This window comes from Amblyraja radiata, chromosome 1, assembly GCF_010909765.2.
Source record: "Amblyraja radiata isolate CabotCenter1 chromosome 1, sAmbRad1.1.pri, whole genome shotgun sequence".
In the NCBI taxonomy this organism is placed as follows: Eukaryota; Metazoa; Chordata; class Chondrichthyes; order Rajiformes; family Rajidae; genus Amblyraja; species Amblyraja radiata.
The window spans coordinates 51831434-51903522 of record NC_045956.1 but is presented as its reverse complement, the minus strand read 5'-3'; the positions used below and the strand labels follow the sequence as shown (position 1 = coordinate 51903522).

The following is a 72089-nucleotide window of genomic DNA, read 5'->3' as shown; positions in this document are numbered from 1 at the left end:
CATCAATTACTGCTTTGAAGGTAAGTGATACTTTGATAACACATTCCACGGCAGTAACACTGCTCAACCGAGCACTACAACAGCGAGTTATGAATTTTCAATACATAATGTGCCAAAAATTGCAAGAGGCCATGGTAAATTTGGAGTATTGCGTGTAGTTCTGGTCGCCTCATTACAAGAAGTTTGGGGGCGGTGTGGAGAAGATGCAGAGGAGGTTTACCAGAATGCTGCCTGGATTATTGGATTTCTGCTACAAGAAGAGGTTGGGCAAGCCAGGGCTTTATTCCTTGGAGCTCAGGAAGCTTAGAAGTGATCTTATAGAGGTGTACAAAATCATGAGGGGAATAGTTAGGGTGAATGCACAGCGTCTTTTACCCAGTGTAGGGGAATCAAGAACCAGTGGACAGAAGTTGAAAGTTAAAAAGGGCAGGGTTTAATAAAAAACATGAGGGGCAACTTTTTCTCTCAGAGGGTGATTCGTATATATGGAACAAGGTCCAGGAGTGTAGTTGAAGCAATTACTATAACAGCATTAAAAAAAAGGGGTGGGAGATTGCAACCTTAACGTGGTTCACCCTGTTTCGACTAATGCAATCAACCTGACGTGCACAAACAAAAGATCAAATAGAACAAGTTGACCTACAACTTTAGGCTGTGCACGCCATACGCAAGAAGAAGAGGAAGCATAAAAAAAAACTAATTGAGGTACATGGGTAGGAAAGGCTTAGAGGAACATGGGACAACATGGACCAACTTAGATGGGGCATCTGGGTCAGCATGGACAAGTTGGGAGAAAGGGCCAGTTTCCATGCCGTATGACTCTCTGTACTAAATATCCTTGGCTTTGATGACATGGTGTTATGTTGAATTGCGAAGGCTGAAGAACAGGAAACCTTGGACAGATATTTTGTTATAAATGAAATTTGGAGAAATTTGGATTGTTTTCTCTGGAGCATTGGAGGCCGCGGAGTGACCTTATCAAAGCACATGAAATTATGAGAGCACGATAAAATGGTACATCCAGGGTAAAAATGTTAAATACTAGGGCATAGCTTTAAGTCTAGAGTGTGGAAATTCAGAGTCAGACAGCGTGGAAGCAGGCTCTTCAGTCCAACTTGCCCATGCCAGCCAACAGCCCCATCTACACTAGTTCCACCTGCCTGCTTTTGGCCTATATCCTTCTAATCCAACCCTATCCACGTACCTGTCCAAATGTTTCTTAAACGTTGCGATAGTACCTGCCTCAACTACCTCCTCCGGCAGCTTGTTCCATACACCCACCACCCTTTGTGTGAAAAAGTTACCCCTCAGGGTCCCATTAAATCTTTCACGCTTCACCTTAAACCTAAATCCTCTAGTTCTAGGTTCCCCTAGACTGGGCAAAAGACTGCACACTTACCCGACGTACACCTTTATTTTAAAGGAGATTTAAAAGTTTTATTTTTAGAAAAAGTCTTGGGTGCCAGGCACACGCTGCCAGGGCAGGTGGTGGAAGCAGATACAAAAGCAACATTTAAGAGGATTTAGGAATGCTCACGAACAGGCAGGGAATGAAGGGATATAGACAATGTGTAGGCAAATGGGATTAGTGAGACTGGCATTATGGTCGGCACAGTTATGGTGGGCCGATGTGCTGGTCCTCTACTGCACTATTCTATATACTATGTAAGTTAACGAAAGTAGCAAAACTCTCAACAACAAAAATTGAAAATCACTCATGCTGGGTTAGAGCCCTTTAAACACTCTCGATTTCATTCGTGAGAACATTCCTCTTCATTTCCATTCACTGCACTAAACTAGGTTACCTTTAGAGGAATTAGATTTACCATTAAGGACTACGTTGGAAGTACCCAATAAAAAGTTGTGGACATCTGATTTGAATCGGTATTAAAACTTTCCGTTTGAAGCTGAAAACACAGCTGATTAACATTTGGTTTGTTTTTGTAAACTACTAATAACTCTATCTATGAAGATGTTTTTGTATACTAAACAAACTAAAGGGATTTATCATGTTTATGGAATAGAATTACGCAGTGGAAATTTCCCTGGAAATTTATCACTAGTTGGAATCACTGATTGCAATGGAGGGACAGCGGACAATGTGCCAGGCAGTCCACACAAAAGACCAGGGATAAATTCCTAGGCAAATGTATTTCAGCTTATGGAAGTGCGAATACCTGGAAGTGGTCTGTATTTCAATCTCAACAGGAAGCACTGTTAATCAGTTCAGGAATTATCTCACGCACAATGGTTCTTCATCGAAAGTGTGCGTCATCTGTTTGCTCTGACCAGAAGAATTTACGGAACAGATTATTTTGCATAAAAGCATCGCAATGTAGGATAACAGGCTGAAAAGTGATGGGCAGTCAGGGGTATCGGACAGCGGCAGAGAAAGTTGAAAAGTAGCAGACATCTATGTCCGTGTAGGAACAAGGAACTACAGATGCTGGTTTACACAAAAAGACACAAAATGCTGGAGTAATTCAGCGGGTCATAGAGCATCACTGCAGAACATGGATAAGTGACATTACAAGTTGGGACTTTGTGTCTTATCTCTGTCCTTGTTATCACTTATACACAAAGGTGGCTGTGTATGTGCAGTTATCTATCACTACATTTATGTTATATTGCACAGTTCATATTTTCATATTCTTTCCCTATCGTGCAGTCTGCTTAAATTTAGTGTCTGCTGGGTAAAAAGAGTTATGACAGACTGATTACAGTACAAAGAGCTAGATGTGGTTCGTCACTGCTAGTAAACTGAAGGTGTTCAACAGTAGAAATGGTCAGGTCCCCATCTTCTTTGTCTGCATCCCCAAATATTCAGGTTCAGGGTTTACTGCTGCCACTTCTCGTTCCGGAAGTGGCGGCGCTGTGATACAGCTGCGGCTCGCCTGCAGTCTGTCTGTTTTTACTTTTTGTGTTGTTTTTTTTGTCTAGTTTAGTAATTTTTTTGGTTATTAGGTGGTGTTATGTGTGTGGGGGGAGGGTGAAACAGAGCTTTCTGTCTCTCCCTTCGGGGGAATGCGACTTTTTTGTCGTATCCCCCTTCTCTTCCCCCGTCTGCGCTGAGGCCTAATGGCGGAGTTGGCGGCCTCCAACCTGCGACCGACCTCGAGGGTCCGGAGGTAGAGCCAGCCAGGACTCACCAACGCGAGGCTGGCCGTCTTCGAGCTGTGGCGACGTCCGGGTAGCGGCACGACTCGGCGCTCCGGTGAGGGCGGACGGCGCGGGGCTGAGACACTCTCGTGCGGGCGGCACGGCTACCGGCTGGAAGGCGCTCCCGTGTGAGCAGCCCGGTGCGGGGCTGAGACGCTGCCGTGTGGGCGGCCTGGCTACCGGCTGGAAGGCGCTCCGGTGAGGGCGGACCGGCTCCCGGCTGGAAGGTGCTCCCGTGGGGGCAGTCCGGTGCGGGGCTGAGACGCTGCCTTGTGGGCGGCCCGGTGCGGGGCGGAGACGGTGCTACGGCGGCTGAGGTGGCGGCGACCTGGATCCGGGGCTCGGCCGCGGGCCAGTGGAGGACAATGTCGGGAGCTCGCAGGTCACAGGCTGGTGCCTGTTTTCCGGAGCACCCGTTGCAACAGCTGCGGGCAGCTTCGACCACCCCCGGGCCGCGGAGCTTGAACCGCGGGACTGATACCATCGCCCGGTGGGGTATCGCCTCGGCGCAGAGGGAGAAGAGGAGGGAAGAGACAGTAACTCTAAGACTTTTGCCTCCATCACAGTGAGGAGGTGTTTGGTGAACTCACTGTGGTGGATGTTAATTTGTGTTTATTGTGTTTTGTTATTATTACATGTATGGCTGCAGGCAACAGCATTTCGTTCAGACCGAAAGGTCTGAATGACAAATAAAGGATTCAATTCAATTCAATACTGAGGGATTTGAAGGCCAAAGTCTTACTGGGAATCCCTGCAATACATGAGAACCCACTGGTTTCAATTGCTGGACAGATGATTAGGAACCAGTTACTCCTTAAAAACTATTTCAACTGAATGTTTCAGCGGCACAGTGGCGCACCGATACCGCTGTTGCCTTAAAGTGGCAGAGATCCGGGTTCAATCCTGACTATTGGTACTTGGTCTGTACGTTCTCCTTGTGACCGTGTAGGTATCCTCCGGGTGCTCCGGTTTCCTTCCACACTCCAAAGATGTACAGGTTCGTAGGTTGACACAAAATGCTGGAGTAACTCAGCGGGACAGGCAGCATCTCTGGAGAGAAGGAACAGGTGACGTTTTGGGTCGAGACCCTTCTTCAGACTGATGACAGGGGAATGGGCGGGTCAGAGATAGAATGTAGTCGGTGACAGTAAGACTAGTGGGAAAACTTCCTGAAGAGCAATGCTGACATCAATTCTAGATGGAGGGAGCACTTTGAAGATCTTCTAAATCAAACTGCCTCATTTGACAAGAATGAGATCAACAACATTCCAAAGCAGCCTATTGACGATGCCCTCAGCAGAATACCATCATTTGAAGAAGTCAAGGAAGCCATCAAAACCTTGAAAAACAACAAGCAGCTAGACTTGACGGAATACCAGCCGAGGTCTACAAAATTGGAGGTAAACTGCTCCATTACCAACTGCATCAACTTCTCATCAAGATCTGGATAAATGAAGACATAACAGGAGACTTTAGAGACTCAGCAATCGTTACCATCTACAAAAGGAAAGGCGATCGATCTGAATGCGGAAACCATTGTGGAATTTCCCTGTTAGCCACAGCAGGCAAGGTCCTCGCCCGCATCATCAACAACCGACTCAAGCCTTTAGCTGAGAAGATCCTTCCGGAGACACAAGCCAGTTTTAGACCATCACTTGGAACAGCCGACATGATCTTCAAAATGCGTCAACAACAAGAAAAATGTCGTGAACAACTTCAACCTTTGTACATGGCATTCATTGACCTCACTAAGGCCTTCAACTAGGTATCAAGGGAACTCTTATGGGACGTCCTATCTACCTATGGATGTCCTGAAAAGTACATTTGAAAATTGAGACTCCTCCACGAAGCCATGCTTGCCATAGTCATGGCCGGCAACAGCAACTGTGAGCCGTTTTAAGTCAGATCAGGAGTGAAACAGGGATGCGTGATTGCCCCAACACTGTTCACCATCTTCATTGCGACAAACACCCACATCGTCAAGGATGACCTACCCCCAGGAATTGAAATTGTTTACTTTTCAATCTTGCCCGTCTCAAGTCCAAAACTAAGACATCTATGAGCTCCCTCATCGAGTTCCAATACGCAGACGACAATTGTGTTGCAGCTCTCTCAGAAAATAATCTGCAACAGGTCCTGACTGCCTTCAACAGTGCATACATGAAACTTGGACTTACCATCAACTCCAAGAAGACTCAGGTTATCTACCAATCGTCACCAACTGAGACAAATCGGAAAGAACAATCAATTCAACTTGGTGAACCAACCCTGGAAAATGTGGATTACTTTCTGTAGCTTGGAAGTCACCTCTCCTCCAATGTCGACCTTGATGACGAGATCCAACATCATCTTAAGTGTGCTGAAAGTTCCATCAACGATGTCTTTGAAACAGCTTAAATATCAGCTGGGAAGACAGAAGAACCAACGTCAGCGCGCTGAATGAAACAAAAACATCTAGCATCGAAGCCTTCGTCATCAAGAACCAACTAAGATGGGTCGGTCATGTTGTTCGGATGGAAGACGAGCATCTACCAAAGCAAATCTCTACTCCCAGCTTAGAGAAGGCAAACGTAAAAGAGGCGGACAAAAGAAGAGATTCAAAGACGCCTTAAATGCCAACATGAAGAAATGTGAAATAGACATCGCCAATTGGGGAACCAATGCCAAGGACAGGAAACTATGGCAAACCATCATCCAAGAAGGAACAGCGACCTTCAAAGCCAAGAGATGTGCAGAATTAGCAACAACCAAAGCCCGATCTGTCATCTGGAATTACCTGTCCTGAATGCTGAAGAACTTTCAAAGCCAGGATTGTGTCATGACGATGAGTCTGGTATGAGACTATGAGTCATGATAATGATATGCAAATATCTTGACCTTTATATCAGCTGACTTGGAGGTCAGATCGCATGCGCTCTGTGTAAGCCAAGGTGGGAGCACATGATCGGCGGAGACAATAAACACACGGACAAAGGAATGTAACCTGTAAATCTTGTGTCCGTATTATTATTGAAGATGTGACATTGGCGATGAGGATATTTTGGATTCTGAATCCGTGGCTAATTGCTGGGAAAAGGTTTCATAATGGCAGTCGCTGGAGCTGATTTGTTAGCACTTTGCGGAGATCCACACTTCGATCTGACGGGTGATGCGAGTACCGTCAGCGTGAAATGGAACGATTGGCTGGAGGAATTCGAGGCCTACGCCGACAGTCGCGGGCTCTTTCTTGAAGAGAGTATGCCGGGGCAGAAGGCGCAGCGGAGAGCGTTGCTTCTCTTCACCGCAGGGCAGGCGGTTCGAGAATCGTTTAAAACACTCCCTGACACCGGAATGAGGGAAGACTATAAGAAAGCCATTGATGCATTGAACAGTCATTATGTGGTGGTGCCGAATGCTACATTTCAACGCCATTTAATCCACAAAACAAAGCAGGAAGAGAGCGAGACTGTTGCTCAATTTGTGACGAGACTCAGACAGGTGTCTGTAGGATGCAAATATGTGGTTGCTGATGTGGAAAGCCAGATATTGGATCAGGTTGTCCAGCATTGCAGGTCAGGCAAGCTCAGGAGAAGGCTGCTAGAAAAAGGGGGTGAGTTAAACCTTAATGATGCTTTGTCGATTGCAGCAGCACTGGAAACTGTTGAGGGACAATTTCACAGCATGAAATTGTTAGATTCCAAGACTGGGCAAGTTAACCGGCTGTCCTATGGTAGAACAAGTAAGCCTGAACGTGAGATTGAGTGTTACAGGTGTGGCAACAAGGGTCACATAGGGAAAGATGCATGTTGTCCGGCAAAAGGTAGAACATGTAGGAAGTGTGGAGACAAAGATCAGTTTGCAAACAAATGTAAAAGTAAGGCCAGGGACAAGACAAGTGATTACACAAGAGTGAATCTTCCAAGGCAGGGGAGAAAGGGAAGATCAGTGACAAGAAAGACAGACCTTGGCAGAAAAAGAAGGGTCACGTCCGTCACATAGAAGGTGATTTCGGAAGTGATGAGTCAGTGATTTGGACTTCGTGGAAAAGTAGAAGATAAAATTAAGGAGTTGATTGATCAGGGCATTATTGAACCAGTTGAACATTCAACACCATGGGTGAGTCCAGTAGTGATTGTGCCGAAACCCAATGATGACATTAGACTGTGCATTGACATGCGGAGAGCCAATGAGGCAATAAACAGAGAAAGACACCCAATTCCTATGGTCGATGAGGGGCTACAAGAGTTATCAACCAGTAAAGTGTTCTCCAAAATTGATTTCGTGGGAATATCATCAATTGGACGGCTAAAGTGAAAGCTGTTGCAGATGCACGTGAAACTCAGAATGCAACCGAGATGAGGAGCTTTCATGGACTGATCAATTACTGTGCAAAATTTATACCAAATTTTGTTACACTGGCAGATCCGCTGAGAAAGTTGACCAGGAAAGACGTACAGTTCCAGTTTGGTAATGAACAGGGACAGGCATTCAAAGCACTAAAACAGGGTCTAATGAGTGCAGAAACCCTTGGATATTATGATCCAGCTGCACCAACAAAAGTCATAGCAGATGCTAGTCCGGTCGGCTTGGGAGCAGTGCTGGTACAGACTCATGCAGATGGGCCCATAGCATATGCCAGTCGATCGTTAACCAGCGTGGAGAGAAGGTATTCTCAATCAGAGAAAGAAGTACTGGGACTAGTGTGGGCCTGTGAAAGGTTCCATGCTTACTTGCACGGCATTAAATTTGAACAAGCAGCTGAAAGTGATCTATTCAACAAGGTCTAAGCCATGTGCCAGAATAGAACGTTGGGTGCTGAGACTCCAACAGTACAAGTACAAAGTAGTCCACATTGCCGGGAAAGCAAACATCGCGGACCCGCTGTCGAGACTGTTGAATAATGAACAGCTGAGAGCAACATCCACGCTAGAGATGGAAGCAGAGAACGTTGTGCGTTTCGTCGCAATTCAGTCAACGCCAAGAGCCGTGACAACGAAGGAAGTTGAAAGGGAATCAGAACGATCCTGAACTCAAAGATATCAAAGAGCGTATTCACAGCGGGCAATGGGATCAATGCCCTTACAAAGCATATGTTCCCATAGAAGATAAATTTTGTGTAATTAGTCAGTGTGTGCTGAGAGGTAGCAGATTGGTGATCCCGCAGGCACTACGACCATTGATCGTGTCATTAGCTCATGAAGGACATTTAGGCATCGTCGGTACTAAACACAATTTGCGGAGCAAAGTGTGGTGGGGCCAGGTTGTGAGAAAGATGCCAAAAAATTTGTCAAGACCTGTCACGGATGCCAAATCACAAGCAGGAGCAACCCACCAGAACCAATTAGAAGTACAAAGTTGCTAACAGGACCTTGGGTTGACGTAGCTGTTGACTTTCTTGGACCACTTCCAACAGGTGAATCAATTATGGTAGTGGTAGACTACTATAGCAGGTACTACGAGTATTTGATTTGATTTGATTCAATTTATTGTCATTGCACTTTTCAGTGCAACGAAATGGTTTAGCCTGCAGTCATAACATAGAATAAATAACAAACACTCAACACAGTTTAAGTCCCAAAGTCATTGTCCCTTCCCTCCTTGCTCTCCCTCTGCGCTGAGGCAATCCAAGCCTCCGATGTTGTGACCCCGCCAGGTGATGGTAGGTAAGTCCCGCGGCTGAATCCGTGCTCCGCAAACGGGCCGGTTCAAACTCCGCGGCCCGGGGCGGTCGAAGCTGCCGTCCTCCAGTCCAGCGGACGCAGCTGTAGTTGCGGGAGCTCCGGAAAACAGAACTCGAGCTCCCGATGGTGTTGTCCACTGGCCCGCGGCCGAGCCTCCAAAGTCGGGTCGGAAGTTGGGTCGCCCCGCAACCACAGCCCCGAAGTCGGCCAGCCTCGCGTTGGTAAGTTCTGGCTCTGCCTCCGCAGCCTCGAGGTCGGTCGCAGTTGGAGGCCGCCAGCTCCGCGATAGGCCTCAGCGCAGCCGGACACGGAGACGGTGGGATACGGCAGGAAAGGTCGCATCCCCCCCGAAGGAAGAGTAAAAAAACATGTTACACCCACCCCCCCACACATACACAACTAAATAAACCGAAATAAACTGTAAAAACGGGACAAGAGAAAACAAAAAACAGAAAAGACAAGCGGTCTGCAGGCAAGCCGCAGCTGCAAGGCAGCGCCGCCACCTCCGGAATATGCAGTGATGAAGTCATCTACAGCAGAAAAGACTGTACAGGCATTAGCAGAGATCTTCGCCAGACACGGATTGCCTGTTACATTGTACTCTGACAAAGGGGCCACAAGGTGACTCCTAAATGGCCACAAGCTAACGGAGACGTAGAGAGACAAAACCAGTCCATAGAGAAGAGGATACGAATCGCCCATGCCGAAGGGAAAAACTGTAAGGAGGCACTGCTAGCATATGTAGCTGTATATTGGGAGATCACTCACTCAACAACAGGGAAAAGCCCAGTAGAAGCCTTGTTCGGAAGGAAAATTCGCACTAAAATGCCAGAAGTGCGAGAGATCACGGAAGACCAGGAGCTGGGAGACCGTGATGGCGAAAAGAAAGGTGCGGCAAAATGGTATGCCGACTTGAATCGAGGAGCCGGGCACTCAGAAATAATGCCTGGTGATGATGTGCTTGTGAGGCGAGATGATGGCGGTAAGATAGACACTCCTTACCATTGCCAGCCATACACTGTTGTATCCAGGAGTGGCAGTATGGTGACAGTCAAGTCTCTAGAAGGTGTTATCTACAGGAGACACCTTCTCCTGTCCAGAGACACTCAAAATGAGGTGGCTCAAAATCCACCAAGAGCTACCGATCCAGAGGGGCCAGACAACATCCCTGAGGTGGTGACCGGTGTTCCTGAGACAACCAGCATTCCCGAGGTGGTGACCAGAGTTCCAGAGACAGCACGCCGCAACGCAGGTGATGAGCAAAGACGGCGTCTGGATGGCAACACCTTGGCAGAGTCAACAGGCTCTGATGCTCCTGCGCATTTGAAGGACAGGTAGTCAATGCTGGCCGCCAATTTTGGCTGCAACGGCCGCCCTGCACGTGGTGTAGCCACGTATCGATTCACCATACCCAGCAGCTCTTCCTGGTCCTGTACCCCGGGCGTACTCCCGACATCTTCGGCCAGTGACCCCTGTTCCTGACCAGCCCAGTCCTGGTCGCCAACGCTGCCCTCAGCTGAGGGAGAAGCGATGGCCAGTGCATTGTAGGGCACTGGTGCGGGAGTGCCTGAACTCCCTTGGCGAGACTGCTCCAGCTCCCGAAGCAAGTCTCGCTGGAGCATTTGCTCCATGAGCCTTTCCATGCGGCTCAGGCGGCTGCCTCTGCCGCTCTCGGGTGGAGAGTCTTCCTGGTCAGAGTCATCAGTGTTTACCGGCCGGTTGGTTTTCCTTTTTGATTTTCCTCCAGTCCGCTGCTGTAGGTCAGGCTGCGCTAGCGGTACTGGGCTCGGCTCGGTATCACTGATTGTGGACCGCAGCATGTGCAGTCCAGGTGCCGCCTCTCGCCCCCCACTGATGAAACGCTCCTGTTCAGTTGGAGTCGAACGGGGGGGCGGTCTTTTTCCCTTGTTTTTCCCTTGTCGTGCCTTGCTCATTTTCTCCAGTTTTTTCTTAGTCTGGAGAACACAAAGCAAAACAGGTTTTCTAATAACGACCTGTAATACTTACCTGACAGTCCGTCTTTTTAAGCTTGTAGCGGGAGCGCCTGTACTCCCGTTCGTCGCTGTTGCACTGCGTGAACGCTCATGTCGTGCATGCGTGCTGGACGGGTTCTTCCCGTAGTCACTCACGTGACTCCGAAGTAAAATTGTAAGTATTTTGGAGAAGGTATCAAATATTCCCCTCCAGAGGTTTTGTAACAGGGTAAGAGAATTGTTTAATTGTGCAGCTGTCAATACCAAACTGCTTATTATGATACTGTTTATTATGTCCAAGGAGTTTATTAAGGTTAGAAGAGTGTAAAAAGTTGCATTTTTGCCTTTAAAGAATTAGGATGAAAGGATTTGAAAAAAAGACAGTTGTAATGCATTTGTTTTGTGAGTTATTGGAACACAAACTAAAACACAAAGAAGCACAAATATGCTTTGTAAGAGTCTAATTAGAAAGTATATTAGAAAGAACACATATTAATTTAAAGTTTAATTCTGGTAAAGGAGGGATGACATGATGATGAGTCTGGTATGAGACTATGAGTCATGATAATGATATGCAAATATCTTGACCTTTGTATCAGCTGACTTAGAGGTCAGATCGCATGTGCGCGGTGTAAGCCAAGGCGGGAGGACATGATCGGCGGAGACAATAAACACACGGACAAAGGAATGTAACCTGTAAATCTTGTGTTCGTATTATTATTCCACATCTTTGGCGAAGATGTGACAGATTGAACTCATAAGGCACCAGAGAGTCCACAAAAACAATGGAATGTAGACCATCATCCTCGACCTCGAGGGATAGCCATGACGAGTGGGAGAACTGGGAAGGGGGAGGGGATGGAGAGAGGGAGAAAGCAAGGGCTATCTGAAGTTAGAGAAGTCAATGTTCATACCGCTGGGGTGTAAACTACCCAAACGAAATATGTGGTGCTGTTCCTCCAATTTGCGCTGGGCCTCATTCTGACAATGGAGGAGGCCCAGGACACAAAGGTCAGATTGGGAATGGGAGGGGGAGTTAATGTGCTGAGCAACCGGGAGATCAGATAGGTTAAGGCAGGCTGAGCGGAAGTAGTCAGTGAAACTATTGCCGAGCCTGCACTTGGCCTCGCCGATGTAGAGAAGTTGACACCTAAAACAGAGGATACAGTAGGTGAGGTTGGGGGAGCAGCAAGTGAACCTCTGCCTCACCTGGTAAGACTGCCAGGGTCCTTGGATGGAGTCGAGGTGGGAGGTAAAGGAATAGGTTTTGCATCTCCTGCGGTTGCAGGGGAAAGTACCTGGGGATTAGGTGGTTTGGGTGGGAAGGGACGAGTTGACCAGGGAGTCGCGGACGGAATGGTCTCTTCGGAAAGGAGAAAGGGGTGGAAATGGGAAGATGTGGCCACTAGTGGGATCCCGTTGGAGGTGGCGAAAGTGTTGGAGGATTATATGCTGTATGCGACGGCTGATGGGGTGGAAGATGAGAACAAGGGGGACTCTGTCCTTGTTGCGAATGAGGGAGAGCAAGAGCAGAGCTGCGGGATATCGAGGAGACCCTAGTGAGAGCTTCATCTATAATGGAAGAGGGCAACCCGTTTCCTAAAGAATGAGGACATCTCCGATGATCTAGTGCGGAAAACCTCAACCTGGGGGCAGATGCAGTGTAGACGGAGGAATTGGGAGTAGGGGATAGAGACTTTACAGGAAGCAGGGTGGGAAGAAGTGTAGTCTAGATAACTATGGGAGTCAGCAGATTTGTGGTAGATGTTACAGTATATTCGTAGGTTAATTGGCTTCGGTAAAATTGTAAATTGTACCCAGTAAGTAGGATAGTGCTAGTGTACTGATCGCTGGTCGGCACGGACTCAGTGGGCCGAAGGGCCTGTTTCCACGCTGTATCGCTAAAGTCTAAAGTTTTTAATTATTTACATAGATGTATTTGCTGACGGTATTTTTAGTTCAACTGTAACTCTGCTGGAAAGTGGCATTCAAAATCTATGAAAAATTAATGGCAGATTTTGCCTTTGTTAATGTCCTGGCCTCTGCTTTTCTGGATGTCAAAGGCTGTTGGGGTACTTTGGGAGTGGAGCAGCCTCACTGTGCCACCTATGATCTTGTTGGGCCCCAGAGCAAACCCCCATACTCTTGGATACGAAGGCCAACAAAATCAGCCTTCTGATTCCATCAAGGTATGTTGGGGGATTAACCTCATATCGTCTCTAGTCAATAATCGGCCTGTCAGGGAACCTCCTTGCCTGAAGACATCTGTTGCCGGCCCAGATTTGTCCTGTTCTTTTCTTCTCGCTTCAGTTCCCGCCCCCTCCCCCCCCACCCCACCCCAACTACAATCCGTCAGAAGAATGGGTCCCGATAAGAAATGTCACCTATCCATTTTCTCCAGAGATGCTACCTGCCCCCACTGAGTTACTCCAGCATTTTGTGTCTATTTTGGGGGGATTAAGGACAGCTTTTCCAGTCCAAGAGAATCTGGCCCTGTGGTTAATCCATGAAAGAGTTTCCCAACTGTGTCTCTTAAACCCTCGAGTCAGGCAACTTTAAAAAGGCGCTTGTATAAATGACCCAAAGTGGTTAAAGGATCTCCACTGCATTTTACAATTTTCCATTTTGCAGAAAGAGACCAAAGATCTTTGTATTCTATACATCTATGTTGCAAAACTATTCAGATGATAACAATTTCACAGGAATCCGGCATTGCAGCACTGGCTTAAGGTCACTTCATTCAATTAACAGAGAAAATAATCTTCAAGCAGGACAACTTGAAGTGCAGAACAGTGGCGCAACGGTAGAATTGCTGCCTTACAGCGCCAGAGACCCGGGTTCGATCCTGACTAATGGTGCTGTCTGTACGGAGTTTGTATGTTCCCCCTGTGAGCGCGTGGGTTTTCCTGGGTGCTCCGGTTTCCTCCCACACTCCAAAGACGTGCAGCTTTGTAGGTTAATTGGCTTCAGTAAAGATTGTGAATTGTCCCTCTTGTGTAGGATAGTGCTAGTGTACAGGACTCGCTGGTCGGCGTGGACTTGGTGGGCCAAAGCGCCTGTTTTCACGCTGTATCGCTAAACTAAACTAATCTAACCTAAACTAATTCCAGCACCAGTAACATAAGAGCAATACATTCAAGAATGTTTTGTTACAGAACAGCATCTAAGCACAGCATTGTAAGACACCTGGAAGTGTTTGAAAATTAATGAATAAAGCACTTGCTGGAAATTTGAATAACAACAAAGAACGTTGAAAACTTAGCAGGTCAGTCAGCGGATAATATTTCAAGCTGAAAGACACTTTGTTCAAGGTCTAATGAAAGGTGTTCAATCTGAAACTTAAATTTAGTTTCTCTTTCCTCAGATGACGTCTGACCTGCTGGAGTGTTTATAACGTTTTCTGATTTTACTCCTAGGCATCTCACTGAAGCAATACCCAACACAACTTTTTTTTCATGTAAGGAGCTAATTGGGCGGAATGAGGCTATAAGGAGGAAGAAATTGTCAGAACATGTCGGGGCTTTTGCAGTTTCAGAACTTAAGGCTCGAGCAGTCCTGGGAGGTGTGAAGAAAATTTGTGTGGCACAGATGTGACAAGAGAGATCCAGAAGGGCTGTAGGTTTAAGGGAGTAAGTGAAGGCCATTGAGGGATTGGAAAATAAGGATGAGAATGTTATAACTAACTGAAGGAGGAATGGGAGTAGCCCAGTATACCTGGAATCTTTCAATCCATCCCATTTAATGTCATCAAAGTAGATCTGATGGCATCCTCAACATCACATTCCCCATTAACACCAGTTACATTTCATACTGAGTTTACAGCTCAGGGAACCAAAGCAGGTTGGTGACCACAGGGCTAATGGGTGTAATCTATCATAAGAATAGCAAAAAAAATCTTCAGGAGTTGAAGTTTACCTAAAGTTCAAGGTGTGAAAGCATTGGACTAGTTGACTGGAGATAGCAAAAAGGCACTCGTTCAAATTCCACCTCCAGCAAGGCTGAGGGAGGGTAGGAGACAGGCTGAGAACTCTTGGAGTCTCTATTGCATAGTTAATTTTTTGTGAGTTAGTTGCTGGTCAGATCCAAGTCTGTATTGTGCTATTATGAAAAATCTTGCTTGATATGAAACTGCGTGCAATATGTGCCATCAATTTAGCCTTTCCGTTAAGTCCTTGGCTCTGCGGCCTCGCAACGGTGGTGTGAGATAACTACAACGTGTTTCTAAGGCTCCTATTTCTGCTGCTCCAACGATGTGCTGTAAGTTTCTAGTCCTTCCAGAGGATTAACACTTCATCGGAAATAGTAGGGCACTTTTCAAACACGTATCATACCACAGCATACTTCCAAGGTCCATGAGATGTGCAAAAGTTCTTACTGAACTCTCAAATGCATGAGAAAAAATGCATTTGAGATGTTTTCAGTTGACTGATCCTGCAGTTAATTGTTAAGTCTACTTGAACTAAACAATCACAGGGCTGCAATATGGCTTCTAGTAATTCTTTTGCTGGATTTCATGTGAAATAGATCTGCATTGCAGATAATTCCTGTCACTGAGTGTACTTATTATGGATTATGGCAACCCTCAGAAGCAGTTGAAAGGCATGATTTCGGGGGGGGGGAAATCTCAATGCCATTAGTCACTAAACACCATTCTCCAGAATTTTTCCACTGTGAAGTTTTTGTTCAGTTCTACGAGGTGCCTCAGTGCTGCAGCTTCTCGCTTGGATTGGTCAAAGCTTGGCTTCCACAGATCTCGGACGACTTTCCCCACATTTGAGGGCTGCAAGAAGGTAAAAGCCTTTGGCTCAGGGCAGCTGAGATGGTTGGCTTGTCCCTGTCGTTCAATTGGTGATAAGCCCTGTGATCAATGGAAATCAAGAGGAAAAAAAAGGTCAACTCAACGGAGAGGAACAAATATTACAAAATCCCAGTCAAGTTTCCAACATTTGTGGAAAGTTGCCAGCCTTTTTAGGAATTTGCCAAATCAAGTTTCTATGAAAGCATGAGTCAGCTGCATGTTTTCTGTACATCCCACCACTCTGACATGTTTCAGACACCCTTGGAAGCGATGGATTTCTTGAGACTTCTAAAGCCTGTCAGAAGATCCCAAAGGGATTAGTGACAGGTTTGAACTGATCTGCGCGTTCTTTACGGACGTGGATTATTTTCTCTGGAATACCAGAGGCAGTGGGAAGACCTGATAGAGTATATAAAATTATGAGAGGCATAGGTGGGGTAGACAGTCAGCAAGGGCATAGGTTTAGGGTGAGAGGGGCAAAGTTTAAAGGAGACATGCGGGAATTTTTTTTTTTAACACAGCCTGGAACACGCTGCCAGGGATGGTGGTTGAGGCGGATACGATAGCAATATTTCAGAAGCTTTTGGCTAGCATATGGATATGCAAAGAATGGAGGGATATGGATTATGCACAGGTAGATTAGAAATGGTCATGGCACCATGTTCGGCATGGACATTGCGGGCCGAAGGGCCTGTCCTTGAGCTACGTTCATGTGTTACAGGAATCCTATGGCTGACTTGATAGTAATGTTGGAGGGCCCGTTGGAAGATTGGCTCATGCACCCCAATTTGCCTCAGTTCCCATTGCTGCTTGGATTTTGAAGCCTGATTTACATTTAAATACATCTAAACCAAACTGTATCGGAATTACCTTAAATATTTCTAACCTAACCAGGAAAATAGCAAACAGGTTCTCTTCTCAAACCAGGAATTTCACTGCCACGCTGACAGTGAAGCATAAAAGGAATGATACCCTTTCTCTTTTTTGTTTTCTGCAATGTTTCAGGCATTGTCAGCAGGTTGAGATAACCTTACACACAGCGTACCTTTCGTTTTCTTCTGAGGTTTTCCCACACGCCGTTGCACACCACACACTCAAAGGCATCAATGTAGTTGTCCTGGGAAACATCTCGGACTCCCCACCTACGCTCTTTCATGGCAGTAAGCAGCTTCTCGTTGGAGATCAGGCCTTTGCGCTTCCACTCGAGAAAGACTTCATATGCCTGGTCATTACCGTCCAATTGCATGATGTATTCAGCCAGGTCCTTGGGGTGTGAGAAGTTCCTCACAAGTATTGCACTTTTGTTACTGGGCAGCCAATCTGCTATACTTGGAGAACCGTAGTAAACTGGAACCGCACCTAATTTGAATGGTCTCCACAATTTCTCCGTGACATAATCATCACAAACAGCATTCTCGAAAGCAAGAATGAATTTGTACTGAGCGAGAATCCCGTAGAATGCATCGTCATCCATGGTCGTAGGATCCTTCAGGTTAGTCGGAAGGTCCTTGTTATGTAGACATTCTCCGTAAGAGTCCACCTGGATGTATTTCATCAACTCCCGCACGTAGCTGTCCCGATCGGAAGGAGGGTCGCAGTCAGACTGGACGTACACCAACGGAGCCAAATGTTCCCTCAGCCGGTTCTTCACATGCAGTGGGAGCATGTACTTAAGTGACTTCAGCTCACCGATGCTCTCCAGGTACTGGGTGGTCAGTGGCAGGTGAGAGTTGCGGCTGAATGTGGAGGTGTAATTAAACAATGTAACAGAGGGCTCGTGGAAGAGCTTGTAATTATTCTTCGGAGACTCTTCGTGGAACAAGGCCCATTCGTGATGGGGTTTCCGAGGCAGAGGCAAACTATTAATTTGAAAGTCTGTGCCTAATCAAACGGGGGTAAGAAAAATAACATCAAATGTTGCCAGTAAACCTGTACACTTACATCAGGCGCATGTGCAGCGATCAGCAAAACACAAAGTGCTGGAGGAACTCAGCGTGTCAGGCATTATCTGTGGAGGCAATGGACAGACGACGAATTGGGTTGGAACCCTTCTTCAGACTGTTGTCCACAGATCATAAGGACATGTGATAGGAGCAGAATTAGGCCATATCGGCCCATTACTCTGCTATTTAATCATGGCTGATCTATCTCTCCCTCCTAACCCCATTCTCCTGCCTTCTCCCTATAACCTCTGACACCCGTACTAATCCAGAATCTATCTGTCATTGCTTTAAAAATATCCATTGACTTTGCCTCCCCAGCCTTCTGTGGCAAAGAATTCCACAGATTCGCCACCCTCTGACTAAAGAAATTCCTCCTTATCTCCTTTCTAAAGGAACTTCCTTTAATTCTGAGTCTGTGATCTCAGGTCCTACTCTCCCACTAGTGGAAACATCCTCTCCACATCCAGATACTGCATGACCCACTGAGTTCCTACAGCACTTTGTGTTTTGCTCAAGATTCCAGCATCTGCAGTTCCTTGCGTTTGCAAGTAAATCTATAATTAGTTCTGACAATGTGTTAATCAATGGTATGGCTCTCCATTCAGTGGACTGTGCACTATCTGGGGAGGCAGAGATACTAACTCTGGACAAAAATGGTACAACTGAGATTCTGTACAGAGCATGGTCTTGAATTACTGTGGCTACATGGACCAGGAATCACGGCAAGCAGCGCTAGATGTATGTAATGGAGTAACTTGGAGCATTTTTTATATTAGGAAAATTAAGACTTTTTAACTTTATTTAGAAATATTTAACATGTATTAATTGATTCATTCATTATTACTAATAGGAAAAAAAACTGAAATCCAACGTAATAAGAATTCAGTTGTTTCAAGTCTCAACCATGGTATAAAGGACATTAAAGGCCAGCATTTCTAAAGCGGTTGGTCAACTTTTCAAAGTTTTATGGTTAGTGATGAAGTATATTGCAAATGTTCAGACACCAGACAGGTAACCAAACACTTGAACTAATAAATGTGGGTTCAAATCCCACCAAGAGAATTTCAAATCAGCTCAGGAATCATTTGGAAGTAGAAACATAAAACATAGAAAATAGGTGCAGGAGTAGGCCATTCAGCCCTTCGAGCCTGCACCGCCATTCAATATGATCATGGCTGATCATCCAACTCAGTATCCAGTACCTGCCTTCTCTCCATACCCCCTGATCCCTATAGCCACAAGGGCCACATCTAACTCCCTCTTAAATATAGCCAATGAACTGGCCTCAACTACCTTCTGTGGCAGAGAATTCCACAGATTCACCACTCTCTATGTGAAATTTTTTTTTCTCATCTCGGTCCTAAAAGACCATATCCTTATCCTTAAACTGTGAACCCTTGTTCTCGACTTCCCCAACATCGGGAACAATCTTCCTGCATCTAGCCTGTCCAACCGCTTATGAATTTTGTAAATTTCTATAAGATCCCCCCTCAATCTTCTAATTCCAGCGAGTACAAGCCGAGTATCCAGTCTTTCTTCATATGAAAGTCCTGCCATCCCAGGAATCAGTCTGGTGAACCTTCTCTGTACTCCCTCTATGGTAAGAATGTCTTTCCTCAGATTAGGAGACCAAAACTGTACCAATACTCCAGGTGTGGCCTCACCAAGGCCCTGTACAACTGCAGTAGACCCTCCCTGCTCCTATACTCAAATCCTTTAGCTATGAATGCTAACATACCATTCGCTTTCTTCACTGCCTGCTGCAAGTGCATGCCTACTTTCAATGACTGGTGTACCATGACACCCAGGTCTTGTTGCATCTCCCCTTTTCCTAATCGGCCACCATTCAGATAATAGAAAAAGGGTACCAGTTTAGTTGACCCCCGATGGGAGACACTGCCTGTCGTGGAACCAGGAGCCTACCTGGAGCGGAAAGCTGCCGAGCCCGGCCCCTGCTCAACCCCGGGTTCTGGAGTACATGAGAGGAATGTGGAGGGAGTCAGAGACAGCAGCGGATGCAGGAACAAAGGGCAAGAAAGAAGATCCGGGAGGGGGGTCTCACCTTCCGTGTCCTCAAGGTCACCTGCGGGAGGCATCCCCAGGAGCACAAAGGCTGAAGGTGGCCATGCGAGGAGAGGGGCGGCGGTTTGCGGGATGATCCAGATGGAGGCGACGGCTGCAACAGACCTTTATTGGCTGGCTGCAGCTGGGACCTTAAAAATGGCAGCAAACCCTGGCGACTCTTGCATATGGTCTCAGTGGGCTGTCTCCATATACTCTGTACTAAATCTGGGATTTTACTTATATAGAGTGAAAATTTACTGAACTGTATGCAAAAATAAATTTCACTGTACCTTGGCAATGTGATAATAGAGAACCATTGAACCATTGAGGGGAAAGCCATCAGATTGTGCAAAGACTCAGTTGGTTTGCTAATGTCCCACACATCTAATGTCCTTACCCAGACAGATAGAAGCCCAACATCAATTACTCAAGAGATGATGGTCTGGAATGCCCTTTCCGAGGCCAAATTCTGCTCCTATGTCTTATGGTTTTCTAAATCCATACATCCAACATACTTTATATGGAGTGCCGGACCTTGCCTAAACTATACAATTTAAAAATTGCTAACCGATGCAGGTTCAATGACGGTCATGAACAGTTTTGGAATCAGATACAAACTATAATCAGCGAGTCCCATTTGTTCGTGTAGAGCTGAGAGTTGGACTGACAATTGAGATGGTGCAGAGCAAACCACCGAGATGATATTGGTGTAAGAATGAACTGCTTGGGGACAGGTAGGTCTGTCTGTACATGCTCCAAGGATGGGGAGTTTGGTCATTTCAGGGTGGGGTTTTATACACTCACCGAGGATGTGGAGGGAGTGTTTTTGGATGAGCCTATAAACATATACAATGCGTAAATGCACAGAGTTGGGAGTAAGTCACCCACCAAGTACTTACACATACATTGCGACTGCAGAAATTTCCTCTGGCTTTGGGCCCTCCCTCCTCCCTTGGTGTTCTAAAACAAACATTGTTTCTTTCCTATTCCCTCCCTCCCCCTTCTCATCCTTCCCTCCAGAAGAAGGAGGAAGGAACTCCAGCTTGGGTCAACTTTCATTCCGTTTATCAAAACCTCTCTTTAGTAGTCACTCGATACAAGCAACCTCCCTCTTCCACCAGCCCTAAATTATAAACGTTGGCACACCCTACTTCCTCCTGCACTCAAATGTCAGCGTTGAATATATAAGTGGGCAGTCATGAAATCCATTGAACAGATTTAAACGTTCAGCAGACAACACATAAAACCGATGGCTCTGTGACGGAATACGCATTACCGGGTCAGCTCAACAGATAAAGTTGACATTCTGCATTTGTGTCCACTGAACCTTTTAGTGGCTGGCTCAAGTTGTCTGCAAATCCATCAAGACTTTGTGTTCCATTTTGTTCACAGTCAAAGGACTTTGTGCTTTGGCTTTAATACAATTTTATGCTCCATTGCCCACAATCCACGATGTCTCCTATTCCCTGTATTAAACAGTGGACTATACTGTAAATCTGCAGGCCTGACAGGTTGCAAACCAAAGTAAGTGTATCTGCTTTGTTGTTACATAATATTCACGTTATATCAACCCGTTTAATAACCAGTGAAGCTCTTATGGAGCAATAATTGCAGCAATATAGCACAGTAACTAATTTGTGCGGAGCAAGTTTCCAGAATAAGCAATGTGTTAACCACCAAATAATTTACTTTTTAGCAATCTTGAGTGAGGGATTAATATGAGTCAATGGAAAACCTTCACACTCTTTTTCAACACGGTTACATCATCTTTTAAACCACCTGAGTGGGGAGACAGGAACTTGGCTCAATGACTCAACTGAACACTGGCAGTTTGTATTTCTTTATGGCATTGATAGAGGCCATTCAGCCCATTGAATTTATACTTGCCATCAAATCCATTTCCCCCGCATTTCACTGTGTTGGGAGACTAACAAATTTCGGGGCAGACCAAAGGTGCCTTTCACTGAGTTGATGGTCTTCCAGCAGCCCCTGATGTGCGTCTTCTTTGTGTCCCTGGGAACATCCCGTATGCATTTGCTCGAGATGAACTGTGACAAGGACCCATGCATCCTTCTCCACACCCTCTTCACAAATCCACACTCTGCGAAAAGATGTGCACCCATCAACTGTCTCCTCTACAAATAACAGCCATCCTGAGGACAGCGTGCGTCACGAGTTAAGACTCAGACGGTACCAGCATATCACCAGACAGTCTGCACAAGGAACCGCTCCACAGGATCCATCGAGTCCTTAACCGGCAGTGCGTGCAGCATGTTCTGTGTTGATCACTGCCTGACGGACTTGTGGTCAAAGGTGTTGGTCTGGAAGAACTTTCAGGTCCTTGTGAAGAGGGTCCAGAGCAGATTTAGGATAGCAGTATTTGGATAGCAGTAACAGGATCGGTCGGAGTCAGCATGGATTTACGAAGGGGAAATCATGCTTGACTAATCTTCTGGAATTTTTTGAAGATGTAACTAGGAAAATGGACAAGGGAGAGCCAGTGGATGTAATGTACCTGGACTTTCAGAAAGCTTTTGATAAGGTCCCACATAGGAGATTAGTGGGCAAAATTAGGGTGCATGGTATAATGTAGAGTGCTGATATGGATAGAGAAGTGGTTGGCAGACAGGAAACAAAGAGTAGGGATTAACGGGTCCTTTTCAAAATGGCAGGGAGTGACTAGTGGGGTACCGCAAGGCTCGGTGCTGGGACCGCAGCTATTTACAATATACATCAATGATTTGGATGAAGGGATTCAAAGTAACGTTAGCAAATTTGCAGATGACACAAAGCTGGGTGGCAGTGTGAACTGTAAGGAGAATGCTATGAGAATGCAGGGTGACTTGGACAGGTTGGGGGAGTGGGCAGATGCATGGCAGATGAAGTTTAATGCGGATAAATGTGAGGTTATCCACTTTGGTAGCAAAAACAGGAAGGCAGAATACTATCTGAATGGCGTCAAGTTGGGAAAAGGGGAAGTACAATGGGATCTGGGGGTCCTTGTACATCAGTCTATGAAAGTAAGCATGCAGGTACAGCAGGCAGTGAAGAAAGCGAATGGCATGTTGGCCTTTATAACAAGAGGAATCGAATATAGGAGCAAAGAGGTCCTTCTGCAGTTGTACAGAGCCTTAGTGAGACCACACCTGGGGTATTGTGTGCAGTTTTGGTCCCCTAATTTGAGGAAGGACATTCTTGCTATTGAGGGAGTGCAGCGGAGGTTTTCAAGGTTAATTCCTGGGATGGCGGGACTGTCATATGCTGAAAGAATGGAGCAGCTGGGCTTGTACACTCTGGGGTAGCTGGGCTTGTACACTCTGGAGTTTAGAAGGATGAGAGGAGATCTCATTGAAACATATAAGATTGTTAAAGGCTTGGACACACTAGAGGCAGGAATCATGTTCCCGATGTTGGGGGAGTCCAGAACCAGGGGCCACAGTTTAAGAATAAGGAATAAGCCATTTAGAACAGAGACGAGGAAACAATTTTTCTCACAGCGAGTGGTGAGTCTGTGGAATTCTCTGCCTCAGAGGGAGGTTCTCTGGATGCTTTCAAGAGAGAGCTAGATAGGGCTCTTAAAAATAGCGGAGTCAGGGGATATGGGGAGAAGGCAGGAACGGGGTACTGATTGGGGATGATCAGCCATGATCACATTGAATGGCGGTGCTGGCTCGAAGGGCCAAATGGCCTACTCCTGCACCTATTGTCTATTGTCTATATTGTTTATGAGAATAATCATGGGGATGATTGGGTTAACATAAGATGAGCGCTTGACTGCATTGGGCCTGTACTCGCTGGAGTTTAGAATGATGAGGGAGGACCTAATTAAAACGTAGAATAGTGAAAGGCCTCGATAGAGTGGATGTGGAGAGGATATTTCCATTGGCGGGAGAGTCTGGGACCAAAGGGCATAGCCTCAGAATAAAAGGACGCACCTTTAGAAAGAAGATGAGGAGGAATTTGTTTAGTCAGAGGGTGGTGAATCTGTGGTATTCATTGCCACGGACAGTTGTGGAGGCTGTCATTGGGTTTTTAATGCGGAGATTGACAAATTCTTGGTTAGTAAGGGTGTCAAGGGTTATGGGGAAAATGGGGTTGAATGGGAATGATAGATCAGCCATGATGTTTGAATTACGGAGTAGACTCGATGGGCCAAATGGCCTACTCCTGCTCTAATGACATGAACTTTCCCACAAAGGACATGTGGTGCAGCAATGTCCAGCTGACCGGCATGTTGCATGACAGCAGTGCCAGGCCCACCATTCGCAACACCGGGGACAGGTCGAACCTCAGGAGGTACGACACTTGGTCACACGTGCTTTGGATGTTAACCTCAAGTTTTATGCACCAGTCTCAGGAATGGCCTTAAAACTGGAACCCTTTTTTGGTTTCAAAGCAACAACACATGACACCAGTTAATATATTACAACTTTGTATCAAGAGAGGAAATATCAATAACATTTCAAAGGCTGCTTCAATTCTTTAAACATATTTTCACTAATGGGATTTGGAGTGTTTTTTTAATAAATAGCGATTAAAAAAAAAAAAGAACGATATTCACAAAAGGTTTTAAAACCGCAATCAATTAACACACAATTGGCATTTCAAAATGTAGAAACAAAGAACTGTAGATGCTGGTTTACACCAACGGTTGACACAAAATACTGGAGTAACTTGGTGGGTCAGGCAGCATCTCTGGAGGAAAAGGATACATTGACAGATTCCTGATTAGAACGGGTGTCAGGGTTTATGGGGGGGGGGGGGTGGGGGTTAGCAGGAGAATGGGGTTGAGAGGGAAAGGCAGATCAGCCAGAAGTGAATGGTGGAATATATTCCATGGGCTGAATGGTCTAATTCTGCTGGTACGACATAAACTTAGGGACATGATAGGTGATGTCTGAATAAGGGTCACGACCTGAAACGTCACCCATCCTTTTTCTCCACAGATGCTGCTTGAACCACTGAGTTACACCGGCATTTTTTGGCTATCATTAGTTGACATTTCAAGCTTTTTCTAATGTCTGGTTCATTTCTATTATTAAGAAGCCTGGGGTGGTGCTGCAGTATTTGGGGGGAAAAGCACTGTTCACTTCAAAAGCAAGATCAATTATAGGAGGAATGACAGCGAACAAGAGGCAGCATTGATGGACAGGGCCGGCTTCCTCACTGCACGCTCACAACTTGGCTACAAGGCACAATCATTAAGCTGGGGCAGGGCAGGAGATGTTTTAGTTTAGTTTAAAGATACAGCATGGAAACAGGCCCTTCAGCCCAACACAAATTATCCCTACACAAATTCTATGCCAATTAACATACAATCCTGCACGTCTTTGTGTGGGAGTGTGGGAGGAAACCAGAGCACCCAATGAAAACCCACACGGTACCAGGGAGAACGTACAAACTCCATACAGACAACACCCATAGTCAGGATTGAACCTGGATCTCTGGTGCTGTAAGGCAGCAGCTCTACCACTGCACCACTACGGAGTAAAGGGCCTGTCCCACCAGCATGCGATTGCATGCGTCTAGCGCAACCAAACGTGGTCGCTTGAGGCGTACGGCCGCGCAGGGCCGGTCCCAATTCGAACCGCGGAGGCGTATGGAGTTGTGCGGGGCATGATACTCACCAATCTGCTGGGCAGGAGGCGGGCCGACTGAATTTGGACGTTGCATGGCGTCGGGCGGTGACATCATCACGCATCGGCATGTCGGGCGGTGACGTCATCGCGCAACGCCACGCGCTTGGCGTACGCCGTCAAGATGCTGCGTACGACGTCAAGACGCTGCGTACGACGTCAAGACGCTGCGTATGCTGTCGAGGCGCTGCGGACGGCCTTAATGCGGCTGCGGGCCGGCAGGCCGTTGTCGCGTGGGATTTTCGGACAGTGCAAGATTTTAGGAGCCCCGCGCGGTGTCGGGACCAGTCCCGCACAACTCCATACGCTTCCGCCGATCGAAGTGGGACTGGCCCCGCGAGGCCGTACGCCTCAAGCGACCACGTCTGGTCGTGCTAGACACATGATATCGCATGCTGGTGGGACATTCCATTACAAAACAACCTCCCTCAGTCATTGATGGTAATCCTTACAAATTCCGACATGTCTATTGCTGAAGCTTTGCCTTCAGATCATCTGACTATCACAGCATTTTAAATGAACGATTTCTTTTTAAACAGGTAACCTGTTCAATCAAAATCCCAGCGTGATTTCAGTGGCATAAAATCTATAAGCAGCTCTTAAGAAACAAGACACCAGTCAAATTCAATGCTGTACCAGTGACATGCCAATTTAATTCCCTCAGTTCTCCCTATCAACCACACTTTCATCACTTGGAGAGTGTCTATCACCCAGATTAAAACACCTCGGGTTTGAATGACGAATCTTTACTTTCCATAGAAAATAGTTGTCTGGTCCCCAGCCTTATTTCTGCTTGTTCATCACTGTCAGCACTGATCAAAACCACGCCAAACTGATTAAACATATCCAATTCTTACTACTAACCAACCCACTGATTATAAAGTAATACAAAAGCAGAGAGGAGCACTATTGGCCTTGAATCCAACGTCGACGTCCAAATTCAGTCTACTACAGCTCATCACGTATGTACATGGTTAAGTATAATTTATCTTTGATGAATAGCATCTCATGTTCTACCTGGTTACATTGAAGCCTTTGGGAATCAACGGCAAATTGAATTGTTTCAACAAACTCACTTATTATGGAGACACGAGGACGGCACAGCGGTAGAGTTGCTGCCTTACAGCGAATGCAGCGCCGGAGACCCAGGTTCGATCCCGTCTACGGGTGCTGTCTGTACGTAGTTTGTACGTTCTCCCCGTGACCTGCATGGGTTTTCGCCGAGATCTTCAGTTTCCTCCCACATTCCAAAGACGTACAGGTTTGGAGGTTAATTGGCTTGGTGTAAATGTAAAAATTGTCCCTAGTGGGTATAGGATAGTGTTAATGTGCGGGGATCGCTGGTCGGTGCGAACCCGGTGGGCCAGAGGGCCTGTTTCCACGCTGTATCTCTAAACTAAACTAAATTAGACACTGCCCTCTGTTCTCACCCTTGCTCCCTTCAGACAGAACAGGGAGTTCCTTTTGGTCCTAGCCTTCTACCTCACTGGCCTCTACATCCAGTGCATCATTCTTTGACATTTCCGCTGCCTACAATGTGAACATAACACCTGTCACCTCCTTCTCCCCACCCCTATGTGCTTTCCACAGGGACCACCCTCCATAATCCCCTTATTTGTTCATCACCCCTACCCACACCACCTCCTCCCCACCCATCTCTCCCCCATCTCAGGCACTTTCTGCTGCTAAAGTTGCAGGCACACCTGTGAACACAACCCAGACCATTACACAAAACCAACCTCCCTTCTATTGACTTCATCTACACCTCACGCTGCCTCGGCAGGGCCAGCAGCTTAATTATGGACGAGGCTCACCCCAGTCACTCCTTCTTCTCCCCTCTCCCATCAGGCAAGACGTACAGAAGTGTGAAAACGCACACCTCCAGATTCAGGGACAGTTTCTTCCCAGCCATTCTATCATCAACTAAGGAGTGGTCCTGAGCTACGAACTACCTCATTGGAGACCATTGGCCTTCATCTTGCACTAAACATTATTCCCTTTTATCATGTATCTGTACACTGTGGATGGCTCAATTGTAATCATTTATTTATTTCCGCTGGCTGGTTAGCACGCAGCAAACGTTATTCACTGTAACCTCAGTGTACTTGACAATAAACTAAAGTAACACAACTCCTCAAACAGCCAAACAGCCCTTCCAGGTGAGTGATTTAAATGCACCTCCTCCAACCTCATCTGTTGCATTAATTTATCTCGCTGTGGCCTACTTTACATTGGTGACACCAAGGGCAGACTAAGCAACTGCTTTGTCGAGCATCTGCACTCTGTCTCCCATGGCCAACTGGAGCAAACCATTTTAATTCCTCTTCCCATTCCTTTACAGACCTGTCTATCCTTGGCCTCCTCCATGGCCATGGTGAGGCCAAACTTCAACTAGAAAAACAGTACCTCTTATATCCTAGGTACACAAAATTGCTGGGGAAACTCAGCGGGTGCAGCAGCATCTATGGAGCGAAGGAAATAGGCGACGTTTCTGGCCGAAACCCTTCTTCAGACTGATGGGGGGTGGGGGGGGGGGGGGGAAAGAAAGAAGGAAAAGGGGAGGAGGAGGAGGAGCCCGAGGGCGGGCGGATGGGAGGGTGGGAGGAGACAGCTAGAGGGTTAAGGAAGGGGAGGAGACAGCAAGGGCTAGCCAAATTGGGAGAATTCAATGTTAATCCATAAGGACGCAAGGTCCCCAGACGGAATATGAGGTGCTGTTCCTCCAATTTCCTCTTATATCCTGGTTGCCAAACATTTTAACTCCCCTTCCCACACCGACCTTTCTGTCCTGGGCCTACTCCATTGTCAGTGAGACCACACACAAATTGGAGAAACAGCAACTCATAATTTGCTTAGGCAGTTTACAGCCCAACGTTGTGAACGTTGATTTCTCTAATTACATGTAACCTCTGTATTCCCTCTCTCCCCTCCCCCACCCTAGCCGAACTATTAGTTCCACTGCCCGCATCCCTGTATCCCCTCATTATCACCTCTTCCCCATCCATTTATGGGCTCCATACCTCCTTAGTCATCTGTTGACGGCCCTGATTTTTTCGGGCCTTTTCCTACCTCCAATCCTCCCCACCCCTCTACTTTCAGCCTGAAGAAGTGTTCCAACCCAAAGCGTTGCCTGGCCCTTTTCTCCAGAGATGCTGTCTGACCCGCTGAATTGCTCCAACACTTTGTGTCTACCTTCGGTATAAAGTGTGAAACGCACACGTTCAGATTCAGGGAGTTTTTTCCAGCTGTTATCAGGCAACTGAACCATCCTACCACAACCAGAGAGCAGTCCTGAACTACTATCTACCTAATTGGAATCACCTTGGACTATCTTTGATCAGACTTTACTGGACTTTATGTTGCACTAAACGTTATTCCCTTTAACATGGATTTGTACACTGTGGATGGCTCGATTATAATTATGTATTGTCCTTCCGCTGACAGGTTAGCACCCAACAAAAACATTTCGCTGCACCCCGCCTGGTACACGGGACAATAAACTCAACTCAACTACTGAAGGATTGCTTTCAGTGCCTTGTTTGCATCATTGGTAATGGAGAGCGTAAGGTTCGACAGGAGCCTTGCCCAGGAAAAGGTCTACAATGACAGAGGCACCTTTCAAGGCAGTTGATCTCCAAAAGCAGCTGGTTTTAGGTGGCTACAATCTAAGGCCAGATGGAGAAAGTGCCTGTCTTAGTGCCTGAACCATCTGCATAATGAGGAGAAAAATAAGGCTCATCAATGTGCAGAAGTGACAGTTCCCCAAGGAAAGATGGCTGGGGAATTCAGCAGGATATTTAATCACAATTATAATTATTCGCAATGTCAAAGGTAACTGGCTTAATTAACTGAGCAATTTCTCTGATGTATGCTAAATCATTCACAGTTACCATTGCACCTTAACCAGACTGAACACTCAGTGTTCTTGCATTAACTTTCACACTTAAGACACACATCAGCCAATTTACTGAACCAGCCATGAATTTGGAAGTCTCTCCCTGTGGGAGACTCTGCTACCTTGCTCCTCAGGTAGGTGTTCTTCCTTCCCCTTCTCCGCTATTTCAAATATTGTTAGCACACTTGGCAGCTGTTGCCCGTCCTATAGTACACACTCACTTCTCCCAGGCCAAATGTTAACACGGATTTAATTCTGGAGTACGCACGCCTGCTTTATGGGTATTTGAGCAGTAAACCGTGCGTGCTTCATTGCGTGTGCATTGTGTCGCATCTACTGCCACATCAGCCGCATTGTCACAGAAGTCTGAGGAGGCCAAGTCAATGGATATTTTTAAGGTGGAGATTGACAGATTCTTCATTAAACCTGATGTCAGGGGTTATGGGGAGAAATCAGGAGAATGGGGTTGAGAGGGAAAGATAGATCAGCCATGATAAATTGGCAGAGTCGACATGATGGGCCGAATGGCTTAATTCTGCTCCTATAATTCACAAATTTATGAAATTATCAGCCTTGCCTCTCTCATTTCACTCCTACCATTGGGAAAAAGGTATTGGACTTTGAAAACCGTGACCACGAGGTTCAAGAATAGCTTCTTCCCAGTCTGATGAAGGGTTCTGACCCAAAATGTTACCTATCCTTTTCTCCAGCGATGCTGCCTGACCTGCTAGCATTTTATGTCTATGACATGGAGTACCATTCTTTGGGTGTGTAAAGCACATACAGCCAATTCTATAATATCCACCACCTTGGGTTTCATATGCTACAGGATACAACAGAATCAGGCCTTGGAGGAAAGCATTCACTGACCTGCTGCCTTTCTAGTTACTGAAGAGCTAAAGAATGGCACGGTGGTGCAGTGGTAGAGCTACAGCCTTACAGCGCCAGAGACCCGGGTTCGATCCTGACTATGGGTGCTCCATACGGAGTTTGTACTGTACGTTCTCCCCGTGCCCTGCGTGGGTTTTCTCCGAGACCTTCGGTTTCCTCCCACACTCCAAAGACGTATGGGTTTGTAGGTTAATTGACTTAGTATAAATGTGAAATTATCCCTAGTATGTGTAGGGTAGCGTTAATATGCGGGTATCGCTGGTCGGTGCAGACTCGGTAGGCCGAATTACCTGTCTTCGCACTGTATCTATAAACTAATCTAAAGTGAAACGAAGCTCTCCAACTTACCTATCTAGAGCATTCCCTCTGTCATCCTCTGTTATTCAAAGGTTATTTTATTAGTCACATACACCTAGGTGTAGTGAAATGCTTCTTGCCATGTTATTGAGGAGAATCCCCCTCTTGCCCTGGCCCCGTCCACCACCTATTCCAATCATACGTGCTCCTCACCTAAATAGAACTCCTGCATTCAACACCAGGTACTGTAGGTAACACTGCAAGGCAAACAAGCTTCTATTAATTGAATTTCTGACTATCCCTCTTTGGAGCTCCATTTTGGATGCACCCACAGCTAAGTTGTACTGTGAAGGATTCAAACACAGGAACAAAAAAAGAATAGGAGCATGAGTGTGCCATGGCTGATCTACATTGGCCTCAAACCAAAAGTATTCCAGGAATGAAGGATTTTAATTATGGATATAGAGTTTGCTTTGGAAGAGAGGAGGTGGTGAGGGGATCTAGTGGAGATGTTTAAAATCATGAAGAAAATAAACAGAAGAGATAGAAAGAATTCTTCCTCTTCTCCGTCAGTTTCCTCATCACCCTCAATTCCTTAGCTTTCAAATATTTATCTCTCCCTACCTTCAATATGTATAATGATCCAAGCCCCCAACCACTCAGGGGAATAGAATTCCGGAGAATTGCCATCCTCTGGGATAAGTCTGATAAGACTTGTCTGATGAAGGATTCCGACCCAAAACGTAACTTATTTTTTTATTCCAGAGATGCTGCCTGACCCACTGAGTTACTCCTGCATTTGTTTTATCTATCTACGGTATAAACCAGCATCTGCAGTTCCTTCCTATGCATTACCAAAAAAATGTGTAGGAAAAAGAATTGTGGGTTACGTTTCTGCACATTTTTAAATATCTGGCCCCAGTGATGTTCCCTTAAGGGCCTGTCCCACTTTCACAACTTAATGCACGACCTTTTTTACTATTGGACATTTTACATCATGCTAGAAAAAACGCCCCAACCTACTTGATGCCACGAGTACCTACGACTAGCATCACAGCCTACCTACGACCTACCTACGACCTCGTGACGACCACGCTGCGAGTATGAGTCAAGGGCAAACTCAGCAGAGGTCGTGAATTAGGTCGTGAAAGTGGGGCAGACCCTTAATTTATGACTCTCAATCTTGTGGCAACCTCTCAACCTCTACCTTGTAAAGACCTTAGGATCTTATATATTTGAATAAGGTCTCCCCTCATTCTTCTCAACTCCAAAGAATAAGACCCAAACTATCTAACCTCTTTTAATAGGACAACTTTCTCTTCCCAATTGGGGGAGGTAGTCATAAGTTCATAAGTCACAGGAGCAGCATTAGACTGTTCAGCCCATCGAGTTTATTGCACCATTCTACCATGGCTGATCTATCTTTCTCTCTCAACCCCTCTCCTGCCTTCTCTCCATACCCTTTGACACCCTTACTAATCAAGAACCTGTCAATTTACGCTTTTACAATACACAATGACTTGCCCTCCACAGCCATCTGTGGCAATTAATTCAACAGATTCACCACCCACTGACTAAAACAATTCCTCCACATCTCCCTTCTAAAGTTAAGCCCTTTTATTCTGAGGCTGTGCCCTCTGGTCCTAGATTCCCATAATAGTGGAAACATCCTCTCCCCATCCACTCTATCCAGGCCTTTCACTATTCGGTAAGTTTCAACAAGGTCCCCTCCTATCCTTCTAAAACATATTCCTTGTACTTTTCCTTGAGGACAAATACATTTTGGGATGGATTGGGGGGGGGGGCTGTCATTGTATTCCACAATGACTAAATTGGACCTGAGTAAACCTGCTTCAGAATTATCGACGTGCCAAACCTACTCCTCCTGCATTTGCTGTTCAAATTCTATTCTTCCCTCTAGGAAGGTGGATTTCATCACAGGCCACCGGACATGACAGGGAATAAATTCATTGGGAACCCAAATTGTTGTTCATGTGTATATTTACAATTCTATATGAAAGAAGTGGACAAATGGTTCTAGCTCAGGTAGGCAACTTGGTCAGCACGGATGAGTTGGGCCAAAGGGCCTGTTGCCGTGCTGTATGACTCTATGATTTCATTCTTGTGACACTAGGCCCATTGAGTCTGTACTAGCTCCCAGTGAAATATCACTATACCTATTTATGTCCCTGTAACTTATTCAGCTGCACATGGGTCAATTTACAGTAACACTCGTTCAACCTTGTACAGATACCAGGAAGAAGGATGGGGCTATTGATTAGGGAATGGTCCAGGCCTTAACATTATAAACCAATCCTCTGTAGCTTTATTCAGCGGATTCGACAAACAAGATGAAAAATAGTATTGGCAAGGGAAGAAAAGTTTTTCTTTCCCATCTCATACTGTTAGGTAGATGAAATGCAATTATTCATTGAGCATGGCTCATTAAACTTGGCATTGTGAAACATATCTATAGGCACACGTTAGAGTCAAGAAGATTCCCTCCTCCGCCCACCTGTCTAAAAGGCAGAAAGTGAAACCGCACTATTCTGCCACAGAGTAGAATTAATTGCATTACAATCAGCTTGCTTAAGTGGATATGAAGCTCCCTCTACAGGGCAAAGCAATTGTTCAGTCATTGCAGTTTTACCTCCTAATCAGCAGCTCAGAGTTATGGTCAAGTCGACCCGTGTAAAGGGAAAGGGAAAACACGTGGGGAAGTAAAAATTGAAGTATTAATCTAACGTTAAAAATGGCCACATAAATCTTCATAAAAGCCTGACCTTTATGTCCACTCAGCTGAACGCAGGATATTTCCTACCATTATTCAAAGACCAATTTTCTCCTCGGTATTGGCCAGTATTTACTATCACTTCAATAGGTAAGCTGCTCGTGGTGCTTGTGGGATCTTGCTGCGCACAAAATGGCTGCCGCTTTGCCAGCACTATGGTTGTGACTGTACTCAAAGTATCTATTGCCTGTAAAGTGTTCAAGGGGTTCCTGAGCCTGTGAAAGGCTTCAACAGACAATGCAAATTCCACCTTTTACTCAGCAATACAGCCCAAAGAAACTATACTCCACATGATTAATTACACAGATTACCTTTCATTCAAGTCAGGCAGAAAATAAGACGAGCTGTAAATCAGACCACTCGTTCTAACACAATTGCAAAGAATCCTTTACAAGAAAATGGAGTTCAATTAGCGAAAATTAATTGCAAAACTTGTTCTGCTCCCACTGGTCCCCACTATTGGCTCTCCGCACAAGGGAACGTTTCTCGCCATCAAATGCTGCTGGAAGACTATAGATTCAGTGAAGGATGCTCTTTGGTTTTCCTGAAGTCTTGTTGTTCTTCCAGAACAGCGAGTTGTCTGTCAGGGAATGTTGCTGTCCAGCCCATTCCAGACTGCACAGTATGTGTTGAGGGATACAATGAAGGCACTGTGGGGGAGGCCCACAGTCTAGGCTCCATCCACTGCTGGATATTGAGGGGCTGAGCCTGTGAGGACAGCCCTCACACAACGGAAGGGATATCACTCTCCCCGCCTCCCTCCACCCCCCATCAGTCTGAAGAAGGGTTTTGGTCCGAAACGTTGCCTATTTCCTTCGCTCCATAGATGCTGCTGCACCCGCTGAGTTTCTCCGGCATTTTTGTGTACCTTCAGGTTTGTAGGTTAATTGTGCAAAATTGTCCCTAGTGTATAAACTAGGATTATTATACAGGTGATCGCTGTGTGTAGGATAGTGTTAGTATGCGGGGACCCGTGGGTTGAAGGGCCTGTTTCCACGCTGTATCTCTAAACTAAACTAATCTAAACACTAGGCAGATCACTGGGAAGGGGGCAAGCAAGAAATGTGTGTTTTAATTTTGGCCAATGTAGGCACAGGGTTAGAACAAGTTTGTCGCATAAATATATTTCAAACACTTATAGGAACACTATCCTAATTTAGTTTAGTTCAGAGATATAGCACGGAAACAGGCCCTTCGGCCCACCGAGTCCGCGCCGACCAGTGATCCCCGCATACTAACACGATCCTACACACACTAGGGACAATTTACAAATATACCAAGCCAATTAGCCTATAAACCTGTACGTCTATGGAGCGTGCGAGGAAACTAGAGTTACCAAATAAAACCCACACAGGTCACAGGGAGAATGTACAAACTCCGTAAAGACAAGCAGGATCGAACCCGGGTCTCTGGCTCTGTAAGGCAGTAGTTCTACCGCTATACCACCGTTTACAATGTTTAACTAATGTTAAAACTAATGTTTACAATGATGACGTAAACTGGACCACCCCCTACACCATGAATAACCCCTTCGGACTCAGTCCGAGTTAATGATCCGTAATCTTTTAAAAGCCATTCAGATGTACGAGTGGAATTATTTGCCACAGAGAGCTGTGGAGGCCAAGTCAGTGGATATTTCTAAGGCAGTGATAGATAGGCGTGATTAGTATGGGTGTCAGAGGATATGGGGAGAGTTAGGAGGGAGCGATAGACCAGCCATGATTGAATGGCGGAGTAGACTTAATGGGCTGAATGGCCTAATTCTACTCCTATTCCTCATGACCTTCCCAATGGATGAAGCCTATCCAACGCGCAGACATGATGCTGTAACTGTTGCTAATCTTGTAGTTTAGTTTAATTTATTGTCATGAGCACCAAGGTACAATGAAAAACTTTTGTTGCGTACTAACCAGTCAATGCAAAGAATACACACGATTACAATCGAGCCATCCACAGTATACAGATACACGATAAAGGGATTAACGTTTAGTTCAAGATAAAACCCAGTCAAATCTGATTAAAGATAGTCCAAGGGGCTCCAATGAGGTAAATGATAGCTCAGGACCGCTCTCGAGTTGTTGATAAGATGGTTTAATTGCCTGATGGCAGCTGGGAAGAAACTGTCCCTGAATCTGGACATGTGCGTTTTCACACTTCTGTACCTCTCGCCAGATTGGTGAGGGAAGAAGAGGTAGTGTCCGGGGTGAGACTGGTCCTTCATTATGCTGGTGGCCTTGCCAAGGTAGAGTGAAGTGTAAATTAAGTAAATGGGAGATTGGTTGGTTTGTGTGATGGTCTGGGCAGCGTCCATAATTCTCTGCAATTTCTTGTGGTCTTGGATGGCGCTGTTCCCAAACCAAGCTGTGAGGCATCCTGTTAAAATGCTTTCTGTCAGTGCCTCTGTAGGAGTTGGTGAGGGATGTTGGGGACATGTCAAACTTCCTGAGCCTGCTAAGGAAGAATTCTAGGTTTGGAATCCCTGAGAAGATATCAAGCAACAACGGCCCACATTTTTCAGGCAAGGTGGTATTGGAATTAATGAAAGCCTTACAGTACAAACATCACTTCACTTGTCTGTATCAACATCAATTGAATGGAGCGGTCAAGCGGCAGGTTGGCCAGATTGCATGAGGAGACTGGACTAAAGTAGCCAGAGGTGTTTCCACTGGCCCTCATGACAATGCGCTGCTCACTGAACCGCTTAATGGGCTTCTCTCCACACAAGGTAGTATTGGGACATCCCATGCACTTACCAGTCACTCCTGCCCTCTCTCTTACAGATTGGCATCCATACCATGAATGATAATATGTTGCAGTATTGTGCAGCATTAACACGGACTCTTAAAAAGTTTCCAGCAACAGGTAATTGAAGCTTAGAAGGCAGTGTCGACCAGGGAGTGTCATAAATACTGGCCAGGATATTGGGTATTTGTGAAATCCTGCCGATGGAAAAATTGCTTTGAGCCCCGGTGGGAACATCCATACCAAATGGCAGCACGGTGGCGCAGCAGTAGAGTTGCAGCCTTACAGCGCCAGAGACCCGGATTCGATCCTGCCTAAGGGTGCTGTCTGTGCAGTTTGTACCTTCTCCCCGTGACCGCGTGGATTTCCTCCCACACTCCAAAGACGTGCAGGTTTCTAGGTTAATTGGCTTCCATAAATTGTAAATTGTCCCTAGTGTGTAGGATAGTGTTAGTGCACAGAGTGTTCACAAGATGTTTTTTGATCAAAATCTGTACAACAATGGACACTTCCTGGCAGAATTCCACAGTAGTACGGTAACTGGGACTGTGCTGATCTCCTTGTACACAAGCAAATAAAGTGTGTCTTGAAAACAAATGCAAGTTGTCAGAGTCCAGTTGATCGGCGACGACAACCACATTTCTGACTCATGCCCTGGAGATAGTGGAAAAGCTTCCGTGAGCCAGGAAACTAATCAATTCCTGCAGCATATCCTTTGACTTTTATATCTGATACTTGGTGTAACAAGATCCAGAACTCTGTCGTACTGGAATGTACTGTGCTTTGGCACAGAATCCACACAGAACAAATGTCCCGAAGTATCACTCCAAGAGTCTTGGCAAAATCCTCGCCGATAATCCCACTAAAGAACACACCACCAAATGTCTCTCGATACAATAAGAGCCCCTCCACAGCCACATCTAATAAAAGTCTTCAAACCACACAACCGAGCTGTTGACTGAAGTTGTATAAACACTAAGTGCTGGAGTATCTTAGCGGGTCAGGCAACAACTCCTGATGACATTTATTCCAACCACTTTGTGTTCTAAGCAATTTGCCAGAATCTGCAGTTCCTTGTGTCTTCAATTCATTGAAGTTGGGGCCCACAAATGTTGATGTACCGTAGAGAGACAAATTATTATATTTTAATTGTCTTATTAATAATCAAACACCAAGAAAATCTCAAGGCCAAAAGATTAGTTTGGAATCTGCTGATTGATAGGATATGGAAGTGTGGAATTCACGTGTTACAGATAGAGACCATAGGGAGATGGTGAGCCACGTCAGTGATAGACTCAACTTCAATTGGAAATTCCTTGATGTGCATACCTGCAACAATCCCACCATCCCCTCCACCACTATCCTGGCTTTCCAACTACCAATCTTCAAGAAACTGAGGTTCATCCAATGCATTCCCTGAAGAATACCAGTGAACAGTCAAATATGTTCTGATTCCAACAGAATGTTGTCTAACATTTCATTCTGACAACTGTAAATAAGACTAGAAACAAGGAACTGCAGATGCTAGTTTACAAAAAAAAAGGCACAAAGCGCTGGAACATGGATAGGTGACTTTTCGGTTGAGGGCCCTTCTTCAGACTGATTGTTGGGCAGGGTGTTGGGGGGGGGGGAGGTGGAGAAAGTTGAAGGGGGGGGGGGGGGGGCTGGACTAAACCAGGCAGATAACAGGTCGATACCGGTGAGGGGAGGGTTTGATAGGCAGATGGTTGGACAAAGGCCAGAGGCGAAAAGGCAGAAGGTGTGAGACAAAAGGATTGAAAAGTTGCAAATTGTGAAGAAATGAATGTAGGAGCGGGGAGAAATAGATGCTAGTCCAGGTGGGGCACAGGAGAGAGGGAAAGGTTATACTTTTAACAGGTGCCAAGCTTTATTTGTCTAACAAAATAACCTATACACAGTCAGATTTAGTTACTTAACCTACTCAACCCTCTGTGTTCAGAGTTTAACAAGAGTCAAAAAAGGTCTTGACCTTAAACCTAAACCCTCTTCTGACTTCACTTATGTCCGTGAGAAATGAAACCACTTGTGCCAGACGCCTACCGGCGGCCGCAGCGACAGACGCCTACCGGCAGGCCACGGAGAAGCCGAGGTCGAAGCCTCGCGGGTCGGAGCTCCTGGCCGACGGAGAGCCTGCGGGTCGGAGCCCGCAGCCGACAGAGCCTGGGTTGATGGAGCCACAACTGTGGCCTGGGTCGGCACCACGGAGGCATCCAGAGAGGACCCGGCAACGATAGTGGAGAGGTCGGTGCGGCGGTCGATGATGATGCCAACTGACGGGCGATGACGGACCACGTGGTAGTGAGGATGCCACTGCTGAGGGAAGGAACAAAGGAGGATCCGGCGTGGGAGGACCGTCGTGAGGGGGGGGGGGGGGGAAACTAAGGCGGACCTGGCGCGGATACTTTGTAACTTTGTAAGCGCTCTTTATGTGGCGACTATTTGCATACCTTGGGTGTGGAAGCAAAGAATTTCACCGTGACTTGTCACATGTGACAATAAAGTATTCATTCATACAGCACATGAGGTAGCACATGTAAACTGTGAGGATTTTAAGCTCAGCAGACGTGGCCTTACGCTGATTCCAGACTCAAACATCAGGAACCCCCAACCATACTTCCAGGAAGAAAGGCGGCAGCTTACAAACTTGACTGGGTTATTTTTTTAAACATCACCAGGTAAATAGATGAAATAACCGTGTGGATTTGGAATTGTAACCACAGCGAGAACTGTCAGAATTGTTTATCATGATACTGTGGCTTCCACATCTGCGTCTGGAGTCTGCATGGCACAGTAACACAGAAACGTATTTGTTGCCGGATTGCCAATGATGGGAATCTTTAAAAAAATCAATGAACCGATCAGCACTTCAACTTTTTTGTGAACTATTCTCAATATAAAAGCCATGTTGAATAAGTTGTGACTGAGTTTTTAAAGCTATATTGAACATAATTACTGTTAAGCAGCTGCCCGTCCCTACAAAACTAATTTAATCATCACGGAAACAGGCTCTTTGGCCCAACTTGCCCATGCTGATTAAGATGCCCCATTTAAACAAGTGCCCCCTGCCCGCGTTTCTTTTTGCCCATATCCTTCTAAACCTTTCCTATACATGAATCTGTCCAAAGGTCTTTTAAACGTTGTTATTATCTGACTCAACTACCTCCTTTGACAACTCATTCCATATACACACCACCATCTGTATGAAAATGCTGCCCCTCAGATTCCTATTACATCTTTCCCCTCTCATCTTAAACCTATTTCCTCTAGTTCTAGATTCCCCTACTATGGGTAAAAGTCTCTATGTGTTCACCATATCCATTCTGCTCATTATCTTATATCACCCCTCAGCCTCCTGCACTCCAAAGAATAAAGTCCTTGCTTGCCGAACCTCTCCGTATCGCTCAACCCTTCAAGTCCGGGCAACATCCTCGCAAATCTTCTCTGCACTCTTTCCAGGTAAGTATATCCTTCTTATAGAAGGATGACCTGAACTAAACACAAAACTCCAAATGCCACCGACTTGTATTTATAACTGTAGCCATGATTAAGAGTAAAGTGTTTGTAAAATGTATTTACGAGACACATTTCTGCAAGATAAAATCTTGACAGATTACTGTTAATATCCTGTGTGGGTGGAAATATTAACTGACGGCAGAGGGAGTAATCTCTTCACAATCTCTAAATGGTTGAACTGCAAATCCAATATCCAATATTGAACGATGAGGCGTTTTCTCCAACTAAATGCTATGAAGATTGAGTACACTGCCTTTGGTCCCAGGCAAATTGTTCCCCATCATCATATTCATCCTTCTCCAAGCAATGTTTCTGAAACCGGGTCAGACTGCTTGTACCCTTGATCCCCAAGATGAGATTCAGACCACACATCTTTGCTACTAGTTCGATATTTCCACCTCTTTTCTGTGATCTGGTCCCACTGCTAACTCAGCTTGTCTGTTGTTGAGTTGTTTAAGAACTGAGGATGCTGGAAAAATCGAAGGTAGACAAAAATGCTGGAGAAATTCAGCGGGTGAGGCAGCATCTATGGTGAGAAGGAATAGGCGACGTTTTGGGTCGAGACCCTTCTTCAGACTGATCACCCTGTCTATTCAAATTCATACGTATTTTATCTCTCAGAATCCTAGTTATGGCTTAATTTTCTCAAAATATTTCCAAATCTCTTTTTTTATTTATTTTATTCCACCAGAGTCTGATATTTCAACATTGATCTTAATCATGATAATTTTGTTCTTGGGTAACATTTTGTCAATTTAAGTTTGTTGATGTCATTGGTATCTCTAGACTTTACCATTCCAGCGCATGACTGATTGCTTGCCTTATTCTTTGACTGTAAAATTAAGAGAGGCCAGTGCTTTAATTTACCTCAGGTTCTATTTAACCATCATCCTTGTGCTCTCCAACCATGTTGCCCAAAGTCTCGATTTCAGAATTCTTTTCATTGACTTTACAGCATTGCATCGTCTTACCCTTCCAAAATCATCTGCTCTTCATGGCATCAACCTTTACTGATATTTTGGCACACCTTGTTACTATTTAAATGCAGATTTATGTTTGTGTTGCAGTCAATGAGGGTTTTGCATTGCTTGGAGACAGGTTCCCACAGATGTACCATAGACGGTTGACTGTTGCCATTTATCATTCCATTAGAGCAATGCAGAACACAACACAGAACAGTGCAGCACAAGAACAAGCCCTTTAGCCCACAATGACTGCATCGAATATGATGCCAAGCCTACCATTTATTTCCCTGCATGTAACCCATTTTCCTGCATTCCCTGCAGATCCATATACCTATGTCTTTTAAATGCCACTAATTCAACCCCCACCTCGGCAGCTCATTCCAGGTACTCACCACCCTCCATGTTAAAAACGTACCCTGTACTTCTCCTTGGTAGACAAAAATGCTGGAGAAACTCAGCGGGTGAGGCAGCACGTATGGAGCGATGGAAATAGGCAACGTTTCGGGTCGAGAGACCCTTCTCCAGTCTGAAGAACGATCTCGACCCAAAACGTTGCCTATTTCCTTCGCTTCATAGATGCTGCCTCACCCGCTGAGTTTCTCCAGAATTTTTGCCTACCTTCGATTTTCCAGCATCTGCAGTTCCTTCTTAAACACTGTACTTCTCCTTTAAGCTTTGCCCCTCCCATCTTATAGCTATGCCCTCTATCATTAGATTTTTTTCCATCCTGGGAGAAAGATTCTGACTGTCTACCCTATCCTTGCCTCTCATAATTTTACATACTTTTATCGTTCTAGAGAAAACAATCCAAGTCTGTCCAACGTCTATCTCCTAGTTAATACCCACTAATCCAGGAATCATTCTGACAAACTTCCTCTGCACTCTTTCAAAATCTCCACTTTCTTCTTGTAATAATATGATCAAAACTGCACACAATGCTCCAAATGAGTCAAAATATCTTTTAAGAACCGAGTGTACATACAATATGACCTGATACATTGCTGTAATGGATACCGGCCGTTTGCTGCCAGCCAGGGACTTCAACACAGGATGTTCTAGTGATAGCTCTAGTGATAGTGCTGGCACAGTGGTACAGGGGTAGAGTTGCTGCCTTATAGAGCCAGAGACCCGGGTTCGATCCTGACTATGGGTGTAGTCCGTACGGGGTTTGTACATTTTCCCTGTGACAGCGTGGGTTTTCTCCGGGTGCTCTGGTTTCCTCCTACATTCCAAAGTTGTGCGGGTTTGTAGGTTCATTAGCTTCTGTAAATGATCCCTAGTGTGTAGGATAGAACTAGTGCACAGGTGTAGGGTACAGATTATCATTGGTCGGCACTGACTTGGTGGGCCGAAGAACCTATTTCCAAGTTGTATCTCGATACTAAACGCTTCTGCTGTAATTTGCCTTTACAATTGTAACTATATAGAATCTACAGACACCACAACAACCTACTAGCACCACAATTCAAAATAGGCGCTAGTCAATAGGACCTTCAAGGCCACTTTGCCACTCAATTGTATTATCGCTGGTCTGCAGAGCAACCCATTGAATTATACATAGATACATAGAGCCAGCACCGCCATTCAATGTGATCATGGCTGATCATCCACAATCAGAACTCCGCTCCTGCCTTCTCTCCAATACCCTTGATTCCGCTAGCCCTAAGAGCTCTATCTGACTCTCTTTTGAATGCATGCAGTGAATTGGCCTCCACTGCCTTCTGAGGCAGAGAATTCCACAGATTCACAATTCTCTGTATGATAACGTTTTTCCTCATCTCAGTTCTAAATAGCCTACCCCTTATTCTTAAACTGTGGCCCCTGGTTCTGGACTCCCCGAACATCGGGAACATGTTTCCTGCATCTAGAGTGTCCAATCCCTTAATAATTTTATATGTTTCTATTAGATCCCATCTCATACTTCCAAATTCCAGTGAATTTTTAGCTCTCCTCCCGCTGGCAACTTGTGGTAATGCTAATCATGTCCTGACCATGGATCCAATTCAGGAGAATTCAATTCTACAAATGAACTCAGTGGGGAAAAAGTACCTAGCTGCCATTATTAAACGTTGTGGCCTCCTTGAATCTAATAGCAGAGGAAATTACTTGAGGATGTCTCAAAGTATTTTTCAATCTATGATACAGGTTTAACCACATTTGTTTTGCAGGGCACACAGACTTGCAAACAGCAAGGTCCCTACTTCAAATAGTAACAAGGTAACTCTAATCATTTATGCAATACTGGCGGAGGAAGGAACACTGGTCAGGACACCAAAGTGAACTTCATTGATTTCAATTGTACTGCAAAAGTGTGGACCAGATAATGTTTTATCCAAAGTTGCAGAAGTTCATTAGAGCATGTAACATAGAACAGTCCAGCACAAGAATAGACCCCTCAGCCCACTATAACAGCAACGGGCATGATGCCAAGACCATCACTTATCTTCCTGCACATAATCCATATCCCTCCATTCCATGCATGATCTATATGCCGATCCAAAAGTCTCTGAAATGTCACCACTCCTGGTAGGTATGTTACAAAACTTACCTTCAGCGGCGCTGCAGTTCTGTCACTGGCCATGTGACTGACAAGATGCTAATTTCCGAGTATGAAAATGGCCATAACTTTTTTTAATACTGAAGATATGAAAGTGAATTAGGTGTCAAATTAACCTTCTTTTTATGCTTTATCTAATGGGATAAATTGCAGACTTGATTTTTTAAATCTCAACATTTTGTAACATTGCTACTCCCGGCAGCAAATTCAAGGCACTCACCACCTCTGGGTAAAAAACTTTCCTCGCACATCTTCGTTAAACTTTGCCCCTCTCTTCTTAAAGCTATGCTCTCGAGCATTTGAATTTTCTACCCTGGAGATAAAAATATTCTGTCTACCCAATCTATGCTATCATTAGCTACTTACATTTCAACAAAATCTAAATTCAAGACTGCTTTTCTAGTTTGATCCCAATTTGATTTGCAGTTAAGACAGTTACCACCATTTATTTTATTTCCCATGTCTAATACACAAATGCAAGATACATATTGCTTGCTTTTTGATTACTTATTTGTCGAGGTCAATTCTTGGGAGACACCATCCACTTATTAAAAAAAGAGCTTGAAATAGAACGACAGCCAAAGTGTGAAGTGCAAAGATGTAGCAGTGTCATCTGCAATAAATCGCTGCTAAATTGAAGAGCTCTCTGTAGTTATTGTCCTCCGCTTGCAAAATCCTTTTTGCTTGAATGTCACATTCCCAGTGGGTACATGACAACAGGCCAAAAAAAACTTCAAGAGAAGCTTGGTATCACTCAAGCTGCAGCATCCATCGGGAATTCTGCTTTGTTTCTCCATAATTAACCATTAGTTTGAATGTCATTCCATTGTAAGGAAAGGAATTAAATTTGGTAAAACTTGCAGTGCAGTTCGTAGATTGAAAACGCATAATAAAGGCAATTACGAACAATGGAATATTTAATCAGATGCTACTGGGAAATTTAAGTTTAATGCAGTCTTAACTAAGACTCCGACAAAACGCAAACACTTGTCTTGATTACAGCTGGCACAGTCTGTAGTAGCCAATAATCTGCCACTACACAGTCGACAACTCCCTCTCTCTGCTGAAGGGTTACCAACAACCAACAAAGCCAAAAGTCAACCAGCCTGAAACTGTTTTTCTTTCATGTCATCTGGGTACGTTTCGGAAAAGGAACTATACATACCAAAGGATTTATCATTGCAGTGAAGACAAGCCCAGACTTGATGCAACATCTCGGAGAGGTAGCTAACCTCATTTTTGGGCGCTTTTGTGTGCAGTCATGCATAACTCAACAAATAACGATGACAAAGCTCTTTTTGTACTATTTATCCAGCTACATTTTGGCGTGAATGAAAGAAGTTATGATGAAGAGAACATTTCTGCAAGCTTTAAATCTTTACAGCAAGCATTGTTTACTTTAAGATGATGTATTAAAATATAATGGGTGCAGGAAACTGTTATACCCACAGCTGCACAATAATAAATGTTGTCATTCCAAACAAATTCTGAGCTGCTTAACACAAGGATGAAGTATTTGCCTTGGTGATACATTTGGAATTATGTGCGCACAGAACATACTGACACACAGAGGTTAGACACAAAATGCTGGAGTAACTCAGCGGGACAGATAGTATCTTTGGAGAGAAGCAACGGGGAGACGTTCCAAGAACCTTCCTCAGACTGACAGTCAGGGAAGAGGGAAACGAGATATGGAAGGATAAGGTGTGAAAACGACAAATCAAAGCAGACGCTGATCAAAGAAATGTAGAATGGTTCATCGTTGGCTGAGGGGAAGGTGACAACAAAGCATACAAACAGTAAAATTAATCCGGAGGACAGAGAAACTAGTTGGAAAACTAGGATGGGGAAGGGATGGAGAGAGAGGGGAAGCAACGGTTACTTGAAGTTGGAGAAATCAATATTCATAACGTTGGGTTGTATACTACCCAGGCGAAATATGAGGTGCTGTTCCTCCAATTTGCATTTGGCCTCACTCTGACAATGGAGGAGGCCCAGGACAGAAAGGTCAGTGTGGGAATGGGAGGGGGAGATAAAATGTTTAGCAACAGGGTGATCACAAAAGCCTAGGTGGACTGAGCAAACCCTTGCTCTCCCTCTCTTTTCAGTCATTTCTTATATCCTGCAAACCAAAAACAAAACTGTAGCATTCTAGAAATCAGAAATAAAAACAGAAAGTACTGGGGTTTAATCAGGTTAACATTTAGGGGTTGATGTCCCTTCCCTTCATCACAACTGGAAAATTGAGAAAACGGGGTTTTAGTTTAGTTTAGTTTAGTTCAGAGATGGAGCCTGGAAACAGGCCCTTCGGCCCACCCAGTCCATGCCAACTATCAATTACCCGTTCACACTAATCGTATGTTATTCCACTTCATCATCCACTTTGAACACTTTGGGGATAATTATACACCCTGCAAACTCGCACATCTTTAGAAAGTGGAAGGAGCATCCAGAGGTCATGGGGAGATCGTGTGAACTCCACACAAGCTGCACCTGAGGTCAGGATCAAAGCTGTGTCTCTGGAGCTGTGAGGCAGCAGCTTAGACAGTGCCACCACAGTGTTTTGCATTCGAAAGATGAGGAGGGGGGAGAAAACAAAAGGAATGTCTGTGACTGTGTGGAGACCAAGATTGTACAGGCAAATCTAAGAAAGGAAAATTAATGTTTTGTAAATTATAGCTGATCTGCCCGTTTTAGACTTTAGCTTTAGAGGTACAGCGTGGAAACAGATCGTTCGGCCGACCAAATCTACATCGACCCGTGATCCCCATACACTAGCACTATCCGACAAACTAGAGACAATTTACAATCTTTACCAAAGCGAATTAACTACAAACTAAAGGGGCTGTCCCACTGTACGAGCTAATTCAAGAGCTCTCCCGAGTTTAAAAAAAAATAAAACTCGTGGTAAGCATGTAGAATGAACGTAGCGGGTACGTCGGGACGTCTCTTAGCGGCTCGTAACGCTAATGGCAGGTACTCGGGGAACGCGGTAAGCTCAGGAAGACTCGTGAAGATTTTTCAACATGTTGAAAAATGTCCACGAGAGCCCCGAGTACCTACTAGCCGCTACTACCGAAATTCTCCGAGTTCGAATTAGGGGAAACTCGGGAGAACTCTTGAATTAGCTCGTACAGTGGGACAGCCCCATTATATGTTTTTATAATGTGGGTGGAAACCGGAGCACCCGGAGAAAACCTGCAATCACAGGGTGAACATACAAACTCCAGGCAGACAGCACCGATAGTCAGGATCGCACCCGGGTCTCTGGCGCTGTAAAGCAGCAACTCTACTGCTGCGGCATTGTCCCATCGGTTGGAATAAATAGAGAGAGAGAGATGGATGAAGACAGTATCGAGAAAGAAGGAAAAAAACATGCTGGAACATGGCAGGTGGTCGAAATCCGAAATAAAAGATAATGCTGGAAATACTCAGCGGATCAGGTAGTATCTGTATAGAAAAGAAAGAGTTCATGTTAAAGATGCTTGACTTTACATCAGAACAAGCCATTTGGGGCAAAAACTGAAAAGTATGGTTACCTGTAATTACAGAATTGGATATTGGGTTTCAAGGAATGTTTCTGCGATCAAAGGGATCAAAGAATTTTGGGTGGAACAGGAAAATGGCATTAGAGGTAGATCACCCATGATCTTGTATGACGAACAGGCTCAAGGGGGCAAATGACCTCCTACTCCCTATATCATAAGGACACTGAAATTTGACTTTAAAGAGAAAATAGGTGTTGAGAAAGTGGTTGCATGCTGTCTGATTCTTCACTCCATTAGCTTCTACATAGCAGACAGCTAACAATTACAGCCAATTTTATGCTCTTTCCATAGTCTGTTCCTACCATCCCCAATAGTATTTGTGATGGTTTACTTAATACTCATCAGTTGACAGCAGCAGACCATGAATTTAAAGAAAACTTACCGTAAAACAGGAAGGCTCGTGTCTTGTGATGATCGCGATAGGTCCTGTTAACAGTGAAGAAACAAGTATCTGCTCCACACTGGCCTAGTCGGCCTAATTCTCCAGTCAGTGGCGACCACCAGAGAATAATGGGGCAGTCAATTCCCACGTCAGAATATTTCTTCACAGTGTTCCGTAAATGATTTGTTTCTTTCAACTGACTCCAATCTGCCACTCGGTCACTGTGTGGTTCCTCGCCTTTTATTGCCTTTGTTTCGAATTGTCCCAATTCTACCATCACCTGCAGATAAAAGCACTCCGGTTACACAGAGCTTCTGGCTGGCACAAGTGTGAACCCAAGCACCACTTTGTTGGGTGAGGGGAATAATCTCCTTTCAAAGTGCAACACAGACCAAAGCCGACAGCAACAATTCCCACTGTCCAAACCTTTCAAATTGGACTGTCATGGAATTGTATGACCATTCTACATGAAGAAATATTTATGATCATTAATGTGCCTTCTCTTCTTCTATGCAATGCATCAACCCATTCCCTTTACTCGTTTTGCATCCAGCGGATTGTGTTCTGGGTTATTATTCCAATCACATTTTTCCCCCATAAAATAAAAGAACATAAACTTTGAAATGTACAGCACAGGAACAGACCCTTCAGTTCAAGATGTCTGTGCCGAACATAATGCCAAGATAAATTAATCTAATTTGCCTGCACATTAGATACATTGCAGAAAGAGGTCCTTCGACCCACTGAGCCCATGCCGACCAGCGATCACCCTACACTAACACTATCGTACACACTGCGGACGATTTACAATTTTTACAGAAGCCAATTAACCTACAAACCTGTACATCTTTGGAGTGTGGGTGGAAACCGGAGCACCCGAGGAAAACCCACAGTCAGGTGGAAGACATACAAACTCCGTACAGTCAGCACCTGTAGTCAGGATCAGACCCGGGTCTCTGGCGTTGTAAGGTTGCAACCCACATGATTCATATCCCTCCATTCCTTCCAAATCCATGTGCTTATCTAAGCAACTCTTACACACCACTATCGTATCTACTTCCACCACCACTCCTGGAAGCATGTTCCAGCACCCACCACAGCTTATGTAAAAACAAAATTTGCCCCGCATATCTCCTCTAAACCCTCTCGCCTTAAAGCTATGCCCTCCAGTCTGTGACATTTCCACCCCAGGTGAAAGATTCTGACTGTCTTCCCTGAGTGTGAATGATTTTACTAAGGCGAGGTGGTATTATTGGGTAATTGAACCCTAATAATCCTACTGCCGTAAGTAACATAAACTATTACAAAATAAGAATTAGGAGCAGGAGTTGGCCCTTTAAGGCTGCCCCACTATAAGTGACGTTCAAACAAAGCACAGAACTTATGCCGAACACCATCCGCCACTTCCACGATTTCCGGCAGAAACATCCTGCTTGGATTAGGAAATTTTTTTGTGTCTTTTAATCTTTTATGAGCTATGTTATGGAGTAAACTGACATATAGCCCAACTCCCATCAAATCAATCAGCTCATGCCAAGTTTTCAACAGACTGCTCCTTATGTTGACTGGTCCTTGGTCTGACCTACAACCTCTTACTGGCTATATATGATGGGGTTCGGTGTATGTATTGGTATTGGTTTATTAATGTACATGTACTAACATACAGTGAAAAACTTTCTTTGCATGCTATCCACTCAAATCATACCATACACAAATACAATCAAACCATACTCAAGTACAGCAGGTAGCGCAGAGAAAAAAATATCAGAATGCAGAATATAGTGTTGCAGCATAATAGTGTTATAGATACAGAGAAAGTGCAGGAAAAAAGTGCAAGGTCGTAATAATGTTAGGTTGGAAGATCGAGAGGGACCAACCGGTGGTACGTGCTTTCAAGCTTTTGTTTCTTCTGCCAACGGGAGAGTGGAGAAAAGAGAATGACCAGGGTGAGAGCATCCACATTTCTGTCAGACACAAGAACCTCACTGGATGATAATCTATTGTTTCGTTTAGTTTAGAGATACAGCGCAGAAACAGACCTTTCGGCCCATCGAGTCTGCGCCAACCAGCATTCAACCCATACAATAGCATTATCCTACACACTAGGGACAATATACAATTCTTACTGAAGCCAATTAACCTACAATCCTGTACGTCTTTGGCGCGTGGGAAGAAACCGGAGCACCCGGAGAAAACCCATGCGGTCGCAGAGGGAACGTACAACCTCCATACAGACAGCACCCGTAGTTAGGATCGAACTCGGGTCTCTGGTGCTGTGAATGATTTGACTGGATACAATGAAGCCTATTTCTTCCCTCATCCTACATTCCATCCCCTGGCTTCCCAATTTGCATCTCATCAATCCTTTTATCTCACACCTTTTTTTAATATCTGGCCTTAATCCAATCATCTGCCTGTCAAAAATCTCCCTCTCCTGTGCCCACTTGGCTCAACTGCCCCACCTGCCAGAGTTTATTCTGCCTCTCATCCATCTCAGATTTCTCCCCCCCCCCCCCCCCCCCCCCCCCCCCTCCCCAATCAGTCTGAAAAAGAATCTCAGCACGAAACGTCACCTATCTTTGTTTTGTTCTCCAGGGATGCTGCCTAACCCACTGAGTTACTCCAGCATTTTTGTCTTTTTTGGTAACCCAGCGTCTGCAGTTCTTTTGCCTCCATTTTACCAGCATTTTTATTTTGTTTTTAGGTCCAAGAGATAGGTTGTTGGATGTAAGTGGGCATTCACAGAACACGTTGGTCCATGTGAATGGTATTCTGGCCAAAGTAACCTTTCTCATCCTGTCAACATAACTTTTTAATCAGCTTCACATATTAAAAGGGACCTTGCATTCACACATTTTGACCAAATAATAATTAAAATAAAGGTTATATTACTCAATGCACTCAAAATCTCGTTGCGGCCTGACGTTCAATAAATTTGTGAATTTTATCCACAGTAATTAAAAACAGTGGTTGTTTTGTCCAGAAAATACAAGATTATGCAGATCAACAGTGCTTTTAATTATTTAAATTTTGCTTTGAACGAAGAGGATTAGATTAAAAACCACAATCCCAAAATAACAAATTCAGCATATAATTATTAACACATCTTGCTACAGTTTATGGAGAGAAATAATCTTGACTATTTCATTGACTATTTGAAGGGGTAGATTGGTTCAGCACGGGAACCTAACTGAAGCTTGAACTCAGGAATAGATGAAAAGTTATACTTTATAATTTACGAACCTATCTCCAATGATGTATTATTAGTAAATTATTCCATTCTTTTTTTATCATGCCATTTGTTTTGTTTTTTCTTTCTCTCTTACTATCTATAAAAACAACTAGAAGCAGAATCAATCCACAACTGATAATATTAATAATGTACGACTGATATACATGAAATGTTTTTACCATAATATCTGTTTGCTTCTAATAAAAATATTATTTAAAAAAAGAAAATAAATAATCTTGCCAAACTAGATTCTAACCACTGCCAACGACTACAATGACACGAGTCGTCTCAAGAATCAACATGTATCGAGGCAGCAACAAATTTAATAAACCTTTCAAAGGGCAAACGTCACCCATTCCTTTTCTCCAGAGATGATGCCTGACCCGCTGAGTTACTCCAGCTTTTTGTGTCTATCTTCGGTGTAAACCAGCATCTACAGTTCGTTCTGACACAGAAGTCAAGTCAAGTTTATTATCACATGCACAAGTATGGTGAGGTACAGGCACAATAAAAAACCTTGCTTGCAGCAGCAACATTCCGGGAACATAGATTCAGACAACACATAAAACAAATTATACAAGACTGTGAAGAGAAAAAGACAATAGTACAAAACACAACAAGAAAACAAGTCCTTGGTAGTGCAAGAGGTGGTCCATAGTGTTACAGTGCTGAGGTAGGATTAACATCTCAAGAATCACAGATTGCACAACATGCACCAGGTCACACACTAAAGATACTTCATGGAGATTGCAAGATTTCTTCTGGGTCTTGGACAAGGACAAAGGTTCGTAAATTATCAAATCAATACTGTGCTCACACAGGGAGCAATGAATACTGTTGTCAGCATTGCTACTGTCCTATTCAATATTGCACTTACACTGACTTCAATCTTGTTTGTTGTTGGATTGAAGCTCCATGCACTCACATCTCAACTTCCTGGCCTGCTCTTTACAACCTTCCATCCTCAGCATCAAATTCATAACTTCAGATTTCTGCCCTAAATTTCCCCAGACGGATGGTCTGGAGGTACTTCTACTGTTGCCATTCAAGCCCCCTTTGGTTTTTGCCATTGAGCGTCCCACACTAAATGTTTAATGTTTTATGTGTCATTCCTAACTGTTGCTATCTGTCATGTTGTCACTTGATGGCGGAGCACCAAGGCAAATTCCTTGTATGTGAATACTTGGCCAATAAACTTATTCGCTCATCTCCTTTTCATTGTATCACCATCCCATCCTCCCAGCCTGTAAATCTATTTAAAAGCCTTTAGTAAATCTCTAACGTTCAAATTCTGGTGAAGGGTCTTTAAACCAATGTTTTAACTCTTGTTTCTCTCACAAAAGATGTTTCTTACTGTTCCCACCCTTCTGATTCCTTGCATCGGCAGTTTTTTTTTGCTTTGATTATTACATGGCTGTTGATCACAGTAGTTTATTAAATGCTGTCATTAGAAAAGAAAATCAGTGGAAGCAATAAAATGTCAAGTTATACTTCATAAATGTATATATAGATATATATATACCAGGAGGAACAGAGTGTGGTTAGAAGAGTGTCCCACAGGCTGTAAATTACAGGTTCAGCAATGAGAAGCAGGAACTGGTAAAGGCTGCTCAGGGAGAAAGGAAAGTCTGGAAGAAGTCACAAACTACTGGAGAATATAGCCTGCAAAAATAGAGCAAAGATAAGCAATATGCATCATCCACATAATTTCCAGTAACATCCATTTAACTGCATGATGTAGAAACCAAAACTTACTCATAGAGTCATACAGCGTAGAAACAGGCCCTTCGACCCAACTTGCCCGTGCTATCAAAGATGAAAGGCATCCCATCTACCTTAGTTCCATTTGCCTGTATTTGCTGCACTAAACCTTCCTGATCCATGTACCTGGCCAAATGTCTTTTGAATGCTGGTAATAGTACCTCAACTACCTCTTCTGGAAGCTCATTCAATGTACCCACTTGGCCAATAAACTTATTCGCTCTGTGTGAAAACATTGTCCCTCGGGTTCCTCTTAAATTCTTCCCTTCTCGCATGAAACCTTTTTCTGCAGAGCTTGAAGTTGATTTAGAAAACTAAACAGTGAAAGCAAACTAAGTTGCAAAAAACAGTACCTTTGGAAGGTTCAAAGTTGACCTAGGTGCAAATTTAGATTTTTCAACAGATACGGGGGAGTTACTTAGACAGAACATTTTTCACCTTGTATATCAGTGCAGCTATTCCATCTTCACACTTTAATGCAAGATCCCACTTCATTTTAGGTAGGTAAGGAGACATCCCTTCAAGATTGCACATATTGCTGAAGTAATTCAGTCAGTCAGTATTTCTGGAGAACATGGATAGGTGATGTTTCTAAAGGAGGGTCCTGACCTGAAATGTCACTTATCCATGTCCTCTGGAGATGCTGCCAGAACCACTGAGTTATTCCAGCACTTTGTGGTTGTGGTTTTTTATATATATATATATATATATAAACAAGCAACTGCAGTCCCTCTTTTCTCCTCAAGGTTGCATTTCCACATCATCGCATTCCGCATTACATTTCCATTGAGCAGAGTGGGATTGAAAGATAACCAGGGAATGATAAGAGAATATCGGATCAACAAAATTGTCATGGGCACAAGAGGAACTGGCCGTAATTGGCCACAATCATTTACATTCTTTGGGAGGATCAAGCATTTAAAAGGATCTCAACAAAATCCAGGTAAATACAGCAACTTCCCACTTATTTTATAAATTAAAATTAAATTAGAAATAAACACACCCATGCATCTAAAGTCATCCATCGTTATTGGCAATTCCACCATCCAATCACATTGCTCCTTAGTACTATTTGTTACATCCAAATATGTGTGGTGTGGTGTGGAGAAAATAACCTGCTCCTCAACACCTTAAAGACAAAGGAAATAATAATAGACTTCAGGAAGAATAAAACGGACATGGTACCATTAATTATCAGAGGGGACTGTGTGGAGAGGGTGGCGGATTTCCACTTACTGGGAATCCATATTGAGGAGGATCTGACGTGGAGCGTGAACACCTCTGCGCTGCTGAAAAAGGTCCAGCAGAGACTGTACTTCCTGAGGGTGCTCAGGAAGAATAACATCACTCAGAGACTGCTGCTGTCCTTTTATCGGTGCTCCATTGAGAGCATCCTAACGTACCGTGTATGCGTGTGGTACACCAGCTGCACAGCGGCTCAGAGGAAAGCGCTCCAGAGGGCCATTGACAACGCCCAGAGGATTGTCGGCTGCCCTCTCCTTACCTTGGAGGACTTACACAGTTCCCGCTGCATCAAAAAATCCCAGAGTATTATAAAGGACATTTCCAACCCCGGACACTCCCTGTTTGAACTGTTGCCGTCAGGCAGACAGTACAGATCTACAAGGACAAGGACAGACTTAAAAACAGTTTTTACCCCACTGCTATAAAGGCACTAAATGTAGCCGCCAAGGAACGCGGGGGCGATACATACTAAGGGACTGTGGTACACTGTGAAATCGACAGAAGGATGTAGGGTTGGGTGTTTATGCGTGCTATTTTCATGATATTTATTTTAGTTGTTTATCTTTTCTCAATATTTTACCTTGTATGTATCGTTAGCTTTTAGAAATGTTTGAATGGTGCACTGACTGGCTGACATTTTTAAATTTTGTTGTACATGGTTCATGTTACAATGACAATAAATAAACTATACTATACTATATCTGCATTCTGAAAACCATTTTTTTAAAGTGAAATCTATGACTGACATTACAAAATGTATTGCCAATTTAGATTTTAAGATGTAGAAAGAATGGATTTTCTAAGTAGAATTGTGGGGGCAGATTGGAGCGGGGGGAGAAAGCTAGAAAAAAGATGGGGATGGAACAAAACCTGGCAAGTGATTAAATGGAGAAAGGAACTGGAGATTTATACCAAAGATACAGTGCCCCCCATCTGTTTGGGACAAAGACCCGTCATTTATTTATTTATTTGCCTCTGTGCTCCACAATTTGAGATTTGTAATAGAAAAAAAATCACATGTGGTTAAAGTGCACATTGTCAGATTTTATTAAAAGCAACAAAGGAGTTTTTCAAAGCTAAAAAAATGGTCAATTCGTGAGTGGCCAAGTCAATCACCTGATCTGAACCCAATTGAGCATGCCTTTTGTTTACAAAGTTTTGTTTACAAAGCCCTTAACGGGCTCGCCCCCACCTACATCAAAAATCTGCTTTACCACCATACCACTTCCAGGTCCCTCAGATCGGCCGACTTGGGGTTACTGATCATCCCGCGGTCTAGGCATAAGCTCAGGGGCGACTGTGCTTTTGCGGTTGCAGCACCTAGACTATGGCACAGCATCCCTCTTCCCATCAGAACTGTCCCCTCCATCAACTCTTTTAAGTATAGACTTAAAACTTATTTCTACTCTCAAGCCTTTCGTGAGGTCCTCTGAGGGAGCGCTGTATGTATTTACGTATGTATTGTTGATCTATGTATCATTGTTTGTAGCAAGTTAGTACCTACACTAATGTAAAGCACTTTGGTCAACGAGAGTTGTTTTTAAATGTGCTATAGAAATAAAATTGGCTTGACTTGACTTTTATATGCTGAAGAGAAAATTGAAGGGGACTAGCCCCCAAAACAAGCATAAGCTAAAGATGGCTCCAATACAGGCCTGGCAGAACATCACAAGATAATACACCCAGCAATGGTGATGTCCATGAATCACAGACTTCAGGCAGTCATTGCATGCAAAGGATATGCAACAAAATACTAAACATGGCTACTTTCATTTACATGTCATTGCCGTGTCCCAAACATATGGTGCCCTGAAATGGAGGGACTATGTATAAACACAGCTGTAATTTCAACATGGTGAAACCAAAATGTATAAAAATGGCCTTTATTAAAATCTGACAATGTGCACTTTAACCACATGTGATTTTTTTTCTATTACAAATCTCAAATTGTGGAGTAAAGAGGCAAAAAAATAAATGATGGGTCTTTGGCCCAAACTTTAGGGCACTGTAGACACAAAGTGCCGGAGTAACATCAGCGGGTCATGCAGCACCTCTGGAGAAAATGAATAGGTGACGTTTTGGGACGGAAGCCTTCTTCAGACTTTTTTCCAGAGTTGCTGCCATCCACTGAGTAACTCCAGGACATTTTGTGTGGGAAGCATCAAGCTTCATTGTGTTCCCACTGAGCAGCTTAACCGCCAGCCGGATCGACCACACGCGCACACGCATACACACACGGAAAGCGGGGGAGCGCTGTCTGAAATTCACACCCGCGATGCACTGGAAGGTAAAAAACAGCTGGCACAGTTACGGTAAGTCCTTTAGATAGCGTGGAGTGGGGGGGGGGGGGAAGCCAGAGAACTTTTAATAAAGTTTAGCGGGCATTTAACATTACCGGTCGCTTTACTTGCCTTTTTTTTCTCAACGAGCTTTACCTTCAATTACCTTTGATTGCCTACAATAGCATTACGACCTACACCGACCTACCTCGACTAAACCTACGAGTAAAAAAATATCGATTTTTTCCATGGCAATCTTTTTTTACTCGCGGGCATTTTTCAGCATGTTGAAAAATACGCCGCGAGCTAGCTGAGGCCTCGAGTACGTGGGGACTACTCTTGAGCATGAAGGAGAGTTACAAAGACCTCCTAGGACCTTGTGTTGATCATGCTGCGAGTATGAGTCGAGGGCGCTAAACTCGCCGATTAGGTCGCCGCAGTGGGACAGGCAAGCAGCATACCAGCATGAACTGACAGGGAACACAGAGATAACAATCAATGTGAATTGAATGACAAGAATAAAGGGCCTGTCCCACCAGCATGTGATTGCATGCGTCTGGCGCGGCCAGACGTGGTCGCTTGACGCGTACGGCCTCGCGGGGCCGGTCCCACTTCGATCGGCAGAGGCGTATGGGGTTGTGCGGGGCTGGTCCCGACATCGCTTGGGGCTCCAAAAATCTTGCAGTCTGAAAATTCCGCGCGCCAATGGCCTTTCGGCCCACAGGCACATTGGGGGCGTACGCAGCGTCTCGACGGCGTACGCAGTGTCTCGACGTCATATGCAGCGTCTTGACGGCGTACGCCTAGCGCGTGGCGTTGCGCGATGACATCACCGCCCGACGCCGTGTGATGTCCAAATTCAGTCGGCCCGCCTCCTGCTCAGCTGATTGGTGAGTTTGACGAACTTTGCGCGTACTTACCGCGTACCTACCGTGAACTTAGCGCGAACTCCGCTTCCGTTTGATCGCGCTAGACCCATGCAATCACATGCTGGTGGGACAGCCCCTTAAAGGGTGAGAATAAACAGCAGGAGAGGTAGCAAGAATGTCTGCTGCGATAACAACATGAGAAACTCTGTGGTTTACCAACAATACCAACATTACAAAATATATTGCCACTTTAAATTTTAAGAATGTAGAAAAGATGGATTTTTTAAGATTTGTGCGGTAGAATTGTTGGGACAGATTGGAATAGGGGGAAAGAGCCGAAGTAAAGAAAAAGCTGGGAAAAAACAAAGTTTGGGAAATTTCCACAATTTTTGTCATTTTTGGCAATTTTGGCACAAATTGCGGGAGTACCTCAGCGGATCAAGCAGCATCTCTGAAGATAAAGGATGGGTGACCCTTCTTCAATTCTTTTTCTCCAGAGATGCTGCCTGACCTGCTGAGTTACCCCACTACTTTGTGTCTATCTGTATAAACCAGCATCTACAGTTCTTTGTTTCTTGGAAGAACATTTTCCCTGTATAAACACTTCCTTGAAGAAATGTTTATTCCACATATTTGGGAACAATGTACAGTCATTTTTTCATTCATCAAACAGAAATATATCAAACCATATCTGTGAGTATTTGCTAATGTGAAAACTAGAAGCTTTTGTTCAACAGTAAAAGGAGACAAAGCAAAAACAACCCCTTTTATACTCTATATAAAACGTGAATTAAGATCAGATCATCTGCTCATATTATTTGCTCCCAGGGGACAAGTGTTTTTTTTTTCCATTTATTATTAAAGATTCAAAAACTTTTCCCTTACAGGACACCATGAAGGTGCAGAAGTTAGTCCTCTTGGCTCATAACTCCAGGACCCATGTTTAATCCTGACATTGAGTGTTGTACAGAAATTGAGTGGCTTCTTCATGACATTCAAGGTTTCCATGGGGCACTCGTTTCCTTTCGCAATCTAAATGTGGGTTAACTGACTACTCTAAATTACAACTCAGAGGTGGCAGAGTATTAAAAAGGGTATTTGATGGATTTGTGGTGGAGTAATGTGCAGATGAACAAAAAAAACTGACGCGTTTGCTCTGCTGGGAGCTGGCATGGCTGTAACGGTTCAAATGTCTTCTGTATTATGGCAAGAAAGTAAATTGCAACGTAGCCATCAAAATGTTTGCAACTGGATTTTAAATGAATGGGAAACTTTTAAATGGAGGGAATTAGTTTTTATAAATTAATAACTTTTGTATGGCGATCATTTAAATGTCTAAACTATGGTTTATCCCAGGCGTTATTCATAAAGACGAAGCTTGCACATATGCATATAAAAATCTTACATGTGCACACATTTACCAGTCAACTTTTCAATTCGTGAATTCCTGTTTTACTTTTATAACGGGAGTGCCTTTATTAATCTATCCAGTAGTAACCACAGATGCTGTGATTCCAGTACTTGCTTTGATTTGTAATGCTTCAAACCTAACTTACTGGCCGAATTGCACTTTATGAACTTCCAAGGTGGTGAAAGGCGCCACGTAAATGCAAGTTCATTGGCAGTATATGGGCAGAGAGACCCATTGGCAGGAATGTGCAAGTTTACTCGGAGCTTGCATTAAAAACGTGGACGTGAGTGCAAAAACGATGTGAAGGAAGGACATGACCTTTTACAGAGAGGGTGTTTACTGCAGCCTCGCAGATGATCCATCCCTGTACCGTGATCTGGTCCGATCAGACTAGGGGGGTAGGGAGGTGGCAATAGGGCCTCTGTCTCCAAATGGGACAGAGCAGCAAGAAAGTGCCTGACCTGCAGAGTCACAAGAAGGAAGAGCAGGGCGCAGCAGCACAAGCAGTGCAACCAGAGGCATCTCCTGCCGCTGCTGCTGCCGCTGCTGTTGCTGCTGTTGTTGTTGTTGTTGTTGTTGTTGCCGCGGCGCCGCTGCTGCTGCTGCCCCCGCGCCCACGGCTCCTCCATCTCGCTACAGTAACAAAGGGGGCATGGTCCCGCCCACCTCGCCCGCTCCCATTGGCCCGCCCGCTCCCTCCCCGACCCCTCCCTTTGTGACGTCTCGCCGCCTGCCTGCGAATGGTCGCCTCCGCTGTCAATCAACCGTCCCCCCTTCTCCCCACGTGACCCTTTCGGTGGACCACCCACCCTCTGAGCTCCTTCTGGCTTGCTAGATGGGTCCCTATTTGCTCAGCCGCTTGCACGCCAAGCCCACATCTGGCAAGCGTTCCAGGCATGCACAGGGGTCGGAAGAGCAAGACAGTTATCTGCATTAATTGAGAATTCTAACCATATTTGTGCAAAGTCATGAAGTGATTGGGCACGGAAGCAAGCCCTTCGGCCCAACTTGCCCACGCCAACTAGGGTTGACAACTTTCTCACTCCTAAATAAGGGACAAAGGGACAAAATAAGGGACAAATTTGCCGACGACAATTCGTTGACCGAGCCGGTGGACCAGCTGAGGAGTTTTGGCCCGGGCACCGGAGAATATTCGGCACCCCATCCAACTCATGAACCGATGATCGGCCATGAGAAGGAGGGCTGGAGGTGTCGGCGGTAAGCGAAAGTCTAAAGGTCGGACAGCTGGCCAGGCTGCCGAACGACGGGGCCAAGGGCAAGGCGCTGCTGCTGCACTCCATGGGCTGCACTACGTCGGGCCAGATGAGGCGGGTTCGGATGCGGCGCTCCGACCCGACAGTCCCCTCGACACGAGTAGTAGCAGTCAAATACGGGACAAGGGCAGTCCTTTATGGGACCAGCCATTTTAGCCCAATATGCAGGATGTCCCGGCTAATACGAGACAGTTGGCAATCCTACCGCCAACCAAGGTGCCCCATCTACGCTAGTCCCACATGCCTCGGTTTGGCTGATATATCCTTGTAAACCTTCCCTATCCAAATTTAAGCCTCCAAATCTCAGTGTCAACTTGTTGAATCAATCCTGCAATAGACAGAGAAAGCTGGAGTAACTCAGCAGGACAGGTAGCATCTCTGGAGAGAAGGAATGGGTGATATTTCGGGTCAAGACCCATCTTCAGACTGGAGAAGGGTCTCGACCCGAAATGTCACCCGTTCCTTCTCTCCAGAGATGCTGCCTGTCCCGCTGAGTTATTCCAGCTTTTTGTGTCGATCTTCGGTTTAAACCAGCATCTGCAGTTCCTTCTTTCACAAATCAATCCTGCATCTCACTCCTAAGACTGCATAATGTTTCTGAGAGATGTGGTCACAACAGAATAACATTTTTGGAAGACAGTCTGAATAATACTGTTTGTAAGTGAGGCATAGCTCCTGGTGTTCCAACCTGCTGGACATAAAAGTATGCAACCTTTTGAGTAAACTCTGTTGCAGAACAGTTCCTAGCTCCTCGTTAAACCAAGTGGCACAGCTAGTAGAGCTGCTGCCTCACAGCTCCAGCAATCCTGGTTCAATCCTGATCTCAGTGATGTCTGTGTGGAGTCTGTATGTTCTCTGTATTTGCATGGGTTTCCCCTAAGTGCCCTAAGACATGTAGGTTATTTGGCCACTGAAAATTGCTCCTGGCATGAACATGAGTGTGGTATCTTTGGGGTGCTGGTGGGAACGTGCAGAGATTAAAATTGGTAAGGTTAGGATTAGGGTAAAAATGAGTGGTTGATGGTTGGCGTGGACCCAGTGTGCCGAAGGACATGTTTGCAAGCGGTATCTTTATGATTCTGGAATGAACCCAGATTTATCTTAAAGCAAACTAGTAGAAATGTTGGAATTTTGAAATAAAAATAGTTGAATGGTTCTTTATTGTCACATGTACAGGTAGATGTACAGTGAAATTCTTTTTTTGTATACAGTTCAGTAAAGCATCGCCAAACCCAAGCACAATCCCCGATTAGTACAAGGTGTAGAGGGATAGTCCTGCATGCAATAGTTGGTAGGTTTCAAACACCATTTTCATAAGTGATAGGAGTAGAATTAGGCCATTCGACCCATCAAGTCTACTCTGCCATTCAATCATGGCTGCTCTAGCTTTCCCTCTCAACCCCATTCTCCTGCCTTCTCCCCACAATCACTGACACCTGTTCTAATCAAGAATCTGAGTGCTTGGTCTTCTGGAGCAAGGGCCGATCCAGGAGAGCCCCTGGCAGCCCTGGTTACTGCAGATCCGCCAGCCATCACTTCCATCCGGATCGTCAAGCGAACCATCCTCCCTCTCCAAGTCTGGTTTCTTCTTCTTCTTTTCGTGTCCATCTTGTTACAAATGTTGGCCTCGCTGTCATCGTCCGTCCTGAAAAGGACGCGAGCTTCCAGCGACAATCAGTGGAAGCCATCACGTTGCAATAGATGATGGTGGCAGCAGAATTAGCTCAGGATACTTCCAGTTTCCAGCCCCACGACGTGGACGCTTCTGCTGTGGGGCCTCCAAGCCTGGCTATTTCCAGCCTATGCACCCGGAGTTGCCTCCCGTCACCAACCTTGAGGGCGCTGAGGGTAAGAACCTGGTTCACCCTCTTACCGGCCCCTGCTTTTGTGTCTGCCATCGCCGGCACCTTCCATCCTCCTCTCCGGTTCTCCGGTCCTCGAGAGGTCAAACAGGAGCCAGCTCGGCAGCTTCCCTCTGCAGGTCTCGGCCTGCCAGGGCCTTCATGCTGGCTATGCAGCCCGCCATGACTTGACACTTTGCACCTGCTCCACGAAAATGGAGATCAAGGCTAATCTTCTCCCTCAGCACAATTTTCTCGAACTATCCCTATATCCCTTAATGTGCTTAATACCCAATAATCCATCAATCTCTGGTGCGAATGAACATAATGTCCAAACTTCCATGCCCCTCAAGTGGTCTCACTGTCACAAAAGCCTTATACTCAAACTGTACACACATAGCTTCAACTCCTTGAGATGCTGTCAAGCATCTTAAATTAATTACATTAAGGGGTACACTCGGTGACCCTACTGTGTGCCAATACTTGACACCTGGTATATTATTTCTTAGGTTTAGGATCATTATTGTCCCATGTATCAAGGTACAGAAAACACATTTTGTTTTGCTTGTTAAACCAGATCATATCATACAATAATTTATTAATTAACTATTAACATTAGCCAGATCTAGATTCAGTTCTGAGAAAGGGTCTCTGACCTAAAACAAATAGTTTTGTTTCTCTTCCCACATAAACTGGCTGACCTGCTAAATGTTTCCAGTGTTTTGTTTTTAATCTCAGGTTTCCAGCATCTGCATTTTAATTTGGTTTTCATTTACTTCAGATTTCTAGCATCTGCATTTGTATTAAATTTGATTTTCATTTACTCCAGAATCCATGCTGTTCATTTAAGGTCAGTTTTCCAAAGACATGAGGAACATTCCTCCTTCAGAAACCCACAAAAAGTAACATTTTATTCAACTCCAACCCCACCCTACTGCGAAGCTTTCAAGCATCAACTTCAAAAGAACACAAACTGTGCTTGTAAATCTGGAGGGGATTAACTAACTCTTGGCTCTGTGCCTGATGATTGATATCATGCAGCCACAATTTGCTTGAACCAGCAATCAAGACAAACCTTTCCATTTTTTTTTCTCATTAGTGCTTTTATGCATTAAATCAATTCTTCAAGGATGACATGGAACTATGCCAAGGAGAGGTGGCACTGAGAAATATTCTTTCCATTTAAAACTTTAAGCTAATCGTTATTAAGCTTCTCTGCCCCGAAAGCAATTATTTTTGATAACATTTTGTGTTCAGTAAATCGAATATACAAATATAAGAAATAAAAGCAGGAGCACACAATTCAGTCCTTTGTGGTGCACTGCCACTCAATAAGATCATTTGGCTCAGCGCCACTTTCCTGCACAAACCTCATATTCCTGGATTCCCATAATATCTAGAAATTAAATCTTGAATATAATGAGCATGTAAGCCTCCACAACCCTTCTGAGCAAAGAATTCCAAAGATTTGCAGCCTTCTAGTTGAAGAAATCTGTTTTCTGAACTGAGTGCATCGTGTAGATAGAAGGTAGACACAAATTGCTGGAGTAACTAAGCGGGTGAGGCAGCATCTCTGGAGAAGAGGAATGGGCGACGTTTCGGGTCGAGACCCTTCTTCAGACTGATGACAGGGGAGGGCGCGGGATCAAAGATAGCAAGTAGGTGGAGATAGTAATACTAGTGGGAGAACTGGGAAGGAGGAAGGGGATGGAGAGAGAAATCAAAGGACTATCTGAAGTTAGAGAAGTCAATGTTCATACCGCTATGGTGTAAACAACCCAAGCAAACTATGAGGTGCTGTTCCTCCAATTTGCGTTGGGCCTCACTCTGACTATGGAGGAGGCCCAGGACAGAAAGGTCAGATTGGGAATGGGAGGGGGAGTTGAAGTGCTGAGCCACCGGGAGATCAGGTAGGTTAAGACAGACTGAGCGGAGGTGTTCAGCGAAACGATCACCGAGCATGCGTTTGGTCTCACCAATATACAGGAGTTGACACCTGGAACTGCGGATACCGCAGATGAGGTTGGAGGAGGTGCAAGTGGACCTGTGCCTTACCTGGAAAGACTGCTTGGGTCCTTGGATGGAGTCGAGGGGGCAGGTAAAAGGACAGGTGTTGCATTCCTGCGGTTGCAGGGGAAAGTACCCGGGGAAGGCGTGGTTTGGGTGGGAAGGGACGAGTTGACCAGGGATTTGCGGAGAGACAAAATGCTGGAGTACGCCGGACAGGCAGCATCTCTGGAATAGAAGGAATGGGTGATGGACAGCTTACACCCCAGCGGTATGAATATTGACTTAGAGAAGTTCAGGTATCCCTTGCTTTCCCCCTCTCTCCATCCCTCCCCTTCCCAGATCTCCCATCAGTCTGATACATTGTATCTCTGCTTGTTTTATTGTTATCTTCTAGCTAACAATGATCTATTATACATTTTTATTGATCTTCATCGCTTTTGATCTCTTTCATTTCCTTATTTCTGTAACTCTCTGTCACCTGACTCTGTCTGAAGAAGGGTCTTGACCAAAACGTCACCCATTCCTTCTATCCAGAGATGCTGCCTGTCCCGAGGAGTTACTCCAGCATTTTGTGTCTGTCTTCAGTGTAAACCAGCATCTGCAGTGCCTTCCTACAAATTTTGAATGCATCGTGGCCTGGTTCAGCAACTTGAATGCCCATGAACAAGGGAGATTACAGACAATGGTAGATACGGCTGGGTCCATCTCTGACACTGACCTTCCCATCATCAAAGAGGTCTAGAGGAGATACTCCCTCCAAAAGCCAGCTAATATCATCAAAGACCTACACTACCCTAGCCACTCGCTCATTTTGCTTCTATCATCAGCAAGAAACAGGAGCCTGAAAACCATAATCACCAGATTCAAGAATAGCCTCTTCCCAGCAATCATCAGATGAACATTACACAAAACTATGGAATGTGCAGACAGATGAGATCAGTTCAGCTAGGCATCATGTTCGGCACAAACATTTTGGGCTGAAGGGACAGTTTTTGTGCTGTACCCCACAAATCAGAACTGCAGATGCTGGTTTTCAAAAAAAGCTCAGAGATAGACACAAAATGCTGGAATAACTGATGTCTGAAGAACAGTCCTGACCCAAACGTCACCTAACCTTTTTCTCCAGAGTTGCTGCCTGACCTGCTGAGTTACTCCAGCATTTTGTGTCTATCTTTTATTGTAAACCTTTTTTTGTATCTTTATTGTATCTTTATTACAATAACCTTTATTGTATCTTTTTTTGTAAGGTGTCCTTGAGACTCTTGAAAGGCGCCCATAAATAAATTTATTATTATTATTAAACCAGCATTTGCAGTTCCTTTCTATTACAAAAAAGCTCAGTCTAAAGGGTCCAGAACCAAAACGTCACCCATCCACGTTCTCCAGGGATGCCGCCTTACCCGCTGAGTTACTCCGTTCCTTTTGTGTCTTTTTAAATTAAATTAAATTTCCCCATTTGATATTCCAATACCATGTCATTGGCGGATACATGGATCCATCAGAAGGATAATGGCATGACATGACAGTATAAAGAGCCAAAATAATAAGTCTTTATGTGCGAGAGAGAAACAGAGAATTAATGTTTCAGGTCGATTGCATTTCATCAGATCTTTCTGTAATTGGATAGTGATAAATATTTTCTCTCACCTAAACACAAGAACTCGTACATAATGAAACTGGAGACCTGGCAAATGTTGCAAGGTGCAGAGAATCAATTTTATTTAAATCACTTTTATCTTGTAGGAATATAGTGCACAAAATATATGACCCCCTCAGACCTGTGCAGTGATTGTTAAACCATGACGTTAGCTCAGTTTACGTACCTTTTTACAATAAATCTTAATACTTTATCGATTTAAAGTTTTGTGATCTCAAATCTGAAAGTTCTAATTTAATCTCAAAATCAGTTGGTTGTCAGACGAAAACCATTGTAAAATTCTACAACGTTGTCCTCTTCACTAAACAATGATTTATAGACTATTTAATCGTTCCGGTTAAGGCAAGAAACAAAATGGATGGAGCACACGGCATGCATTAATATGATGGACTTCCTGAACCTCTGGACAACCTAAATAATTGTTCTGTTGAAATAAAGTCACTGTCGTGACATAGCATTCACTCAGCAGGTGAATGACTTGTAAATGGCAACATGCTATAAGTAAAAGGATAGCTTACAATCAAACGGTATGAACATTGTATTCTCCAATTTTAGGTAACCTCTATCAAACATTCCCCCCCACCCCATCCCCTTTCTGCTCCACATTCCCTCTTTCACTTTACCTCTCCCTCCCTCCCCCTCCCCCTCTGTGTCCCACCTGAACTCTGACCTATTTGACCTCTGACCAGAGACCTGGGTTCGATCTGGGCTACGGGTGCTGTCTGTACAGAGTTTGTACGTTCTCCCTGTCAACTCATGGGTTTTCTCCGGTTGCTTCTGTTTTCTCCCACACTCCAAAGACGTGCAGTTTTGTAGGTTAATTGGCTTCGGTAAAATTTGTAAAATTGTCTTAGTGTGTAGGAAGTTGTTAATGTACGAAGCGATCACAACGGCTGGGAAGGCGGATGAAGGCTGCAGCAGAAAAGGGCCTCCGGTCGTCTTGGACTCCATGCCACTGGATCCTGACCCAGATCTGTCAAGGACCATGGGGTGACTGTCTGTGCATCAGTCTCCCCACGTTAAACAAAGTCACGCACAGGCGTCCTCCATATAGGGAATAGCACCCTGGAGACACCCATGGTCAGACATGACCGAAGGGGGCCTAAGAACCTTCCTAACGTATCCATCTATCACTCGCCAGGCTTTGTCCCACTCCCCATCTCTTTTGCATCTTTCTCTTTCCCACTACATCAGTTTGATGCCCGACCCGCTGAGTTTTTTCAGTTTAGTTTCATTCAGCATGGAAACAGGTCCTTTGGCCCGCTGAGTCCATGCCGATAATAGACCACCCGTTCACACTGATTCTCTCACTACACACTAGGGACAATTTACAGTGGCCAATTAATCTACAAACCTGCACGTCTTTGGGATGTGGGAGGAAACCCACATGGTCACAGGGAGAACATGCAACTTCCACACAGACAGCACCCAAGGTCAGGATCGAACCCGAGACTCTGGCGCTGTGAGGCAACAGCTCTACCTCTGTGCCACTGTGCCGCCCAAGTTACTTCAGCACTTTGTGTTTTGATTGTCGATAAATGCAAATTTTCGTGGACATTGAATCCATTCCATTCCATTCTCCTGAATGGCTTGGATATAACACAAAGATAGACACGAAAAAAGCTGGAGTATGTCAGTGAGTCAGACAGCATCTCTGGAGAAAAGGAATGTGACTTTCGGGTCGAGACCCTTCTTCAGACTGAAGCTATGTTTTGCAAGATAACTAATTAGATCAAATAATACTGCATATAAATACAACCACATCAAATTCAAGTGCAATAGGTAGAGCAAAGTGGAAGATATAGGGTGCAGAACATATTTCTCAGTATTGTAACACACCAGTTCCATACAATGAAGAATGATTGCAGAACTAATCTCGTAACATGTAACACCAGGGTCAGTTTCTAAATCCTAAAATCCTATTGGTATTAGCTTGGTAAATATTAATACAATTTAAATCCCTTGTCGTGTACAATTATTGATAATTGGTTTCAACATGACTGCCTCTTTCTTCCTGCAACAGTCTTAGCTTAACGCTGCATTCTATTCCTCAATGTAACATCAACTCATGCACAGGAAGCTGAAGTGAATGGGCTTTTTAAATTTACAATTTGATCCAGAAAGTTGAATGTTTTATCAGATAATTCAATGAACGTCGCGTTGAATAAGAACAAACTTGTCTGAAGTGGAAGGGTATTGATTCTGCGCCTCAGCATTTCTCAGCTTCCGAAGTGACCTTTTCACACTAATTATTTATGTCTTTTGTCGCAGATGATGGGAGAAAGAAAAAACACCTAATGACCATCCTTAGTCCCATTTATCAAAACACGGTGATATTCCTAAGCAATTTCTTCCTCCAGATTGATGACACAGACTTTTGAAAAGAAAATCAAAGTTAAACGTTGCACATGATAATCATGTTTACACTCACCAACTCAGTTCAAGAGAAACAGAATGGAAAAGCATTGTGTTTAAATCATACCTTCCTTAGAAATATGGGAACAGTTTCTCAGAGCTTAAACCCTGAACATTCAATAACTTCACCTACCTATTAATTTGAAAATCTCATGGTGTTAATGTCATTTCTGGTCAGGTCGGGAGGACAGAGATGTGTGGTGCGTCCGTCACCATTCCCGTTGGAAACCAGCCCCACTTTTTCAACGATGATGAATGAATGAATGAATAATGTAATTGCCAAAGTAGACAATTGTGAGCCACCTCCAGTAGCCAGGCTTTGCTGGACTTCCAGAGGTAAATTAAAGACCATAAGACCATAAGGCCAGGACTCGAGGGCCTCAGCTATAAGTAGGGGTTGAGCAGGCTGGGGCTCGATTCCTTGGCTCACAGGAGGATGAGGGGTGATCTTATAGAGGTGTACAAAATCATGAGAGGAAGAGATCGGGTAAATACACTGAATCTCTTGTCCAGAGCAGGGGAATTGAGAATCAGGCTTGGATTTAAGGTGAGGGGGAGGGGGGGAGATTTAATAGGAACCTGGGGGGTAACATTTTTACACAAAGGGCGGTGGGTGTATGGAACGAGCTACCAGAGGAGATAGTTAAGGCAGGTACTATCACAACAATTAAGAAACATTTTGACAAGTACATGGATAGGATAGGTTTAGAGGGATACGGGCCAAATGCAGGTGTAGATGGAGTATATTGGTCGGCGTGGGCAAGTTGGACTAAAGAACCTGTTTCCACTCTGTATGACTCTATAAGACAAAGGAGCAGAATTAGGCCATTCCGTCCATCGAGTACTCTGCCATTCAAGCAATTATTCCCACTCTATCCCATTCTCCAGCCTTTTCCCTGAAACCTTTGACAGCCTTATTATTCAAGTCAGTTGCATTAGCACAGAATTCAAGTCCAAGATGTGCCAACCAGAAGGCTGACTCTAAATCCTCCGTTCAGGGGCAATATGCAGTAAATGGTGGCCTAGCTAGTGATGCTCATATGAATAAATGTTTAAAAAATGGTTGGTACACAAAAATGCTGGAGAAATTCAGCGGGTGCAGCAGCATCTATGGAGCGAAGGAAATAGGCAACGTTTTGGGCCGAACCCCTTCTTCAGACTGAAGAAATGGTTGTCTGGTTCCCAAAACATCAACAATATACCAATTTCAGGGTCAGTTTTGCTGATAGCTCCTTTAAACTTCTGGATTGTGCTGGGTCGAGGAACAGATCAGGTACACACACAGAGCCTCTTGCCCAGAGTAGAGGGATCATTAATGAAAGGTTTAAGGTGAAGGGGGAAAGATTTAATAGGAAGGGGTGGCACAGTGGCACAGTGGTAGAGTAGCTGCCTTACAGTCTACTCCGCCGTTCAATCGAGTCTACTCCGCCATTCAATCATGGTTGATCTATCTTTCCCTCTCAACCTCATTCTCCTGCCTTCTCCCCATAACCTCTGACACCCTGACAAAATCAATAATTTTTCAGATTCAGTTGTGAATCTGTGGAATTCTCTGCCACAGAAGACAGTGGAGGCCAATTCACTGGATGTTTTCGAGAAAGAGTTAGATTTAGCTCTTAGGGCTAACGGAATCAATGGATATGGGGAAAAAACAGGAACGGGGTACTAATTTTGGATGATCAGCCATGATCATATTGAAGGGCCGAATGGCCTACTCCTGCACCTGTTTTCTAAGTTTCTAAAAACCTGTCAATGTCCGCTTTAAAAAATACCCAAAGATTTGGATTTCAAAGCCATCTGTGGCAATGAATTCTACTGATTCATCTTTAAATTAGTTCCTCCAGCAGATTGTTTGTAGCTGGAGATTCCAGCATTTGCAGTCTCATACATCGTTTTGGGTTGGGACCATACATCTGGACTCCAGAAAGAGTTTGTTTTTGCCCATTCCTTTCTTCCAGAAAAGCTGCCTGACCCGCTGAGTTATCTCAACATTTTGTGTATAAATTATGCATAACATTTCCAAAAAACAATTAAATGTTCGAATAACTCTAAGGGCGCAAACATGTGGACAGGATACCTGAGTAGGTAATAATGGGCAGGCGATATTTCGGGTTGCTCCGTTCTACCGTCTGAAGAAGGATCCCAACCCAAAGCGTCATCTGTCCACTCCGTCCACAGATGCTGCCTGACCTGCTGAGTTCCTCCAGCACTTTGTGTTTTGCTCAAGGTTGCAGTATCTTCAGTTCCCTGTGTCCCCGTGCAGATAGGAGAATGGAACTCACTCACAGAGATACTGAATGCTCCTCTTGAAAGCAGTGTGTATTGTTTTCACTATAGGTACATGCAGTACATCCTCCCTCTTTCTCTCTCCGTTTGGCATCAGATGCAGATTTTGATTATTGAAAGCCTGAACGGTTGTGCTTTATGGCCAAACTATTTACTTGCTGAATAAAACTGTTGTTCTCCATTGAATTGTGTTATGGTCTCCTGTTAGTGTAAATGTACACCAACAAAGAGATGACTCAGAATTTGAAGGGAAGAGATGGTAATAAAGAACTTTTTAATTTCATTCCAGCTCATCTGGTGGAATTTCATTCCAGCTTATCTCATCTCATTATTCACTTGAAGATGAAACACTAAACATGTTTGTCGTTTAATGAGAAAATACAATGGGGACCGATCTGATGTAGAATGTGCTCTGATACATCACCGGGAATATAAATGCCAAGGCAAAGGAAACAATTAAACATTGATCCATTGCCATTTGCAACTACTGCCAACATAGATTTATTGAAAAGCAAAGCTTGCTTTGACGCAGCAACAATAATGTGCCTTTCTCCCAGTGTGGCGCAGTGGTGCAGTGGTAGAGTTGCTGCATTACAGCACCAGGGACTTGGGTTCGATCCTGACTGTGGGTGCTGTCGTGGACATTCTCCCTGCGACCGCGTGGGTTTTCTCTAGGCGATCTGGTTTCTTCCCACACTCCAAAGATGTGCATGTTTGTAGGTTAATTGGCTTCTGCAAATTGCCCCTATGTGCAAGATACAAAAGCATCCTGAGCCATGATAATTCTTTGACTTAAAGGGCTTTCTCACTGTGCGACCTGAAGCAAGACTTAACAAGATTTAACATCGTGGGAACCTTCTGCGATAGCAGTACGGCATTCGTGGACCACCGAGGACCTCCGTGGCGCTAACGGCAGGTAGTCGTGTGACTTGGTAAGGTCGGGAGAAAATTCAAACATTTTTGAATTTCTCCAAGAGTGACTTGAGCAGCATTGCAACATTGTATGAACATAGTGGCCAGTGCGATATCCGTGCGATATCCGTAATAACTCTTGCGGGTACCGTGGGAACTCCTGCGAACGGGGAGTAACTGAGCAGTTTGATTGTCAGTGCTTGTTTTACCTCATTGTTAAATAAATATATTTTTTACTACAGGTATCAGATTGATGTCTGCAATTCTTCATTAACACATCACTACAAGATGAATGTCTCTAATGTTATAATCCCTCTCATGCTGAAACACAAAATAGTTGAAGGGAGGTGAAATAATCACATTTTCATTCTTTTTCATTTTTGAGTGTTCAGGTACCTCACTTGCTGAGCTATTTTACTCCAGCAGTTTGTGTCTCTTTTTGTCTAAAGCAGTTTCTAAGGCTGGAGGAACTCCGCGGGCCAGGCAGCATCTACGGAGGGAAATGGACATGCGACCCTTTCTTCAGGCTGCCTTATCTCTCTCCCCCCTCCCCCCAACTCCCACCCCCACACATAAATGCTGGAGAAACTCAGCGGGTGCAGCAGCATCTATGGAACGAAGGAAATAGGCAACATTTCGGCCCGAAAAGTTGCCTACTTCTTGTGCATGTGTCGGAAGGAACAGCAGATGCCGGTTTAAAGAGAATGCTGGAGTAAATCGACGGCAGGCAGCATCTCTGGGGAGGAAGGAATGGGTGACATTTCGGGTCGAGACCCTTCTGATATGCTGCTTGTCCCGCTGAGCTACATGTTGTGTCTATCTTCGTTTTAATCCAGCATCTGCAGTTCCTTCCTGGCCGAACCCGATTGAAAGATGAGAGGCTGGGCGATAGAGCACTGGGTCTGACAAGGATCAGGCTTCAGTAAGCAAAGTAAAGAGAGGTGGCAACGTTTTGGAAATGAAGCGGGTAATCCGAGTGATGGCGAGACGGTATCCTCTAATCATAATGTGTCGGAAAGAACTGTAGATGTTGGTTTGTGCCGATGATAGACACAGTAATACTGGAGACAGACATAACATCATGGACGGGCAGCATCTGGATAAAAGGAATGGGTGACGTTTCGGGACGAGACTCTGAAGAAGGGTCTCTAACCAAAACGTCACACATTCCTTCTCTCCAGAGATGCTGCCCGTCCCGCTGTGTTACTCCAGCATTTCGTGTCTATCTTCCGTATGCTCTGTGATGGTCATCTCCGAGTCAAGTGGCAACTCTGGTCTGTAGACACGAGGAAATGCAGATGGAGGAATCACGAGCAAAACACAGAGCGTTGGACGAGCCTGACCCTTTGAGTTCCTCCATCACTTTGTGTTGAAGTCAGGTCTGGACATTGCTTGGCTCAGTCTCAGGCACCGGCTAACTAGGAAGGTCGAGTCAAAGTCCAGCACTAACACTCAAGAAATAACGTTTGCGGCCTGATGTTATCAATATTTAATTGAAATCATTAATAAAGTAAATAACTAGATACCGGTCTAATCCGTATCTACGGGATTGGACAGGCTAGATGCAGGAAGAATGTTCCCGATGTTGGGGGAGTCCAGAACCAGGGTCCCAGTTTTACAGTCTACCGTGGGAACTCTTTAATTACAGCGGGCAGGCAACTCCCTTCAGTTTCCCAGGGGGTCGGGACGGGACTGGAGTTGGGAGGGAAAGGTGGGGGAGTCGAGGGAGAGGAGGGGGAGACAGATGGGGGTGTCTTCATTTACTGCCGGTGGGTGTCTGTCACTGAAACAGGCAGGTGAGATTTCACATCCACCTTGTGTGTGCCTCTCTCTCTCTCTTTCTCTCTCTCTCTCTCTCTCTCTCCATCCCTCCCTCTCACACAGGCATGACTGGAGGAACTCCGCGGGCCAGGCAGCATCTACAGAGGGAAATGGACAGGCGACCCTTTCTTTAGGCTGCCTTATCTCTCTCCCCCCCCCCCCCCTCCCCCCAACTCCCACCCACACACACGAATGCTGGAGAAACTCAGCGGGTGCAGCAGCATCTATGGAACGAAGGAAA

The 72089-nt window shown here is 44.8% G+C and overlaps 1 protein-coding gene across 2 annotated transcripts; it reads right to left on the bottom strand.

Annotated features, from left to right (window-relative positions):
• Positions 1-13922: 13922 nt before the first annotated feature.
• Positions 13923-58255, bottom strand: fut10 (fucosyltransferase 10). Of its 2 annotated transcripts, none has more exons than XM_033021957.1 (4): positions 58094-58255; positions 46836-47115; positions 16636-17471; positions 13923-15650 (listed from the first exon to the last, which is right to left on the bottom strand). In XM_033021957.1, the coding sequence occupies exons 2-4, from the start codon at positions 47110-47112 to the stop codon at positions 15426-15428; spliced, it is 1338 nt and encodes a 445-aa protein (XP_032877848.1). In that variant the 5' UTR covers positions 47113-47115; positions 58094-58255; the 3' UTR covers positions 13923-15425. The 2 variants fall into 2 exon arrangements, with proteins under 2 accessions (XP_032877848.1, XP_032877856.1); XM_033021965.1 differs by lacking the exon at positions 58094-58255 and adding an exon at positions 57951-58046.
• Positions 58256-72089: the final 13834 nt, after the last annotated feature.

Coding starts and splice junctions, on each gene's coding strand:
- fut10 (XM_033021957.1), bottom strand. CDS start 47,112: ATGGTAGAATTGGGACAATTCGAAACAAAGGCAATAAAAGGCGAGGAA. Junction 17,472..46,835: donor ACGAGCCTTCCTGTTTTACG/GTAAGTTTTCTT, acceptor CCGTTTGATTAG/GCACAGACTTTCAAATTAAT. Junction 15,651..16,635: donor ACCTCAGAAGAAAACGAAAG/GTACGCTGTGTG, acceptor CATTGATCACAG/GGCTTATCACCAATTGAACG.